Source organism: Balaenoptera musculus, chromosome 8 (genome assembly GCF_009873245.2).
Source record: "Balaenoptera musculus isolate JJ_BM4_2016_0621 chromosome 8, mBalMus1.pri.v3, whole genome shotgun sequence".
NCBI classification, from domain to species: domain Eukaryota; kingdom Metazoa; phylum Chordata; class Mammalia; order Artiodactyla; family Balaenopteridae; genus Balaenoptera; species Balaenoptera musculus.
Window position 1 is genome coordinate 13945514 of NC_045792.1, and position 63761 is coordinate 14009274.

General features: G+C 39.8%; 1 protein-coding gene and 1 pseudogene across 7 annotated transcripts; both read left to right on the top strand.

The window, feature by feature from the left end:
• Positions 1-9959: 9959 nt before the first annotated feature.
• Positions 9960-44832, top strand: DDX6 (DEAD-box helicase 6). Of its 7 annotated transcripts, none has more exons than XM_036860102.1 (14): positions 9960-10152; positions 13427-13901; positions 16559-16622; positions 17588-17692; positions 26876-27005; positions 28206-28352; positions 29477-29571; positions 31037-31159; positions 31647-31775; positions 33227-33343; positions 36390-36453; positions 38691-38792; positions 39274-39480; positions 40486-44832. In XM_036860102.1, exons 2-13 carry the CDS (start codon positions 13702-13704, stop codon positions 39447-39449), a joined length of 1452 nt encoding a protein of 483 aa, XP_036715997.1. In that variant the 5' UTR covers positions 9960-10152; positions 13427-13701; the 3' UTR covers positions 39450-39480; positions 40486-44832. The 7 variants fall into 7 exon arrangements, with proteins under 7 accessions (XP_036715997.1, XP_036715996.1, XP_036716001.1 ...); XM_036860101.1 differs by lacking the exon at positions 9960-10152 and adding an exon at positions 10575-10649; XM_036860106.1 differs by lacking the exon at positions 9960-10152 and adding an exon at positions 10581-10649 and having other exon boundaries at positions 39274-39456.
• Positions 44833-50044: 5212 nt separating this feature from the next.
• LOC118899035 lies at positions 50045-60361 on the top strand (annotated as a pseudogene).
• Positions 60362-63761: the final 3400 nt, after the last annotated feature.

Below are 63761 nucleotides of genomic sequence, written 5' to 3' on the forward strand. Positions count from 1 at the left end.
GAAATATGAAGAAAATAAACAGGATCCTGTGATAGGGGACATGGTGTATGTGTGTGCGGGAGGGTCTTTGAGGAATGATATTTACTTGAAGAATAACAAGAAGCCAGTTGTGTAAGGAGAGGAGAGGAGTGCTTCAGTTAGACGAAACAGTAGGTCTTGAGGTGGGAAAGAGTTTAGCTGATCTAAGAACTTCCAAGGGCCACTGTGGCTCAAGTAGAACGAGCAACTAGGAGAGTGGCAGGAGCTGAAGTAGGAGGGGTAGGTAGGACTCGGATCATGTAGGTCCTTGCAGACCAGGGCAGGGAATTGGGAGCATATTCTCAGCATATTGGGAAGCTATTAACAATGCAGGGTACTGATGCTCTCATTTACATGAAAAAATATCACTAAGGCTGTGTGGAATATAGATTGGGGTAAGACAAGGAGTAAGTAGGGAGCCCAAGTTAGGACACAACAGCAGTAAACAGGCCAGTGAAAGACAATTCTGTCTGGTTGAGATTGGAGGCAATGGGGTAAAGGAGTGGACAGATTCAGGAAATATTTTAGAGGTTGGTGATGGATTGGGTATAAGAGATGAGGGAAAGATCTAGGCTGAGGAAGTAGAAATTGAGATACTATGTAATTCTTTTGGAAGGATTTTCTTTTTCAGTAAAACTTTCTGTGATCATCGAAATGTTTTACATTTGCCCTGTCCATTATGAGCCATACTGTGTGACTATTTATTTATTTATTTATTTTTGGCTGCATTGGGTCTTTGTTGCTGCACGCGGGCTTTCTCTAGTTGCGGTGAGCAGGGGCTACTCTTCGTTGTGGTGCACGGGCTTCTCATTGCAGTGGCTTCTCTTGTTGTGGAGCACAGGCTTCAGTAGTTGTGGCACATGGGCTCAGTAGTTGTGGCTCACAGGCTCTAGAGCACAGGCTCAGTAGTTGTGGCGCATGGGCTTAGCTGCTCTGCAGCATGTGGCATCTTTCCAGACCAGGGCTCGAACCCATGTCCCCTGCATTGGCAGGCAGATTCTTAACCACTGCGCCACCAGGGAAGTCCAAGAGCCCTTTCAATAAACACTTACTGAGCACCTACCAAATGCTAGGCCTTATGTTAGGTGTTGGACATACAAAGAATAAGGCATAGATAGATCCAGTCATTGTGAAAGGCAAACCTACAACCAAATTAACTCTGATAGCAAGGGATCTGCACAGTCATAGAAATTTGCACAATGGTGGCACTGAGGTGGGAGTGCTTCACTCTGCCTGGGGTACTGGAGGGAAGGGATGTAGGGAAGGAGTTAAGGCCAGGTTCTCTAGAAGATGAGTCTAGAGGTGGAGAAGGGAAACGGAAAAAGACTGAGCTCTGTGACCTTGATTTTTTCCACGAAGCAGGAGGCAGTCATCTGCTGTGAGTCAATAATAGGTTAGAAGACTTATGTTATATATTCTTGGTTGTGTTCTCTGTAAGTGAAGTACCTGGATTTGCACCTTCAGCAACCAGCATGATGTCCTGACCTTAGTCACAGGGCATTTTATACTCATCCAGAGATATCATTGAGAGCATATCTCCAAAAATGTCTGCATCTCCACACATTACTTACTACTCTATTATTCATTCAACATTTTTAATTGTACGCTTTATTTTTCCTTCCAGTTTTATTCGTAACTGACATACAGCACTGTATAAGTTTAGGATATATAGAATAATGATTTGACTTACATACAGCATGAAATGATGACCACAATAAGTTTAGTGACCATCCATCATCTCATATAGATACAAAACTAAAGAAATAGAAAAAAATGTTTTCCTTGTGATGAGAACTCTTAGGATTTACTCTCTTAACAGCTTTCATATATACCATAGAGCTGTGTTCATTATATTGATCATGTTGTACACAACATCCCTAGTACTTATTTATCTTATGAGTGGGAGTTTGTACCTTTTGACTGTCTTCATCCAATTCCTCCTCCCTCAACCTGCCCCTCTGGTAACCACAAATCTGATCTCTTTTTCTATGGGTTTGGTTGGTTGGTTGTTTTTGAAGTATAATTGATCTACAACACTATGTTAGTTCCTGTTACACAACATAGTTATTTGGTATTTCTATACATTTCAAAACGATCACAGTAAGTCTAGTTACAATATGTCACCATACAAAGAACATCGTTATCGACTATATTCCCCACACTGTACATTTCACACCCATGACTCATTTATTTTGCAACTGGAAGTTTGTACCTCTTAATCTCCCCACCTATTTCTTTCTTCCCCTTACCCTTATTCAACAGCATTTAATAAGCATTTATTGTGTATCTGGTATAGAATAAATGAATGAATGGTGAATAAATGAACAAAAGAATAAATGGTTGAATGAATGAACAGGTAAAGAATTACAGCTTGTCATTGACACTAGAAACAAGATTTAACTAAAAATTTGATAGCAATTATATTTTTAGCTACCCCACCTTTAGCATGGAAACCTTTAGCTGCCTAGATCACTCACTATAAAAATAGCTATTGTTTATTGAGGCTTGCAATGAGTTAGGCCCTATGCTAAGCAGTTTACATGTATTTCTCATTTACTCTTCTCATAATCACCCCAGAGGCAGAGTTATCATCCTGATTTTACAGATAAGAAAACAGGTTTAGGGAGGTTAAATAGCTTAGGAATTCAAGGTCTTTGTATTCCAAAGTTAGATCTCAACACTGTGCATAGTTTTCACTCTTCCCCTACTTCCAAAAGACACTATGCTTTTGCATAACCATTACTTGATCTTTTGAACCTGTACCCTGAAAACATTACTGAAATTGTTAGGATGGAGATATCTGAAGCTCCTCCTTTTGCTGGCTGGAAGAACACAGAGGCATGCATCTACAAATAGGGAAGGTGATCTTTGACCCTGGTGCCACTGACCATGGGCACCTAACCTGATATTTCCTACCATTGTCATCACTTCACTCTTTCCTACAAATTACCAGCCAGTAAGTATTGAGCATCTCAGTTATCAACCAATTTATAAATACGAACTAGTTTTGTTATGTGGAATGGAGAATTATTAGACGTGATACTTGCCTTGAAAGAGCTTCCAATCTAGAAGAAATAAAATCACAAAAATCTCAACAAAAGCGAACTAGCTAGTATGTACCTGGGTACTAAATGGTGTGGCACAGTCTATAATCAAAGAGCTTGGGAGACATGACATTTGGAGTCAACTGGGGGCAAAGGAAAGTAACATTTATTGGACTTTTTTTTAGCCTAACACACTTACAATGTGTTAGATATTGTGCTAGACTCTTCACATATGTGATCTCATTTTAATGTATCATCCAGTTTTATTCAAAAAACACTTCCTGAGCTTTTACTATATTTATACAAAATACTAGGTGTTATTGATGAAAGAAATAGGAACATGACTTTGTTCCTGTCCTCACTGAGCTTAGAAATAAGACATGTGTACAAATGGCTATGATACAGGGCTTTAAACAACAGTGACTGTATAATTTATTGTCCAAATTGGGATGCTTTTGAGAATAAATAGGAGCACTATTAATAATTACTGTGGAACAACCCAGGCAGTAAACCCAGACTGCTCTGAACAATCCAGGTTGTTATCACCTCGGCAAGGAGAGAGCTTGAAGTGGTGGCCAAGCACAAAGGAGCCAGGGGGCTGAATCAGCGAAACCCAGTGGTAGAAATGGATAATTTGGGCTTGCTGCTTGGGAGGGCACAGGCAATAAGCATGTAAACAACATAATTTCAGGTAGCTTAAGGGGGTAAAGAGAGGGGGGAAGGGGACTACTTTAAAAGGCATGGCCAGGGGAATTCCCTGGCGGTCCAGTGGTTAGGACTCCACGCTTTCACTGCCGAGGGCCAGGTTCAGTCCCTGCTTGGGGAACTAAGATTCCACAAGCCACACGGCACGGCCAAAAAAGAAAAAAAAAAAAAGAAGCATGTTTAGTGGGAAGACATTTCGGAGGCAGTAACATTTAAGCTGAAACTTGAATGATGAGAAGAATCAAGAAATTGAAAGACAAAAAGAAAAAAAAAATCACAAGAATGGTCTTATCTCAGCAGTGATCTGAAGGTCAGTAGGCCCAACCTCCCACTCCTGGGGTTTGGGGTGAGGAGGTTTAGGGGCCTCCTACTTAGTGTGAAGAGAGATGAGGGGGTTTCAGTTTTATTCTGTAGGTAATAGAGAATCATTAAAGAGTCTTGAACAGAACAGTGATATGAGTGTAAAAATTACTCTGGCACTAGTGTATAGGGTGGGTTAGAGAGGGGAAGAGGTTGAAGCAGGAAATCCAGGCAGCTATTGAAATAGTCCAAGCAAGAGAAAAAACTCCTGGATTGGGACAGTGGCAGTAACATTGGAGAAATAGAGATGGAAGTGATACCCCAGAGCAAGAACGTGTAGGATTTATGCTAGGATGTCACCTAGCATAGTGCCAATCACTAGGAGGCCCTCAGTAAATGCTAGCTCCTCCCCTCCCTCACTCAGCAGGTAATGGGAGTGAGGGAAGATTGTTTCTGTTTGTTGTTTAGAATCGAGAAAAACCTGGGCGGGAATCCAGTTTCAGGTTAAGGGGAAGAACCAGTAGAGAGGGAGATATCAAAAATGTAAGGGAAAAGGGGTTACCGATAGCATGTTTTATTTAAAAAGGGATAGATGTAAAGGTGAATATAGTCTTAGATAGGAGGTGTGATACTTCATCCTCCAAGACAGGATCAACAGAAGTCTGTCGAGGGAGGTGGAAAGTCAGTGAAGCTTCTATGGAACATCTTTGATTTGAAGGTGGGCTTATGGATAGAAGAAAATATTTGGAACGCTTCCGTGGGAAACAATTTGTCCAACAGCTGTTCTCACCCTTGGTTGAATGTTAGGCTCTTCCTGGGAGCCTTAAAACAAAAAATGATGCTGGACCCCCAGCCCCAAAGATTCTGATTTAATTCCTCTGGGATGGGGCCCAGGCACTGGTGTTTTCAAAAGTGCCTGTGTTGCTGTTAATGAACAGCCCTGATTGAGAACCATCAGAAAGAGGTTCGAGGGCCTCAGAAACGGCTCAGCTGAGGTATGGGAGCAGGGATTTGTTGTTGAGCCAATCAGCCTGGTTACAGGGCTCTCTCCAGCACCAACTTTTCTGGAGCAGAAGCTGTGAAATTAGAGCATGGTTCTTGTTTACTGAGGTTGGTAAAGCACTAGGCTGAAGAAGTAAGAGGTGATAGAGGTTGGGGGAAAAGAATTCGCCAATCACAGATTGTCTAATCTGACAGAAAAAGCAGAGGTTCAGATGAAAGTCGATAAAATAATAATAGCAACACCACATAATTTTTTTGAGTGCTATCTACCAGCTGCAAAAATAAAGTGATTTATACAAATTCTCATTTACTCTCACCGAGCTCTAGGTCCTCATTTATTATCCTCATTTTATAAACGGGGAAACCGAAGCTCAGAAGTTAAGAAAGGTTCCCAAGTTTATGGAGTTAATAAGTGGCAGAACTGGGATTTGAACCCAGATCTGACTGACTCTAGAACCTGAGCTCTGGTTGGGCAGGAACAAGGGAGTGGGAAGGAGGGAAGATAAGAGTCTGTAGGAATCTGCTGGGTTTGAATGGGCTTGAGATTGGCCTCGAGGAAAGGAGATGAGAGGGTTTCTGAGGGAAACAATGGAAGGTGAGGGAATGGGTCCTGAGCATTGGAGGGAGAGTGGGAAATCAGATTGGATAGGCACACTGACAGGCCCAATCTGTCAATGGAATGTAGACTCCATGTGGTAAAAAGGAACTGGGCGACACTAAGGGGTTATTTAGGAGGTGGTTGACGTGATAAAGAGTAACCTTAAAATTTATCAAGCAGATGAAGAGCTAGGAAGGTCACTGAGGAGAGCTCTGCACTGAAATACTTTTTTCTTCCTTTGTTCCCTGTCTTGTCCTGGTAGCCACAGATGTGACTTAACCCACCCATGGCACTCAGGACTGCAGACTGCCCACTCCTCAGCTCTAAGCTATCTTTCCAGGGCTCGTACCTAAGATCACAGTTCTATGTTCAAGGATTAATAGAAGGCTCTGCAGATTGACTAGTGGCTGGAAAGCGGGGCTGGGCACTTTGTCATGTTTGTTGCTACCCCTGCAGAGAAGGTTATTCAGAAATATAATGTTGTTACAAGGTGCTGGGTACAAAGGAGGCACCGTACACATACCAACACCACGAGAATTCCACAGGATTGCCAGGGATCTCCATCAACATCACTCATTAGCAACTGCCCCTGACCTAACTCAGAAAGTACCCAAGAGCACCAAGCCATCTTCGATGCGGACGGTGTCAGTTCTTTCTTGATTTGAGTAGACCAAATTAAATTTATACCTAAAGAACTAGTTTCCAGATTGCAGTGTCTTCCCAGCCCACGTTGTTTTCAAATTAATGAAAATCAAAATTGCTGGTGCACAGTAAGGAAAACTGAAGAGGCAAAATGAATAGCTAGAATTCTCTGAGTGATGACCAGAGCACAAATAATGCTGGGACCTGATGAGGCCAAAAGACACCTAGTGAGCTTAGCTAGCTGGTTGTGGTACCCTGGGAAGGGGGAGATGTTATCTGTCAAAGGGAAGATAAATTCTGCAAACCCAACCTGGCAGTTTGGGGAAAATGTGTTTAACCCACTCACTTCCCTCCTTATTTGTAATATTGCTTTCCTACTTTTCAACTTGAGTTTACTCTGGAAGTGGAACATTTATTCCAACAAAATGTGCCCGGTGTGGTCTCTCAGAGATTAAAGACATCTGCTTAGTAGGCATTAACTTCAGTGTAGTACTTGCACCTCTCTGAGGATGTCTTACTAAGCCCTCAGTAGGCTGACGCTGCTTCATTTTCTTCAGGTATGTAAACTGAAGAGGCAAATTTTACCTGCTCTGAAGTCCAAAGAAAATGGTACTTGGCTCCTTGGGCTCATTAGCCTTTAGTCTTAGTTAGTAATTACCAGATGTTGCTCAGGCATATTTGGAAAAGAACTTTATCTGTGTAACTTTCTTTTGGAAAATCAGAACATTATACTGCAAATTGTGAAGGAGGGGAAATGCTGTACTAGAAAGCTTAGCCAGGTGTGACATCATCATTTTCTTGAGGATGTGGTGTGGCAAACTTCTTTTCTTCTAGGTAATGAACACATTTGCTTGTAGTTTGAGTTTAAAAAAAAAAAGCTGGGGCTTCCCTGGTGGCGCAGTGGTTGAGAATCTGCCTGCCCATGCAGGGGACACGGGTTCGAGCCCTGGTCTGGGAAGATCCCACATGCCGCGGAGCAACTAGGCCCGTGAGCCACAACTACTGAGCCTACGTGTCTGGAGTCTGTGCTCCGCAACAAGAGAGGCCGCGATAGTGAAGAGGCCCGCGCACCGCGATGAAGAGTGGCCCCCGCTTGCCGCAGCTGGAGAAAGCCCTCGCGCAGAAACGAAGACCCAACACAGCCAAAAATAAAATATATAAATAAATAAAAGATTACTATAAAAAAAAAAAGCTATTATGTTTCCTTTAAAAAAACGTGTAGACCGTCAAAAGTGTGAAATCCATTTTAGCCTGTTGAAAATATTTGGGTTTTTAAGATAGCATCACAGATGTATATATTCCAGGTTCAAATTACTCAGAATTCTAGATTCTAAATATTATAAACTGAAGTTGAAATCAAATGTAAATTAACCTGTGATTTTTTTTTTTCTTCTAGTTATTTTTAGGTAAATAACTGAGGATAGGATGTGAGGCTGGCAAACAATATTCGCTGGGAGGACCCTTATTGTGATCGAATTCCAAGTAGTATTTTTTAGTCACATCTCATTCTTACACACACACACGAATCCTGTTGTGTTTTAAACAGATACTGAAAACCTCAACTCTATTTGTGAATCTTTTTCTTTTTTAAGATATCTTTCCTACAGACAGAATCTCTAGCAGCCAGCCAACAATCCAGGCCTAACACTTTAGCTAACAACTTCATGGTTCAAAAAAAGTAGGGTGGGGGAAGTGAGAGTGAGTAAAAACAAAATGAAAATGACCAGTATGTTTTGGGAAACACTTTACTACAGTTATTAGGTGACCTCACTGGGGATAGCACGCCCTCCAGAAACCGTATTTACCACGAATCACCCAAACTATTATATTCAATAAGGTCAAAGGGCTGATTTATGTAATATTTTTAAATTTACATTTTATAAATATAAGGATACTGTGTGTATTATCAAATAATTCATTTGTATTTCTAAAGTGTCATATTTTCTATTGTTCTTGTTAATCTGTTTGAACTAGGGAGAAAAAAAGGTATTGAGATAGTTGAATATTGGATCCATCAATCACTAAAATTGAACCAAGAAAAGATCCAAGTTTTCATAGTTTAATTCTATACCATCCATACTTCTCACCAGAAAACTGATAAGGGCTGACATAAATAACTCAGTTGGAAGGATATCTGACTATCTTATAAAAACATTATGCAGAATCTTTAAAGGTGTTAGCCCTGGCAGGATTCCTAGGTGAGAATAGGCAGCTATACCATATTCTACTTTTGGTGGCCTCCTCACTTTTGGTTTTTGTCATGACCTCAACCAGGCCCCCTTTGAAGGTTTATTTGTGAACACAAACCTTTCTCCTTTGGCTGGTCTCATTTTTTTAGTGGTCTAGGGAAAGAGACCAAGGCAAGCTGTGGCCTATTTTAAATCCTTAGGTTCCCTTCCCTCCCACTCCTTGCCCTCCTCCCCTCCACATTCCTGCTACATGGAAAGGCAGTGGGGCCTCATACCTCAACATTTTATTAAAGAACCACTTAGCCATTCTCTCACCAGGATGGGCACAAGATGCCGGTTATTCCCTTAGATGAGTGGGTTTTTAAAAAGCTGGGTGGGAGACCCCATGCTACAAATTTAATTTAAAAACTGTTAAAGGAACCTTTTTTTAAATCTCAAGAACAGGCTTTTCACACTTCTCTACCACCTTTCCATTGGCTGTGTGTAAATAAACAAAGACCACCAAGTGAGAACAGGCTATTTATTCAAAGCTTGCTACAGCAAGGGAGCCAGCCACCTTCACTCAGCTTGGGACTTACAGGCCGGCAGTAAAAAAAAAAAAAAAAAAAAAAAAAAAAAAAAAAAGGGGGTGGGTGGAGTAGGCTTCAGGGTATGCTCTGATTGGAGGTTAACTCGGGGAAGCTGGAGGCGGGCTAACTAGAAGCCGGGCATCTAACGTGATTGGTTGGGGGGGGTGGAAAACATATTTGGCTTTCTCTGATTGGTCCCGAGTTGGTAACAGGGGCAAAAATTTGGGAAGCTGGCAGTCAATGACCGACTCCTGCCCGTTCTAAGCTGATCACTGCAGAGGCTGTGGTTTGGCTTCCCGTGTTGGTTGCAGCAGAGGTTGTGGGTCGTAGTTCTGTTGTCAACATATGGTCCCGTCATTGCCCTGTATATTGTCTGTCAACTGGGTGAGACCCAGGTTTTTATTTTCCCTTGACCTAGATAACTTTCTAGCTTCCGATTTTTGTTTTACCTGGAACAAGATTGCATTCCTATTATTTCTGTTAAGGATAAACGGAGACATTAGGATATGGAAAGTATTTATGGGAACAAATACATCAGTGTCTTTCTGATGAGGGTCAGGCTGGAGAAAGAATCACTCTCGGTCCTCTGATTCCCCATTTCCGTACAGAACTCCTATTACCATTATAACTGACTCCTTAGCAGCGTTTCCTTCCTTCGGGGGAGGCTCGGCCTCCTTGGTTCCCTCTCTTTGAGGACTGCCCTTTGGGGCCGAAAGAGGAGGATCGTTGCCCCAGTCTCCCACTCTCCTTCCCGAAGCTCGCTTTCCGGGTTCCGGCCCGGGTCGCACCCCCGCTACCCAGCACCCCACCCCCGCCCAGTCCTCCTACAGCGTCCTCCACCCCCGCCCCCGCCCCCGCCCGCCCGCGCACAGCGCCCCCTGTCCCCCGCCCCGCGCCCTCCTCGGTGCTCCCCACCGCACCGGTCCCGGCCGGCCCCCCTTCCGGTTCCCACACCCGGACGCGTGCCGGCGCCTCCGAACCACTGGTTCCGCGCGTTCCTGCACGGAGGCGCGCCCCGGAGGGGCTCGAACGGACGCGACCCCCTTGGTCCCGCAGCAGCCTCCCCGGCCCGGGGGAGATGTCAGGTCAGCTCTCCTGTCCCCGAGTCGCTACCAGGTCCTTGGTCAGGAATAAGCAGATCCTTCTCGGGTCCCAAGCCCCCGACATCCATTCTGGGGGGACTCTTCCCAGCCACCATTCCCCGATCATCTCTCCTCAGCTGTGGAAAAAGCAGCCCTCCTTTCTCTTCAGCAAGGGACCCGTATTTTCCCTTCAACTTCCATCAACTTGGGCCCCCGCGGGCCCCCAGTCGGTGGGAAAGCACTACCCTCCATTTTCGCCTCAGGGAGGTTCCTCGGCCCGGATCTCTCCTGCCACGAATCAGGAGAGGCCGAGGCGCCGCGGCGGGCTCAGCGGCTGCAGCTGGGCCCTCGCCATCTTGCGCGGAGGAGGAGCCGCGGCGGCCGCCATGCGGAGAGCTAAGGGGCGGGGGCGCTGCGGGCGAGGGAGGGGGCGGGGGAGCCGAGTTAGCTCGGCCCGGGCGGCGGCTTCGGCGGCGCCTTGAGAGCGGGCAGCGGCGGAGGTAGGGCTGGGCGGCCCATGGAGCGGGCGAGCGCCGGCAGGCTGGCCCACTGGCCCCCGGCGTGGAGCGGGGCGGGGGGCGGGGCGGGGGGCGGCCGAAGCGAGGGGCCGGGTGGGGGCGGGCGGAGGTTTCCGAGGAGGAAGGAGCCGCCGCCATTTTGGGAGCTTCGAGTCAACAATAAAGGACCGAGGGTACAGAGCGGGAGTGGCCTCAGTGGTAGGACTCGGGCCCGAGCCGCGAGGAGTGGGGTGAGGTGAGGGGGTGGAGGTCGGCGGTGCAGCGGGGGCTGCGGGGAGTCCCCCCCGCCCCGGCCGGCGTGGAGGGCGCTCTGAGGCGGAGGACTGAGGCCTGGTCGGGCCCGGGGGAGGAAGGCGGGCGGCAGTTGTGGGGCGGGGGCGCCCGGGAGGAGTGGGATAGAGCACTGTTGTGCCCGACGGGGTCCGGAGGAGGAGCGGGAGAATTCCTCGGAGGAGCTTTGTGGGAGACGAGGGAAGGTGGGATCGTAGGGGGTGGCAAGGACTTAGGGAGATCGTGGAGGTTACAGGGTACGAGGCGGCCCTATAGGGGGCGGCAGGGATATGCAGTAGCGGAGGGCTGGGTTTCGAAGAGGACCGGCTGCTTGACGGAGTAAGGCCTCGCAGGTCGATAACAAGGGGGTGATTATGGAGCCCCAGAGTCATGGAGGAAAGGAGGGGCCGTCTGACTTAAGGGTTTCTCTTCGGGGCCTTTTGGGGGAGCCCCTATTGTTTCCTACCCGCGGAGCTGGTTCCCTGCTCTTGTTGCGCAGATACGATTGCAGGGCCCCAACCCTTTTGTGTTTATGGGCCCAGGGAGCTGACTCGAAGTGTGTGGGTTTGGGGGGGGGGTGTTGAAGGGGAGGGAAACAAATTATTTGCCTACAGTTATGGGGCTCAAATCATTGGCTTGTTTCTTTCCCTTATCGCTCACTCCCCTTTCTCTTCCACAGTCCCCTCGCCCCTTCAAAATAGAACGGTCACTCCAACTTGCAGACCGAGCTTAGAGAAACTGCGCTGCATTCGCACACAAAAGGTCTTTTTGGAGATGACGATACTGTTTTGGGTGTGAAACTGTCAATTGCTAACTACAATCTGGGAAGTGCTGTAATTAACTCCGCTAGGGGTTCCTCCCAACTCGTCTCTGTTTCGTTCGTATTTTTGAAAATGTAGAAATATAACTTGCAAATCTAAATTGGGAAGGGGTAGGAGGAATATTTCTTTTCCTGAGACGTAGAGCTGCAGTGCTGGTTTTAGCTTAATTAAGAGGGGAGCAGTTATCACATAGTCACATTTTGGATGCAGGGAGGTATGAGGTCTTACGTGCATGATGGACAGTAACGATATCATTTAATTTTTAGAAGTTGCCACTTTCATCCTCTTAGTGCTTGCAAATAAGTAAGTCTTCTGGTATGAAGTAGGTGATATCGCTGATCATAATATAAACCTGTCAATACAGGAAACCAATTACTACCTTGCACTGAAATTGGGTGGCTCTTAACCACCCTCTGCTTAAGAGGTCACTCAGCTTCTGGGAGACTTGGAAATATACAGCTTTGTGTACGTGATAATCAGGATTTGCTTGTGAACAACTTTATTTTCAATTAAAAAAAAGACATCAAAGAGTTTTTTTTTAAATTTTATTGTTTGAGAAACCTTGGTGTATGGCAGAAACGCTAATTAATAAGCTAGTGTATATTTGGTAAGAAATGTAAAGGAGTCAAAGAACAAAGCAAACAGAGTAGCCCTTTATTTTCTGGCCTTTTTCCCTCTGGCTTTTAAATTATGTTTTCATTTACTTCCTTTAAAAATAATTTTATTTGGGGAATAATTTAAAAATTTTTAAAATTAATTTAATTAGTACTCTGGGTTTCCTGGAAAGTTTGATTAAAGTTACTAGTATCTTTAGCCTTTCACAGATTTTTTTTTTAACACAGGTAATTTCCTTTTTGTGTTTTTGTAATTTAAAAAAATGCTACTTCAAGTTGGGATATACTTTTTGAAAAGTGTTATATTTAAAAACGTAGAAGTTTTTTTAGTATTCAGTTTTAATTAAGGTAGCTAAAGGTTTTCTTGGCTGTTTTTCAAGCAAAAGATTTTGACATGTAGACATAGTTATATCCCTTGACTGCTTCCGTTACTCTTTTAAAGGGCAAAAACTTAAGGGAAAAAAAATATTTTTCTTTATAAAGTTTAACTTATGTCGTTGAAATTCATAAGGGCATAAATGTGTTCTTCTGAAAGCATAAGGTGAAGTCAAAAGCTCAACTCTTCAAGGATTCTCAGTTGTCAGAAATAGAAAAAAAATTAATGAATTGTCTTGCCTTGTTCATTTGTAGATTTACATTAAGTTGTGTGATACTTCATTGAGTTGTAATGCAATTGAGTGTAATGACTCATTGACTTTAAGAGGTGGCAGGGACTTCAGAGAATTCATCAGGGAGGAAATAAGGGAAGAGATTGTCATTTGACAACTAATGCTAACTTAATCACAGTATCTTTCTACTTGGTATTCTCTGGGTTGCTTTGAACTGACAGTTTAAAATGTTTGAGATCGGTCTCGGTGCAGGTTTGGTTTTTGAGGCAGTTCATCTTTTTGTGTCTTTCCTAGCTTGGCTAGTGATTTGGTCTCAGTGCAGCTATATTCTTAATTCTTTAATTTAAAAGAAGAGAGTGCTTCTAAAGGAGTTCTTTAAAAGGGAAACAAAATTTTTTTTTCTAATTTTACTCTGTTTGCTAATTTAACTTTTTTCTTTGTTTCAGACTGAAGTGAGCGAATTCAGATATATAACTCAACCTTGTTAGAGGGCTTTATTAAAAAATAAAGAGTTGATTCTGTGCATGAGAGCAAGTTACTGCTGCTTACCGTTCAGAGACTTACAGGTGCTTGCCTGCATTGCAATAAAGGACTCATATATTGAGCAAGACTTATATTTATCTCTTCGTTTTGGAGAGCCTAATAAACTGTTATTACAGTTTCTCTACTGACTTTCAAAAGTTTTGAAGTTTGAAAGAGACACCTTTGCAATTCATACAGCATGAGCACGGCCAGAACAGAGAACCCTGTTATAATGGGTCTATCCAGTCAAAATGGTCAGCTGAGGGGCCCTGTGAAGCCCAGTGGTGGCCCCGGAGGAGGGGGCACACAGACACAGCAACAGATGAACCAGCTGAAAAACACCAACACAATCAATAATGGCACTCAGCAGCAAGCACAGAGTATGACCACCACTATTAAGTAAGTGTTAGAATAAATAATAAACACACTTGGGGGACCAAGGAGATTTATTTTGTTAGTTTGTTGTTGACTACTTTGTGTATACCTTAGTTTAACCATTTTGATAGCAAATAGAGGACAGATGCCTTTGTTTTATGGCCAGCAGGTATTTGCAGTAGAAGAATGTATTTCTGTCATAACTAATTCAGGTTTATTAAGTAACTTAACAGGCACAGATTAATATATATTAATCTTGTGTAGACTATTTTTCGAAACATTTCTGGCTTTCATAATGAGCTCAGATTCATCTTGTTTTTGCCAGTATGGCTTTTTCCCTAGTGTTGGAACTTGACCTTATCCTAGTTTGAATGGCAGTTATAGCCAGTTTCACGTTTTAAATTTAAAGACTTGCCCAGCCTTCTGAACTTCAAACATACTCATAGAAAATTTATCCATAACTTTTTTTTAGTTTATGACACTTTGCTTTTTGCCCTATTTATTTACTTTTCAAATACACTTTCTCCTCCTTTTACACACACACACAAAATAACAAGCAGTTTATGTCATAGGGAACTCAGGATTTTGAACTCTTGTAAACACATCTCTGAATAGTCCCAAACCCGTTTGACAACTTTTAAAAACGTAAGAGCCTCAACTTACTACAGAATATTTTTTCTTTTAAATTTGGAAGTGTGTAGGCTATCATCTTTAGGTGTACACTTTAAAGTATTTGGTAACTATGACTCCAAAGAATCAGTTAATAGAAAACATTCAAGAATCTTGACCCATTTGAGATTTGTCTTTGTTAAAAATCTAGCCATGTAAGTTGATTTAACCTCTAGAAATCTTCGTAAGATGATAAAACTCTTTCAAGGAACCAAAGCTTGTGTTTTATTACAACCTAGATCTTTTCCATGCTTAAAAAGTACTTACTGAAGAAAAATAGTCCTAACTTCCAACAGAATTGGTTTGGTCACTAGGAGAATTGGCATTAATGCGTATTATTTTTGAGATGAATATTTTAATTAGTATAGAAATCAAGAATATTTTCTAAATAGCAGTTTGTCTTGACAAAATATGAATAGGCTAGCAATATTTAGGCTACTTTTAATCCTTAATCATAGAAACATAAAGCTACATTATTTCATTTTGAGAGTATTTCCTACTTGAACTCAGATTTGAGACAGCAGTGGATTTTGCCTTTTTTTTTTTTTTTTGCTTTTCCTAGGATTAATGGTTTCTTTTCAATTCCGTGAATCTTTAAATCTCAGTTTAAATGTCATCTCTTCTATGAAGACTTCTAGATCCCATGGCTCAGAGCTCTTCTAATACCTATCTCTATCACTTATTTTCTCATTAAAAATTTTTTTTAACCTCCTAAGATTATACATTTTTTTTGTAGGCAGATTTTGCATTGTATCTTCCCGCATTTTTATCCACTATTTAGTGAATTTGGCAATGTGGCAAGCTGGCTTACTAGGATGTTCAACTGACATTTTTGTTTATACCAAACTTTGCTATGATATGGACTGGGGTGAAAGGCTTTAGTACCCTTGGATTGGTAGCAAATAGTCCCTGTGTTACAGTATCTGGGATTATGTGGGACCTAGCTTTAAGTAAAATATATGCTTATCTTTCTAAATCAAGACTCTTGAGATGTTTGGGGTGCTCTAATTATATGAGTTATTGCAATTAAATCAGTGAAAGCCTACTTATTTTAAAGACACAGTTGAAAGCATTGTCTGCTTTATTGACAGTCTTTTTTCTGTTAGATGCTTTGGGTATTGTATTATTTGAAGTTTTTACCTGACCAAAAAGAAAATTTTTTATTATGTTTTCTTTGTTGTTTTCTTTCATGGTTTCAGGCATCCCCAGTAAAAAAGATAAAGAGAGATGTTTACTAGCAGCTAATGTCGAGTTCTTCTTTTGCCAGGCACTGTGCTGAGTGCTTTATAGAAATTATTTTATGTAATTTTTATCCCATTTTTTATGTGAGAGAATGGAGGTTTAGAAAAGTAACTGTTCCAAGGTCACAGAACTAATATGTAGAAGAGTCAGGGCTTGAACTCAAGTCTGAAACTTTATAGATTCCTTGGCTTTAACTAGTCACCAAGAGTTACAAACTCAGATGCCTATAGGGGACTGCCATATTAGAGGGTACTTGCCCTATTAAAAGGCATCAACCACTTGATTTTAAACTCCATTTACTAAGCTCTGTCAAACTATTGCCATGCAGAAATTTGAAACCAGTGTTGCTAAAGCTTCCAGGTTTTTTCAAGAAAATCCAGAATCTGGACTTTTACACAAAATCTCCTAATTTTTTAATGTTGGCCACTAATTTAAATTAAAACACACACTATATAGGTCAAACAAAACATATGGGTTACCAGTTTCGAAAATGGTTGGACTGTATACAACACTGCTTCTCTTAAGAGGATGGATACCTTACTCCCTTCTATTCTTGATTTTTTAAAATTCTCCCTAGATTGTTGTGCTTTGTAAGAAAGAACAGTTTTTCTAAAATTGTTTATCTCTTTTGTTACCTGTATTCTTAAGTAAACGGCAATATGTTAAACTTAGTGTGGTTTTTAGAATTATAATCGAGATGAATTATCTTTGTATTTTAGAATACTAATGCTGTGAATTCTGATACTTCAATTTTACTGTATTCTCTCTAGACCTGGTGATGACTGGAAAAAGACTTTAAAACTCCCTCCAAAGGATCTAAGAATCAAAACTTCGGTAAGTTGGTTGTAACATTCAAGTGGAAAAATGATGTGGAAAGTGAAGTAGTTATTTAATGATAACAGGCACTGTGTTTACTCTTAAGTAAGTTGAAGTGGTTGAAATTGTATAACTCATGTATGATGAGTTGCCCAAAATTTCCACTATTTGGAGGAATTAGTAATAATGTGTATGTATACACATTATTGTAGTATATAATGTAATATTTAATATACAGTATACAATACAATAATTATCACTATATATAGAGTATTTAATATATAATTTATATATTGAATATTGTGTTTATACGTATATATATCTTATCTCATTTGTGGAACGCTTTTATGGTTTTCAAGGCATTTTCTCAAAATTCTCTTGTTTCCAGCAGCACAGTAAGTTTCAGGGTAGGTATTGTCCACATTTTGTGGATGAGAAAACTGAAGTTGAGAGGTTAGTTCTCTTAGCCCAGTGTTCTCAACCAAGGGCAATTTTTGTCCCCTAGGAAGCATTTAGCAATAGCTGGAGACATTTTTGGTTATCACAGCTGAAGGGATGCTACAGAACAGCCCCTTACAGCAAAGAATTTTCTGGCCCAAATGTCAATAGTGCTGGGCTTGAGAAACCCTGGTTTAGACTAGGATATTTGTAGGCAGCGCATGGTGGAGCTAGGGTTTGACTTCACGTCTTGTGGTTTGATACTTATATAGAAATAACAGTATTCCATCAGTCCTTAGAGAAAAATGACCACAGGGTGGCTGGTCTTTCCCCAAAACATAGTTTTTAAATGGCTTGTGTGTGTTAAAGAGAGTGGTTATTTTTCAGTTGAACTATAGATCAAGACAGAGAACTAATCTGCATATATTTATATTTTAAATGGGGTAAAGAATTAGTCTCTCAAACACTTTATTAAGCATGCTAATTACCAAAGGAACCCAGTTGTACTTCATTCTTCTGATGTTTGTCTGTTTTTGTTTGACCAGGATGTGACCTCCACAAAAGGAAATGAGTTTGAAGATTACTGTTTGAAACGGGAGTTGCTGATGGGAATTTTTGAAATGGGCTGGGAAAAGCCATCTCCTATTCAGGTATGTTTCCCCTTTTTTATCATATGTATAATGTTATGAGTTAAGCGTTACACACTTTTTGATCTGCGGGAATGGTACAGTGAAACAACAATTCTCTCCAGTTTGTATACACACACATATATATATATATGTACACACAGGCATACACACTTTCTGAACCTTTAAATGGTAAGTTACAAAATAATGGCCCTTTATTTCTAAATATTTCACTGTGTATTTCCTAAGAATAGGGATAGTCTCTTGAATAATCATAGTACAGTTATGTTCAGTCAATTTAACTTTAATGCAATATTTCTATCTCATCTGTCATTTGTAGTCTTATTTTTAATTGGCCCCCAGATTTTGTCTTAAAGCATGTTTTTTCTCTTCTGTATAGGGCCCATCCTAGGATCAGGTATTGCATATAATGGTTACATCTCTTTTAGTAGTGAGCATTTCCCTGTTCTTTTTTTGTCTCTTATGACATTGACATGTTAAAAATATGGCCCCCTTCCTTTTTTTTTTTTCCTCCAGTAGAACATTCCTCATTTTGGGTTTGTCTCATGTTTCCATGTGATTAGATTCAAGTTATGCATTCTTAGCCAGAATACTGCAGAAGTCACATTTGAAGGGATAGTGTTCATCTATTCCTCAAGGGTGATTTAAATTTTGATTACACTTTTGAAGTGGTGTCTTGATTTTTCTACTGTATAATTATTGCTCCCCCCCACCACCTTGAAACTAATAAACAGTCTTTGGGGAGCATTTTAAGGCAATGCAGATATACTACTCTTCATAAAAATTTCCCCCTAGCTCCTCCTTATGTATCTATATATTATCAATGTGGACTCATGAATTACTTTTTTTTTTTAATGGTATTTTTTTATGTATATAGATTTATTTATTTATTTATTTATTATTTTTGGCTGTGTTGGGTCTTCGTTGCTGTGTGTGGGCTTTCTCTAGTTGTGGTGAGGGGAGGCTACTCTTCATTGCGGTGTACGGGCTTCTCATTGCAGAGCACGGGCTCTAGGCGCACGGGCTTCAGTAGTTGTGGCACACGGGCTCTAGAGCTCAGGCTCAGTAGTTGTGGAGCATGGGCTTAGTTGCTCTGCGGCATTGGCAGGCAGACTCTTAACCACTGTGCCACCAGAGAAGTCCCTTTAATGGTATTTTTGTGCTCGAATTGTCCCATATTTGGCCAGTGTGAGCTCCTTCAAGCCAGTTCCTTTGTGTTTGTAATGTTCCTCTTTCATTTTTTTCCTCTGATAGACTATTTTATAAAGCAGTTTTAAGTTCATAGCAATTGAGCAAAAGAGATTTTTCATAAATCCCTGCCCACACTCATGCATAGCCTCCCCCATTATCAGCATTCCCCACAAGAGCAATATTTGTTACAACTGATGAACCTGTGTTGACACATTATCACCCGAAGTCCATAGTTTGCATTAGGGTTCATTCTTGGTATTGTACATTCTGTGAGTTTGAACAAATGTATAATGACATGTATCCACCATTATAGTATCATACAGAGTAGTTTCACTGACCTCTGTGCTCCACCTATTCACCCTTCCCTTCCCACTTCGTTTTTCTTGAGCACTTCCTTTTTGGTATATCATGATGTCAAGCTTATCTGTCGAGCTACTCTTTCCCAGCCTCAGAATCAGCTATTTCTCCAAGGAACTCTGATTCCAATTAGTGGGGAGTAGTATTAGGGACCGAGATCTAAGCACTAGGTGCACTCTTTGAGTGGAAAGAACAAGGAAATATATGTATGTATACACATACATGCCTGTAGACCTAAACATGCATTATACATACACAGATTTGATAAATGTGTTTGTTCTCTTCACATAAATTGAAGCTGTTGAATCCAAGCTGTACTCGGGACAAACTCTGTGACATCATTGAGTACTTTTTCATTGAACAAACATGTATCAAGTGACCTAGAAAGTGTTAGACCCTGGGGGTGTTATGATGAACAAGATAAATAGCGTTCCTGCACTCAATAAGGACAGCTTATTGTACAGGTAATTTCAGTGTAATGTAATGGGCACATATATGTAGTTGAAATTGCACATGTATGTAGCCACTAGGGAAGATGGAACAACATGGAAGAAGTGATCCATGTTCCAAGTGGGGAACACTGGAATGGTGATTGCCTGGGGATGAGAGTGTGCCTTTGTGGACAAACTGAAAGGAGTTTGTTGTGGTTAGAGAAAGTATCAAGATAAAGTTATACCTCATCAGGCAGTTTGAGTGCAGATATCAAAAATATTTAGGCATCTACTTTTCTATAATATAGTTCATGTTAATCTATTTTATCTATAGGAGTGAAACATTTTATGGGCACTTTTCTACTGTATCATTCAACTTTGTATCTCTAGTACTTAGCAAGGTGCATGGCAGGAAATAGGCCCTCAGTTGTATTGCTTTGTTGGAATTATGGTTAATGGATATCTGTAAGCGAACTTCGTCTAGAGAAGTGTTTGAGAGCACTGTCTTTGCGGTGAGGCTGCGCAGGTTGAATCCCAACTCCACTCCTAAGGAGATTATTTAAATGTCTCGAAGCTTCCGCTTTCTGACCTATAAAATTGATAAAATAGTATATACCGTGGAGTTGTTGTAAAGATTAAATGAGGTAATTCATGTTAGTATCCTAACTACAGTGGCTAGTAGGTGACAAATGCCCAATAAATGTTATGGGGTTTTATTTTATGTAGTAGTTTTATCAAAAAAGGAGATTGGTTCATTTATCAGAGTTAATTCGTAACGGACGCTTGCTGACTCCTGTTTCACACCTTTGTATTAAATTTTAAAATTCACTTTGTTATTTGCATTCTCAGTTTGGTATAGCATATAGATAATTAACTCTCCAGCCACTTAGCCAGTCTATCATCTAGCTTTTTCTGTAAAGTAGAAATGATCTCCCTCACAGGGTTTTTATTGTGAGGACCAGAGGTAGTGTACAGGCATACCTCGTTTTACTGTGCTTTGCTTTACTGTATTTTGCAGATACTGCGTTTGGGTTTTTATTGGTTTTTTTTTTTTAAAACAAATCGAAGGTTTGTGGCAACCCTGTGTTGTCACATGATCGTTATTATTTTTAAATTAAGGTGTGTATATTGTTTTTTTACACAGTGCTACTGCACACTTAATAGACTATAGTATAGTGTAAACATAACTTTTATATGCACTGGGAAACAAAAATATTTGTGTGACTCACTTGATTGCACTGATCTAGAACCGAATCCGCAATGCTCCAAGGTGTATTTTGAAATAGCAAGCAGAGTATGAATATAAAATATTATTCTATATACCTGAGACTATCATTCACATTGCTTTTTCCTGCACTATTGTTTTGCCTGAGAATCCATGGAAAACACAAGATAACATGCTTCTTAGAATCATTCAGTGTAACAAACCATAAATACTAGGACTTTAGAACCAAAAGAAATCTAGAAGGCCTCTAGTAAAATCCAACCTCGTGACTGACATTCTTCTATTCTCTTCTTGTCTACCTTCTCTCCTCACTTTTTTTTTTGTTATTTTTTTTCTTTTCCTAAAACATGTCTATTGTCTTTATAGTACTTAGTTTTACAGTTTTATTCAGGTTTTTTTTTTCTCTCCAGATATAAAATCCTCTTGATCAGATGGGTGTCATATGCATTTGAATCTTTTTTAAGAGATCTGACTTAGTTGCATTTTGGCTATAAGATTATTGGAAAATGAGGCACTTAAAATCTTTTGAGATGATATAATTTTACACTGACAGGCTGGAACTGGATATACTACAGATTGCTTCCACACATCTTTCTTTGGTACAGCCATCTGTGATTCTAGTTCTAGGTCTGAATGCTGTGCCCAGTAGCATAACCATGCCATTCTAAGGCCTAGCTTTACAGGAATAGAGACTTCTTTGGAGGACCTAAGAGTCTGTTATTCTGCTTAACATTGAGAAACCTTATATTAACTTGGGGATGATTGGTGACAGCTCTTGCTGCTTCCAGACCTTAGGCACAACTTTTGAAGACTTTTTAGGTAAGAAGGTGATGGAATGGCAAGTAGTTCATTATTGAGGGAAACATGGAAGTTCTTCTTTTGGCAACCAAATTTCATATCAAGTTGGGAATCTCAAATTATTTTGAGAAATTATTTTGTTAACCAAGTCTAATTGGTCGTTTATTAAATTTATAGTTAAGAATTAGAGCATTCTTAATTCTTTTGTCATTCATTCCTCCTGCTGACATGGATTTATTGCCAAAAGAAATATTTTCCTAAATTCTCAAAAAAGTCTTTAAATGCATGTCTTCATTGGTTACTATGGTAAAATTGGGGTGTGTTCCTTAAGCTGGAGATGTTCTTTTTGAAATTACTATCTTCCATCTCCTTTTTTTCTGGGTAGCAGTAGATGTCTTAACTATTGCTTACCTCCTCCACAGTACCCATATTTTTTTCCCCCTGAAATTAAGGTTCTTAAATTCAACTGGTCCTAGGAAGTAAAAAGAAGCACCTACTCTAAAAGCAGCTAGCTGGGCAATTTGGAGCCTTTTCAGGTACTGTACTTTTGTAAAATGCCTCTCAGTACTAGGAAATTGGAAGGTATCCCATTCTTTGGTTGTGGGCAACAGAAACCAACTTGGGTTAACTTAAGCAAAAGGAAATTTATTGAATATCAGGAATTCACAAGATTAGGGAGAAGTCTGGAGAAACACACTTGGCATTGGCCAAGAACCAAGGCAGCCCTAAAGGGCTCAGGAAGCTGTAAATTGTTATAGGATGCACTATAGCAATTTCAATTCTTAGAAGGGAGCATTCAGCCAGCCTGACTTCAGTCAGTGTCCTCCATTTAGCTGAGGAAGTTGGCTAGACTATCCATTGGGGTGGGGAGGATGTAATTCCTCAAAAGGAAAGTTAGGGTGCTACTAAGAAAGGGAAATGGATAGCAGGGTTATAAAAACACAATAAATACATACTTACTCAGTCCCTAGACCTTACAGTGGAACATGGACTTTGGAGAGCTAAAGTGGCAGGATCGGACCTTAAGGTCGTGGGGTTGTTTCTGTTTTTTTGTGTTTGTTTGTTTTGGTTTTTGGTGGGTTTTGGTTTTGTTTTTGGTTGCTTTGTTTTGTTTTTGGTGGCTTTAGGGTATAAATCACACAGCACACAATTCACACATTTTAAGTATACAATTCATTGTTTTTTAGTATATTCACAGTTGTGCAGTCACACAACTAAAACAGTCAGTTTTAGAACATTTTCATCACCCCAAAAAGAAACTTCTTTAATAATCACCCTTCATCTTCTACTAGCTCTAAGCAACCACTAATCTACTTTCTGTCTGTATGGATTGGCTTATTCTGGACAATTTCACGTAAATGGAATCATACAATATATGCTCTTTTGTGACTGGCTTTTTTGACTTAGCATGTTTTTAGGGCTCATCCATATTGTAGCATGTATCAGTACTGCATTCCTTTTTATTGTTGAATAATATTCCACTGTATAGCTACACCACATTGGTTTATCCATTCTTCAGTTGGTAGGGTTGTTTCCACTGTTAGCTGTTACGAATAATGCTCCTTTGAACACTGGTGTATGAATTTTTGTGTGGAGATATTTTCATTTCTCTTGGGTATATACCTAGGAGTAGAATTGCTGGTTCATATGGTAACTCTTTAACCTTCTGAGGAACTGCCAGACTGTTTTCCAAAATGGCTGTACATTGTACTTAGTGGTATATGAGGTACTGATTTCTCTGTTTGCAAACCAAAGTTCAAATCCTGGTTCTGGCATTTCTTGCTTTGTGACCTTTGGTAAAACAGTCTGAGGATCCATTTGTCAGTTGTAAAACAAAAAGTACCTAACTTGAAAGGATATAATTAACGTTAAGTATCTAAGCATAGTGTCCACCACAGTAAGTTTTTAAAAATTATTTAGCTTCCTTCCTCCTTTCTCTTCTCCCTGGCAGCTCCCCATGACTTCCTCTTGGGTTTCAAAGCTGTCTGAGTTGGACTTGAATTCTCTTGCTTCATATTCCTTAATCTTCCTAGCAAACAGTGGTAAGAGACGGTGTGGATATACTGGATTTCCTGACTGCTAATCATAATGATCACCATATGAGATGAAATACAGTGCATCTTAACTTACAGACTAGCTTACTTTGTTAAAGTCCTATCCTTAAACAGTTTCTGTAGAGCATAAGTCCTGTCAGAGTAGAGGAATAGAAGTCAGTGAATGGCTTTTAAGTCAAAAGATAAACCCCAAATAGGAATTAGGATACCCCCAATCTAATTCTGTCCTGTCTTACTTCATTCAGAAGTCTTATCTTTTTTTATTATTATTAATTTTTATTGGAGTATGGTTGCTTTACAATGTTGTGTTAGCCTCCACTGCACAACAAAATGAGTCAGCCATACACATACAGGTATCCCCTCCCTTTTGGACTTCCCTCCCATTTAGGTTACCACAGTGCATTAGGTAGAGTTCCCTGTGCTATACAGTATGTTCCCATCAGTTGTCTATTTTGTACATAGTTTGAATAATGTATATGTGTCAATCCCAGTCCCTCCTTCCCCACCCCTTTCCCCCTTGGTATCCATACATTTGTTCTCTACGTCCAAATCTCTTTCTGCTTTGCAAGTAAGATCATGTATACCATTTTTCTAGATTCCATATATACACGTTATTATACGACATTTGCTTTTCTCTTTCTGACTTCACCCTGTATGACTCTCAGTTCATCCGTGCCTCTACAAATGACCCAATTTCATTCCTTCTTATGGCTGAGTAATATTCCATTGTATATATGTACCACATCTTTATCCATTCCTCTGTTGATGGACATTTAGATTGCTTCCATGTCCTGGCTATTGTAAATAGTGCTGCTGTGAACATTGGGGTGCATGTGTTTTTTTTGAATTATGGTTTTCTCTGGGTATATGCCCAGTAGTGGGATTGTTGGATCATATTGTAGTTCTATTTTTAGTTTTCTAAGGAAACGCCATACTGTTCTCCATAGTGGCTGTATAAATTTACATTCCCACCAACAGTGTATGAGGGTTCCCTTTTCTCCACACCCTCTCCAGCATTTATTGTTTGTAGATTTTTTGATGATGGCCATTCTGACCGGTGTGAGGTGATACCTCATTGTAGTTTTGATTTGCATTTGTCTAATAGTGATGTTGAGCATCCTTTCATGTGTTTGTTGGCCATGTGTATGTCTTCTTTGGAGAAATGTCTATTTAGGTCTTCTGCCCACTTTTGGATTGGGTTGTTTTTTTGATATTGAGCTGTGTGAGCTGCTTGTATATTTTGGAGATTAATCTTTGTCAGTTGCTTTGTTTGCAAATATTTTCTCCATTCTGAGGGTTGTCTTTTCATCTTGTTTATGGTTTCCAGAAGTCTTATCCTTTTAAAGAACCTGATTCAGGAAGTCACTGGGAGACTACCTAGCCTTTTTTTCTGCTGTAGAACTGAGTAGTATGCAGGTAGCCTGTTTAAAAACCATAGAAGAGAATGAACCCATGGGGATAATGGGCCTTCAGGACAACAAAAGATTAATAGAGTTGACTCAAAGTAGGGGGGAAGAGATTAAGACCAAAGGGTCAAAACCAAGGTTTTCTTCTTTGACCTGCTTTACCATACATAATAAGCAGACTGTTTAATGCTGGCTGTAGGAACAAGATAATAGAGTATTGTCACTGGATCATTTTCGCAGTTGTTCTGGCAGCTATGTTAGTTATTCTGACCATATGGAACCCATCTGACCCCTGTGATTGGGGTTCTAGAATAAGAGTCATGGTGGGAAATGAAAGTCATGATGCTTATGATTTAGATATTTCTCCAGTAACGGTTTTTGTTTTTTTTTTTATTTTTATTTTTTGGCTGCATTGGGTCTTTGTTGCTGTGCGTGGGCTTTCTCTAGTTGCGGCAAGCGGGGGCTGTTTTTTGTTGCGTTGTGCAGGCTTCTCATTGCAGTGGCTTCTCCTGTTGCAGAGCCTGGGCTCTAGGCGCGTGGGCTTCAGTAGTTGTGGCACAAGGGCTCAGTAGTTGGGGCTTAGTAGTTGGGGCACAAGGGCTCAGTAGTTGTGGCACACAGGCTTAGTTGCTCCGAGGCATGTGGGATCTTCCCGGCCCAGGGCTCGAACCCGTGTCCCCTGCATTGGCAGGTGGATTCCTAACCACGGCGCCACCAGGGAAGTCCTTCAGTAACAGTTTTAAAGTGCTAGAGATACTTGTTTTGCTCATTAGCTCAAGCATAGAAAGAACTAATTATTTTAGTGATTGTGAATCTCTTTTCCTAATTTATTTTCCTAATTTTCTAGTTTTAGAAATTAAAATGTTTAGTTTTAGAAATCGAAATGTTCTGCTTCCTCTCTGTTTATACCTGTTTTACTTTTTAAATTTCTCTCCGTATATGTGTATTTAATATTTAGTAATTGTTAGGAATCCTTTGCTATTGTCTAGGAAATACTATAATATTATAATAAGAAATATTGTCTTCTGCAAAACACATAAAACAAACTAAGCCAAATATGAAAATGAGAAGTCAGCCTTGGTAATGTGACCATGGATCAAGATAACTGGAATAGAGTTGAGACTCCAGTTGAGCACATCTCAGGACAGAAGTTGGCTGTGAGACAGACATTGGACATTATGTAATACGATTTTTAAAAAAATCAAATAGGACCTGAGGTTAAACTTTCCCAGCTGATTCCTGTTTTGTGTAGGGATAAATTGTCCAACCTACAATTTTTCATTGTGGTCAAATTGGTTTACTAGTCTCAGAATATCTTATTACAGTCTTTCCTTTGAATATTGTTTGTGCTGTCTTTTCCTCCAGTTTTTAATTGTGAAATGTCCTTTGCTTTTTTTTCCTCTACGTATTCATGATGTTAGCCCAAGTTACTCTTCTTGGTTGTTGATGCTCAGCTTCCTTAGACAACACATTTGCACATGCAGACTTACATATACAGTTTTTTTTATGACTTGAGTATGTATTTTATAAGCAGTTCTGGTAAATGTCAGTTGATACTGATGGTGATGTGGACTGGTCCTGCTAATTTATTTGGTCTCTACTTATTCTTGTAAAATACTTCATAATACCAAAGAGCTATGTATACTTTCAGTGTGTTTTAGAGAAGAATTTGCTTATGTACTGTTTTTATTCACAAATAATTTGCATTGTCTTATCTCTTTTAGGAGGAGAGCATTCCCATTGCTTTATCTGGTAGGGATATTTTAGCTAGAGCAAAAAACGGAACAGGCAAGAGCGGTGCCTACCTCATTCCCTTACTTGAACGGCTAGACCTGAAGAAGGACAATATACAAGGTTAGTTGTTTGTTTAAATTGTAAATGGCGATTTAAATCTTGGAGCTATTACCATCTGTTTTTTAGTCAGAACTTAAATAATCTGGAATTCGTATTTATCCTTTTCACAGTTTTTGGCCTGGTTGTCTTGTAAAAATGATCCCTAACTTTTTAAAGAGATTTCTAGTTTTCAAAGTTCTTTTACATATTACACAGCTATGACAACATTCCAGTGAGATAGGCAAAATAAGTATTATTGTCCTATAGATAGGAAAAGCTAAGATCTTGAGAAGTTAAATTATCTGACATAGATACTTACAAACTATGGAACTGAAATGTTTCTTGTGACAGCTCTGTGTCTGTAGAGTTCCTTGTAGAAACATGAACTTTTTCTCTTTAAAGCCTTGTGGTTTGGGGATTTTAAGAGCTTAGGCAGTAGGGAAGAAACAAATTTCCATAACTGTACCCAGAGTAAGCTAATAGAGTTAAGTTTTCATCTCTGAAGCTTTTTCTTAAATTTTCAGCTATTTTTTTCCCCAGCTTTCTTTCTTTCTTTCTTTCTTTATTTTTGGCTGTGTTGGGTCTTCGTTTCTGTGCGAGGGCTTTCTGTAGTTGCGGCGAGCGGGGCCCACTCTTCATCGCGGTGCACGGGCCTCTCACTATCGTGGCCTCTCGTTGCAGAGCACGGGCTCCAGACGTGCAGGCTCAGTAGTTGTGGCTCACGGGCCTAGTTGCTCCGCGGCACGTGGGATCTTCCCAGACCAGGGCTTGAACCCGTGTCTCCTGCATTGGCAGGCAGATTCTCAACCACTGCGCCACCAGGGAAGCCCTCCCCAGCTTTCTTGATCTATAATTATTATTTCTGCCATCTCTCTGTTACTAACTTTCATGTGATATAAATAGAACTGGGCGGCAAGAGTTTCTTATTTGGGTATTTTAACTAGTGAATCTCTTACTAAAATATTAATGAACTTTGGGCTAATAATTGACAACTCGAAGAACCCTTTAAGGGGTTGTAACTAAGAAGAGTACAAGAATTGTATAGCATTGTTACTGAGGAAAAGTCTAAATCTGGAACAATATAATAGGTTCTCTTTTTTTTTTTTAAGAAATTTATTCATCTGAGTGTCTTAATTAAAAGGGGAAATATTTCTGTAGCTTCTTAAACTCTTAATATATGCTGGTTTTTTTCTGTTTTCTCTGTTATTTGTTATTTTCCAGCAATGGTGATTGTTCCCACTAGAGAACTTGCTCTACAGGTCAGTCAAATTTGCATCCAGGTCAGCAAACACATGGGAGGGGCTAAAGTGATGGCAACCACAGGAGGAACCAATTTACGAGATGACATAATGAGGCTTGATGATACAGGTAGGAAATGATTGATGTAAGGTGTCTGGCTCTCTGTAATTCCACACACAGGTGTTTCCTTTCAGTAACTTATTAAAGTTGTTTTTAAAATTAATAAAGAACAAACATTGCAGTAGAAAAATGAATAAAGGAAATGACCATTTCATTCAAGCATAAAAACAAATTGTTTTAGTAATTGAAAGAATATTCAACCTTACTAGTAATTTTTTAAATTACACATAAAAACAGTAAAGTGATATTGTACCTTTCTGATTGACAAGGTTAATTCATATTGGCAAGGCTAATTAGTAACCAGTAATGTGAGTTTGTGGAGAAATTGGCCGTCTTGCAACATGGAGGTATAAATTGATATAATCTCTATGGTGGGCAATTCGGCATTATATTTCAAAATTATAAATGTATATTTTTAAGAATCTTTTTTTGAAGAAATAAGTGGACAAATGCAAGGTGGTTTACTACAGCATGGTTTGTAGTACTGAAAAAATTGGAGCAACATGAATGTCAGGGGAGTTTGGCTAAAATACATTGGGTATAGTCTGAAGGGAATTCCACACGGCCATTAAAGAGTGAAGCTGACCTGTATTCATTTTTTAATGAAGAGTTCTCCATGATACATTATTTAGTGAAAAAAGAAAACAGCAAGAATGAAATCCACTTATATAAAATTATATATAGAATTTTAGTCAAAATTTTATATATGATTATCATTTGATAAGTTTAATTACTATATTCTTTGTGCTGTCCTGTTATTTAAAATGATTATTTGATCCTTATTACAGTCTTCAGAAGACCATTGATCTAGATTAAAGGCAAGCTACTGTATCAGAAGCTTGGCATACCTTTTGTTTTTCCTTGGGGGTTGCCCCAAGACAAGTATGCCCCTTATTTGGAGCAGGTGATTTGGGAAGTTGTAGCCCCACCCCATGTAGCAGTGAAACTAAACAGGTATTCTCTAGCCAACCAAAGATGAAATGGAAATCCATATTCTAAAACACACCTTTGCCTCTTTTTATTATTCCTACCTCTACAGCAGTATTTCTGATAAAATATATGATATAAACCTTTACTATATCCTTTTTGCCCCAACTAAAATTAACGAAAATATGTTTTCTAATCTTGTGTAGTGCATGTCGTGATAGCTACCCCTGGGAGAATCCTGGATCTTATCAAGAAAGGAGTAGCAAAAGTTGATCATGTCCAGATGATAGTATTGGATGAGGTAATGTCTCTTCATTTGGAAACATACTATTCTGTACTACTCTGGCTTTGTTCATAACTGCCAGTGAGTGAAGCATAACCTCTTCGTGTTTATGAGCTTTTATTTATTTATTTATTTATTTATAATTTTTGGCTGCATTGGGTCTTCGTTGCTGCGTGCAGGCTGTCTCTAGTTGTGGCGAGCGGGGGCTGCTCTTCGTTGCAGTGGGTGGGCTTCTCATTGCGGTGGCTTCTCGTTGCAGAACACAGGCTCTAGGCACACGGACTTCAGTAGTTGTGGCACGCAGGCTCAGTAGTTGTGGCTCGCAGGCTCAGTAGTTGTGGTACACGGGCTTAGTTGCTCTGCGGCACGTGGGATCTTCCCGGACCAGGGCTCGAACCCATGTCCCCTGCATTGGCAGGCGAATTCTTAATCACTCTGCCGCCAGGGAAGTCCCTATGACCTTTTAATAAATGCATGACTCGTCGGTTCAAACTAATTTGCTTATAAAACATGTTTTACCCTTTAAAAACAATAGATGATAGGAATTTATAGGAGTAAATCAGCCTTGTGTCTTTTTCTTAGTAAAGCCAGGTTTTTATTTTTCAATAAGAGAAGTTGTTGAATAATCTCAAAGCCAAGTTCATTCTAAGTCTCTTTCCATTCTGTGATTCATCTTAAGAAGCATGTAATGTCTCTAACCCCTCATTTAACATACAACTTTGTATTGTTTGGTTTTTCGTCTCTGTTATAATGTGTTATCTCACCAGGTTATAAGTGCCTTTTAAGAACTTATTCAGCTCTGCATCCTTGGGACCTAGCAGTGTTTTATATGTATATGAAATCAGTGTTGATGTTTTTAAAGTTATTTTCCTGTTTGGTCTGTGTTTTAGATTACTAGAGCAGTTTCGTCATGATCTAATTTGGAACAGGTTTTTATCTTTGAGTAATGAGAGAGCACATTTATTAGTTACTGCGTGCTAGCACTAAGTGCTTTACATGTTTTTTCATTTAATTTTTGCAAGAATCCTATAAGGTAGGTATCCTATAAAGTAGTTACTACAGTAAGAAGACACCTTAATTTTTAAATTGTGGAAACTGAAATAGTCAGTGGTTTAAGAAGCCTCCCAACATAGCTAATAAGCGAAGGAGACAAGTTTTAAACCCAGGTAGTTTGACTCTGCAGCCTGTACTTTTAATCACTATACCATAATGTCTCTGTAATGGGAGTCACATTAAAATTTTGTTATGGGAACAAGGATTATATCTGTCTAGGACTTTTTTTCCTTGGAAGATGAGTATTACAGACTTTTCCCCTTCTGAATCACTGGTAATGTGTCTTGGTGCCTTGGACTATGCAGTGTTGTAGAGGACTTACTGTTTACGACCAGGAGCATTCCATGAACTTGCTGGATGATGCCTTATTAACCAAAGACCTTAGACATTATTTCATTGTGTTTAAGATCGTCTTCTCTTTGTACTGCAGGCAGATAAGTTGCTGTCACAGGATTTTGTGCAGATAATGGAGGATATTATTCTCACGCTACCTAAAAACAGACAGATTTTATTATATTCTGCTACCTTCCCTCTTAGTGTACAGAAGTTCATGGTGAGTATAAACCTGTACTTGGAAGCAGTACTATCCTGTTGTTCATGAGTATATCTTTATCCATGATTACATCTTACTACTAGTCTATATATTAACGCTGATTTCAAGTTTTGGGCTTTTTCTTTAGCTGATCAATTAAGGTTTGTTGTGCATAAATTAACTGATTTTTTTAAGATACAAAAGTAATTTGATTCTTATTTGTTCACTTAGCTTTTGTTGTCAGACTGACATAGCCATTGATGCTAGATAAATTGATTACAGCATAATTCTATATTTAAAGTACAAAATAGTAACTTAGCTGTATATCTGAATGTTATATCTCCCATTTTATGGTAATTTACTTCTTTCATGACAGATAATAACATTTTAAAGAGGGCTCCATCCCTTAAAGTAAGAGTTTATCAGACAGAAATGTATGAGGATATATTCTGAGTTTAAGAAATAGACTCTGCTTTCATTTAAATATGAGACTCTTCTTTTTTTTCAGAATTCCCATTTGCAGAAACCCTATGAGATTAACCTGATGGAGGAACTAACTTTGAAGGGAGTAACCCAGTACTACGCATATGTAACTGAGCGCCAAAAAGTACACTGCCTCAACACACTTTTCTCCAGGGTAAGTCTGTTAGGCTTCAGCAGCTGAATGTTGTCCGTTACTTACTACTTAACCTCAGTAAAACAAACAGTTGTATCAGTTTTCTCACCATTTTCTTTTTCTTTTCTTTTTTTTTAAATACTTATTTATTTGGCTGCTCCAGGTCTTAGTTGTGGCATGCGGGATCTCTTAAGTTGCAGCATGTGGGCTCTTAGTTGCGGCATGTGGGATCTAGTTCCCTGACCAGGGATCGAACCCGGGCACCCTGCACTGGGAGCACGGAGTCTTAACCACTGGACCACCAGGGAAGTCCCTCTCAGCATTTTCAGTGTAAAAAAAATTCCTTAGTATTTCCTGAAAGGTAGTTTGAGTTGTTGATCTGAAGCTGATACTGTATGATTGACAAGTCACAGGCACTTCTAATTTGATTCTAAAATAATTTGACCTTAATTACAGATAATCCTCATTATTCTCAGTAATTATAATTGTTCCGTTGTAGGCAGATTCTGTTTTTGCAAATTTGCCTACTTGCCAAAATTTCCTTGTCACCCCGAAGTCAGTACTCAGGTGCTCTTGAGGTCATTTGCAGACATACGTGAAAAATTTGAGACCTCATGCGGTTTCCCCCTGCTTTCTTGTTTCAGCTCATACTATAAATGAACACCCTTTTCACAGTCTATTTAGTGCCACATTTCCCACATTTCTGTGCTTTTCTGTTGATTTCACTCTTTTAAATGGCCCCTAGGCATAGTGCTGAAGTGTTGTCCAGCGCTCCTAAGTACAAGAAGACTGATGTGCCTTGCAGAGATAATGTATTAGATAAACTTCATTAAGGCATGAGTTACAGAGCTGTGGGCCATGAGTAAATAAGGTGTCTTTAAACAGTAACACTGTTTAAACCAAATTCCTTGGTGGTCCAGTGGTTAGGACTCCATGCCTCCACTGCAGGGGGCATGGGTTCGATCCCTGGTCAGGGAACTAGGATCCTGCAAGCTGTGTGGCAGGGCCCAAAAAAAAAACCAGTAACACACATAAAACAAGGTTATCTGTTGACCCGTTTATGAAGAAGTTAAGTGTTCCTCACAGGAACCTAACCCTGTATTTCCCCTGGAAGCAGTGGTCCTATATTCAGTAATTCAGTGTTTCCAGTAACTGTATAGAACATAACTACCTCAAGTAATGAGAATTGGCTGTGTTTTACTCCTGTTGGCAATTATGCGGCCCTTATGAAAAATACTCTGCTACAATAAAACTTACTCTACAGTAAAAATTATCTTCAACTACTATGTAAATGAATAGTACTTAAAATTTTTACAGTTTTGCATCTCTCTTGTATCATGAGATTCTAAGTCTTAGATGATATTTTCAACATTAGGGTTAATATTTTCAAGATTTGTCAAAGTTAATGAAGGTTTTTGTTTTCCTTCCTTATGTCATCGTTTTGTTTTGTTTTGTTTACCCCCTGTGCTCAGCTTCAGATAAACCAGTCGATCATTTTCTGTAACTCCTCTCAGAGGGTTGAATTGCTAGCCAAGAAGATTTCTCAACTGGGTTATTCTTGCTTCTATATCCATGCTAAAATGAGGCAGGTGAGTGTAAAACTTGAACTTGCATAGATTTTTTAAAAAACCTTTTTCTTAGTATTTCTTGGATTTTGTTTTGTTTTAATGCTCTTCCAAATGCCCTGAGTTTAAGAATAAATTATTCCTTAGCAGGCAAAGGACCATTCATTTTAACCTCTCTGGCATTAGGTTTTCTAACTACAAACAGGGGTAATAGTACAAATTCTTACCTCACAAGGTTGTCAGGAAGATTGAGATTATGTAGGAATGAATAGTTTGTAAGTTGCCAAACATAATAGAAATGTGAGATTTTATTCCCTTCCTTCCCCTTATTCTTAGATTTGGGCTAGTATTTAATACAGTAATCACTAGCTACACGTGGCAATTTAAAAGAGTTAAAATTTAAATAAGTAAGTTAAAATTAAACAATATTTAAAATTTAGATTCAGTGCAATCCCTATCAAACTACCAATGGCATTTTTCACAGAACTAGAACAAAAAATTTCACAGTTTGTATGGAAACACAAAAGACCCCGAATAGCCAAAGCAATCTTGAGAAAGAAAAACGGAGCTGGAGGAATCAGGCTCCCTGACTTCAGCCTATACTACAAAGTTACAGTAATCAAGACAGTATGGTACTGGCACAAAAACAGAAATATAGATCAATGGAACAGTATAGAAAGCCCACAGATAAACCCACTCACATATGGTCACCTTATCTTTGATAAAGGAGGCAAGAATATACAGTGGAGAAAAGACAGCCTCTTCAATAAGTGATGCTGGGAAAACTGGACAGCTACATGTAAAAGAATGAAATTAGAACACTTCCTAACACCATACACAAAAATAAACTCAAAATGGATTAAAGACCTAAATGTAAGGCCAGACACTATAAAATTCTTAGAGGGAAACATAGGCAGAACACACTATGACATAAATCACAGCAAGATCCTTTTTGACCCACCTCCTAGAGAAATGGAAATAAAAATAACAAATGGGATCTAATGAAACTTAAAAGCTTTTGCACAGCAAAGGGAACCATAAACAAGACGAAAAGACAACCCTCAGAAAGGGAGAAAATATTTGCAAATGAAGCAACTGACAAAGGATTAATCTCCAATATACACAAGCAGCTCATGCAGCTCAATATTAAAAAAACAAAAACCCAATCCAAAAATGGGCAGAAGACCTAAATAGACATTTCTCCAAAGAAGATATACAGATGGCCAACAACACATGAAAGGATGCTCAACATCACTAATCATTAGAGAAATGCAAATCAAAACTACACTGAGGTATCACCTCACACCGGTCAGAATGGCCATCATCAAAAAATCTACAAACAATAAATAAATGCTGGAGAGGGTGTGGAGAAAAGGAACCCTCTTGCACTGTTGGTGGGACTGTAAACTGATACAGCCACAATGGAGAACAGTATAGAGGTTCCTTAAGAAACTAAAAATAGAAGTACCATATGACCCAGCAATCCTACTACGGGGCATATACCATGAGAAAACCATAATTCAAAAAGAATCATGTACCACAGTGTTCATTGCAGCACTATTTACAATATCCAGGACATGGAAGCACCCTAAGTGTCCATCAACAGGTGAATGGATAAAGAAGATGTGGCACATATATACAATGGAATATTAGCCATAAAAAGAAACGAAATTGAGTTATTTGTAGTGAGGTGGATGGACTGAGAGTCTGTCTTACAGAGTTAAGTAAGTCAGAGAAAAACAAATACCGTATGCTAACACGCATATATGGAATCTAAAAAAAAAAAAAAGATTCTGAAGAACCTAGGGGCAGGACAGGAATAAAGACCTAGACGTAGAGAATGGACTCTAGGACATGGGGAGGGGGAAGGGTAAGCTGAGACGAAATGAGAGAGTAGCACTGACATATATATACTACCAAATGTAAAATAGATAGCTAGTGGGAAGCAGCCAAGTAGCACAGGGAGATCACCTCATGCTTTGTGATCACCTAGAGGGGTGGGATAGGGAGGGTGGGAGGGAGATGCAAGAGGGAGGGGATATGGGGATATATGTATACATATAGCTGATTCACTTTGTTACACAGCAGCAACTAACAACAATGTAAAGCAATTATACTCCAATAAAGATGTTAAAAAAATAAAATTTAGTTCTTCAGTCACACTAACCACATTTGAAGTGCCTCATTACATGTGACTAGCAGTCACCGTTTTGGAAAGTACAGATACAGAACATTTCCATCATTGCAGAAGGTTCTGATTTTTCTGTGTACCTCCTCAGGTACATCTGTTTTTACTATTTGCCTTTAGAAAAGGATGCAATCTGTATTTCAGAACTTAATTCAACAGAAAATAGATTCAACACCATCACAAGACAACATTTTGTGTTTGTGCTGACGTTGTGAAATTTCATAAGAAAGTAGTTTCTGTAGGCTAACGGGCTAAGAACTTAATCAACTCACATATGGTTTTCAAAGAAGCTTAGTGTCATGGATCAGATACCTTCATGTAGGCCCCTAATATTAAAATTATCACAGGAAATGAATGTATTAAATTGAAGAGAATATTTCAGAATGGAAGAACATTGTGTTGAAAAGAAAGACCAGTTTGCCAGATGCTAGATTTATTGCTTTTTGCTAGTCAGTGTATGTTTTCATTTTTGTTTTTTAATTGGAAAGTAGTTATTTTTAGCTTTTGTATATAATAACTGAAAAGGTAAATAGTAGATGTTTTGGTCAAGCCAAACTTTTGACATCTTTTGTTTGAAATATTTTAGAAGTATGGTGAAAATTATCACTAAAAATCCACTCCAGCAAAAAAGAAAAATACCTTTAAGAGTTGAGATAATAAACAACATATACACACGTATTCATATTAATTCCCATGGGAAACTAATTTATGGTTAATTATTTTCACGTTTTGTTTTTAATTTATGTGTATTGAATTTGGCTCCTTTCTCATTCATGTAAAAAAATTTTTGGGTATAAAGAACTTTGGGTAGGAGAAAAAATCATGGCAGTTTGGGGGCTTGTGTGAGTTTTAATCAAATCAAATGCATTACTTTGTTCCTAGGAACATCGGAATCGTGTATTTCATGATTTCCGAAATGGCTTATGCCGCAATCTTGTTTGCACTGGTAAGTATTTTGTTTTGTTTACCCGTAGTTTTTCTTCTTAGTTTTGCTCTTTCTCTATCGTATCACGCAGTGAGGCCTGTGACATAGTCCAGCTTGCTCTACTATCATTTCTAGAATTTCTGAAGTTGAGAATGAGCTGTAGTTAACTTTTGAAATTAGGTTCCATACCTGAAACTGCAGAAGACTTGTTCTGGCACTCATACCTCATCTCTGCCTTTTAAACCAGTTTTGGGGTTTGTGTATTTTCTGAATAGTTTTAGCATACAGGAATGAATTATATATAGCATACACAAAATGAATTAAGAAACTATGTTTTAGAAGTGTTTATCATGGCCTTTTTGGGGTTTTTTGCCAGAATCAGACCAGTTTATATTTTGGTATATTTCACTGTGAAGAAAAACAAACTGGGGTGGGGCAGGTGGACAGTCAGAGCAGACAAAACAAATGGATTCAGTAGCCTCCCATCTCTACACTGGGAATATAGTCTTAGTATTGATACTAGATTAATAATCTAAACTAGGCTTCTGGATAGAGGGAAGAACCTGGATTTTTTTTTTTTTTTAATTTTTGAGGTATACACACAGATAAATACAGAACTGCATGGGTTCTGAAGGCCGACTGTAAAGTTATATGCAGATTTTCAACTGTGAGACCCTAACCCCTGAGTTGTTCAGGGGTCAACTGTATAGACAAACAGAAAGTGCCATTTGCCATTAACCATTTCCTTATTTGAGAATGAAAAATACTTTTTTGTTTTCTAGAAAGAGTTCTTAGTACTTATAGAACTCACCCATTGATACGAATTACTGCTGTGGTTACATGGTTTTATTTTTAAGCATTACTTGCAAGGCTGCCTTCAGATAAGTTTTTGAAGTGCCGATGCTTGCTTCTTTCTGATTTTTCAGAACAGTGGGTAATATGTCGTTAAATAAGTACTGAATAACATTTATGTGTAAAATGTATAAATAAATATATGCAAAGTACCACTCCTCTCTTCAAGGAGTAGTTGTTTAATCAGAGATAGAAAGATAACATTAAGAACCTAAGGCAGGGCCTGCAGACTTATTCTGTGAAGTGTCATATAGTAAATACCTTAGACTTTGCACACCATATGGTCTCTGTTACAAGTTATAAACTTGTGGCAGTATATAAACAAATGGGCATGGCCACATGGCAGTAAAACTTTATTTACAAAAACAGGCATTGGGCTGGATCTACAAGGGAGTAAAGGTAATTTGCAAGTGGGAGGTATGTACAGTAAATAATCATAAATTTTCGTAAGAGAGGGAAGGTGACTAGCTGAGGTGATCTGAGAAGAGATGAAATTGTAATTTAAGCTATAGGTGAGTTTCAGACTTGGAGAAGAAGGAATTTTAAGTTAGGGGACTGGTATAAAAAGTAATCCATAGACGGCTAAGAAGATATGTTTAAAGAAGTATAGTGGACAAGTTTGGTGGAGAGGAAGGTTTGAGATGTGTTAGAGAAGTATGTTAGGACCAGAGTATAGAGTGGAGGACCTTGAATATCAGTTTTAAATTTTATCTGGAGGCAATTTAAAATAATGAGTTAACAAATTCAAAGCAGTATTTTAGAAATATTTGACCATGGATTATTTTGAAGCGTGGAGCTGATAGATGCAGGGAGAACTAGTTATTAGCCTATAATAATTATTTCTACCTGTATTTTTCAAAGCCTAAATTAGCATAATAATTGTGGGACTAGAAAAGAGTTAGAAGGGATAGCCTTGCATATTAGCTTACCTCAGACCTGTTATAAATCATTTAGCAGAACGGGATGAATGAATTCTAAACAAAGCATAAATAATTACTGCTAGAGGATTATGTCTTTTTAGAAGTATTCTACGTTACACAACAAAATTTTTAAAAATAATTTACTCTGTTAGCCTTGGATTAAATACTCAAAAATAGACAGAAGAAAATTATACTCCTGAGACTCATTTATGAGTGTATAGCTTATCAGTCATCCTTGACTTGCACAGTCACCTTAGACCATTTTTTAAAACTTTGTTACAGGACTGGGAAAAGGTAACTTGTTGAGCAGAAAGCTGCTTATGGTAATGTGCATGACAGATAATGCCAGTAATTTGCAAATGCTTTTGAATTACTGATGAGGTGAATGAAGCTTAGGTTACATTAGAAATATATGTTAAAGAGTATTATGGCACCAAATTGAAGGATATAATGGAGTTTTTGTTTTTGTTTTTGTTTTTTTTAAAGATTTGTTTACCCGAGGTATTGATATACAAGCTGTGAATGTGGTAATAAACTTTGACTTCCCAAAGCTGGCAGAGACCTATCTCCATCGTATTGGAAGATCAGGTGAGGAAAAGGAAGGAGATGTTCTTCGTGGAAGTTGTTTGAGAAGTTTAATCACTAAATTTTGTTCCTTTGTAGAGTGTGGTAGCAGTTAGAACAGTGAATTAAAACTAATTTAGTTGTTTGATATATCAAATTAATTTCCAGTTCTTCCAGAACACTTATTTTAAAAGGTTAAAATAACTTTATGCTTAATTTAAGATTCACAAATGAGAACCTCACTTCTGTAACTGTACTGTTTAGTATGTATATTCTGGCAACTTCTGACAGAAATGAGCACCCGTTTTTTCATTTGAAAAAGGTAAAATAGAAGTACTACTTCAGGCTGTGAAACCTGAAGTTGTAACGTGTGTATGGGTTCATATACTCAGAATGGTAGTGAACAAAAACATAAATCCTTTATGGATTTGCCACTTACACAGTAGTGCTTGCACATTGATTCCCATATTTAACTGTTTTATTAATTAAAATTGGTTTTTGTTAGGTCGCTTTGGTCATCTTGGCTTAGCCATCAACTTGATCACATATGATGATCGCTTCAACCTGAAAAGTATTGAGGAGCAGCTGGGAACAGAAATCAAACCTATCCCGAGTAACATTGACAAGAGCCTGTATGTGGCAGAATACCACAGCGAGCCTGTGGAAGATGAGAAACCTTAACAAGCACGTGTGTACCCGACACAATAGCAAAGTGAGCATGATGTTTAAAGAAAGGAAATCAAGGTCCTCTTTCCTGGGGGAAATTTGATGTTCCACGGTATATAATTAGCAATAAAGGATGAAATACCTCTTGGCATAAATGACAGTAAACAGGAAGTATCTCTGTTGAAGTTGTGATCTTATTGGCGAATCCATAAATGCGGTTCACTTGAATACAGTCTTCCTGAGTAATGTAGTATGTGAGCAGTACTTAAGACAAGTTCAGACTTCTAAAATAATGGAAGCAAAAAAGAATCTTAGAGATTTTGAATATGAAAATATTTTTGCTCTTTTCCTTTATCACTCGGTCATCTTTGTTAGCGTTCACTCTTAATTTCTAATGGGTACCTTAATAAACTATGTTAATTTACCTGTAAAATTTTATTGCTAAAGGTGTAATCAGGTTATGAGGATAACTGTCTTATTTTAAATGCCCACTCTGGTTTCCTGCAGATGGTTTCTCATCTTTTGGTGACTTGTTGGGCTCTGGTAGAAATGCTTAAAACAAGGCTTAACATAGGGAAAAACCTCTAAAACAGCCTACATTCCTCTAAGGAAAATCTGATTTGAGAGCTGATAGTTTCCAAATCAGCAGTGAACATCCTACCTGTTGCTATTTTTAGATTTTTCAAATTACTTTCTTCACTTTAACCTTTTTATCCTAATTTAAATGTCAAACACAAAACCCTTGGACAAATATAAAACTAGCCCATGTTTGCTAATACATTGGCAGGCTGTTGAGTTCATGTACGGTTTAAAAAAAAATTTTTTTTTTTAATTGTCACAGAGACTGCTGCCTGTTACTAGAACTTTCAGGGTTTCATTCTGTCTCTGGGATACATAGCAGAAATTCCTTAATCCTGAGTGGATTCTATAGTAGGCAGACAGGCTCAGTAGAAGCTGTGATAGAGAGCAGTGGCACGGGGATTGTGAACACCTGTGTGTCCTAGTTCATATTGCTTTCAGGACATTAATTTCAGGCTTCTTTTTTTTTTAGGTTTTGACAAACTACAGAAGGCTCGTTTGGATCTGTGACACATCGATTTTGGGGGGATGCTCTTCTCTTTGTGGGTTTTTCATCTTCTTTTATTTTGGAACTATGAAGACTTAAAAGAGCTCAGACATTTTTTCTTTTTTTTAATTGGTGAAGAGAAAAAAGCTGAAAAGGAATTTACCTTTTTTGTTCCACTTGTTTGCACTGTGTGCTGACTGAACATTAGTTGCACTAACTGCTGGTTTTTTAAAAATGTTTTCTGGGGAAGGGGGACAAGGAAGGAGGAGAAAGAAGAGAAGGGGAGAAACCCTAAAAAGAGAAGAATCTTGATGAACACAAGCTTGTCTGCGATTTCAGAATTCTCCAACAGCTGACTCTTGAGTGCATTTCAACTTCTCCCTGGTTACTCATCCGTTTTTTAAGCCTGAAGAGCTTATTACTTATTTGTGCAAAGTGCCTTATGCTATGAGACCATTCAGAATATCATCTTTTAGACACAGCCCAAGGAATCAACAGTAGTAGTGTTTTTTTCTTTTTTCTTTCTTTTTAAAATTTTTGTCTTTCCATTTTGGTTTCAAGTTGAAGTCTCTCTCTTCCCTTTCTACCCGATACTCAAGCCCAGGGCTGGAAGATGAAACGTATTAGTAATGTTAAACACCATTTTCTTTTTCTTTATGTGGAGGAGTTGATATGCAACTGCAGTTCATCCGCACTGTAAATACATGTATTTAAAAAAAAAAACAATCCCAAGTAAAAATTTCTTCTGGGCTGAGTAGATGCAACATCATCGCTCCCAAAGGAAAGAGCAGTCTATCATTGCAGGAGCCATATGACAAGCCTTTTGTGCTCTATAGCAGAACACTAAAGACTGGTTTACATACGCCTCCATTAGCAGTTATGGCACTTGATGTGTAGACATGTCAGAGCCTTTGACCCTCTTTCCTCTGTGGCAAAGCGTGTCCCATAGAAAATTGGGTGTGTATACTTGTATAAACTTTGTAAATAGGTTTTTTTCTGGGTTCATATATATATATACATATATATATATATATTTTTTTTTTTTTTGGATGAAGGTTGCTGGGATTAAGGGGATTAGAGTGATTATGGGAGCAGCTAAAGATGAGAGGGGCTCAGTTTTCCGCAACACTAAATTCTAAAAAAGTACTTTGGCTTCTTACTGTAGAGAGCAGACCTCTACAGGGACACCCTCTGTTGGAAAAGGGACCCAGAAGTCTGGGATTCACTGCTGCCACACTTTGTCTCATATAGTACCTTTGGAGGAGGCCTGACAGAGAGAGCAAGGAAGCTTCAGAAACCTGTAATTCAAGATGTTATTTTTGAGACGCTCTCTCTGATAATGTTTCTTCCCCCCTTTTTAAAAGTTTGAGAAACTTTTCAAGCTCAGCAAAAGGGGACAAAGAATAATTTGCCTTGCAGTGTGGCAGTTTGAGTGGCAGTTTCTTTGAGCAGTATATGTATAAAGCATGGATTTGCATTTCAGAATATTAGCCAGTACCAGCTGTGGTAACATTAGCAGTTCTGGGGCTTACTTTCTGTGGATCTTCTGTACTGTGTAAGTGTATTGCCCTCTGCCCACCTTGATACATAAACTTGGAGGAATGGGCAACCCCTGAGAGCTGTTAACTTTGATGCTACAGAAAGCTGCTTGCCATCCTCTTGCTTTGTGACAAGAATTATCTGTCATTTTGCATTGTAAATTGCTGGCAAATGCGTTACAGTCAATAGTGTTGCTTTAAATTGTGCCCCTCCCAACATGCTTGATGTTTGGCCTGATCTCCAGGCAAAAGGAGTGAGATGAAGCAAAACCAGTGAACTTTTTTTTTAATGTTTTTAATTCCCTTTTAACCCAGTGTACTAGGTCAATTAGGAGGCATCTAGGATTTTTTTTTAAAAAAAAGGAAAAAATAAAATTAAAAAAATTTGATTTCCATATGCCATTGTTTTCCAAAACCCTAAAATATTGCAAGATGTGTCCTGCATAAACTTTCATGCTTAACTCATCTGGAAAAAGAAATCAGTTATTCAAAGTTGCTTTTTGACTCTGCCTAGTTCTAAGCAAAATTGTGACTCACCCAAAATTCCTTGAGGATCAAAATCCTGTAGATGCCTCCTGCTCAGACATAGCCCTAACTCCTTAAAACTGTAGCAAGAGCTGCACAGTACAAACCCCAAAAAGAATAACTCATTTGTCTGGTAGCCAAGCCACATGTGTCTGTCCAGCCAATGTTGGTTACTAAATACAAGGCCTACTTAAGGAAGTAACCTTTTTCCGGGGAGGGGTGGGGGGAGGGAATTTAAAAGGCATCAACTTTTGACCAAAAATCTTGCCCTTGTACTGATGCAGCTCTCTTTCTCCCCCACCTCTGGCGAGATAAGAGGGATCATTCATTATAGAAGAAAAACAAGGAATGCTCATAAATGCAATTTTGTGTCTCGCTAGAGAGTGTGTGGGTGACTAAGCAGCGCAGTCTTTTTTGCCATCCTCAGACTGTGCTCTGCCTGGTGCCACATGCCTGTGGGTCCCTCTAAAAGCACAGACTTTAAATTGAAAGTATTAATGAAGTACAGCCTCTGATGAGGAGTGGCACTTAAAACTATCTGGGACACCACTATTGGACACAGTCTTGTAGAGGCAGCTGTCCAGTTTTGGTGCTTGTCTCTTGAATAGGAATTGTTAAATGGAAAGATGCTCTAAGGACTAGGTCAAAGCCTAGTTTTTTTTTTTTTTTTTTTTTTTAATTGCCCTTACAATAAGGAGCATTGTTATTATTGGAAGTTGTTTTTGTGTTCCTTGCAGTACTGGGTGTTTATTTTAAGTAATGATAATATTTTTCCACTGGTTCATTTGGATGAAAACTATTTGCCCTATTTTTAATATTTAAATTATATTCAGCACCTGGTTTAACCAGTGGTTATATAGTTGTGTAATGGGTTGTGGACTGTTACACAGCTTGCTGCCTCTGTCTTTCTCTTTTCCTTACATTCCGATGGAGAAACTTCCTTGCCTTTTTTTTTCCTTAGGAATGGAATGGAATAAATTTATTCTAAAATGATCTTCCATGGGAAGAAGTAAGGGAGAGAGAAACCTAAATATAATCTCTAAATTATTTTCAAGTTGGTTCCAGCATCATAATATGGGTTGGCCCCAAAGACTGGGGGGGAGGGGGGAGGCAATTGGTTATCAGTATTTGTTTTCAGAATGAGATGGGAGCATCTTTCCTTTGCCATGTGCTTTGTGTTAGAGACCGTCATGCTTGGGTTAGAACCAGACAACCCAGCACAAAGCCTTGAGTGTAAATTGTTGGAATCAAAACATCTCATTCTGATCACTTGATTTTTTTTTTTTTTTTTAATAGGGGTGGGAGGGAGGTTACTTTGCCCCAAAAGGGAGGGTATCTGCACTAAGGATTTAGAAACACTTTGGAAGCTCATAACCTCATCAGAAACTGCCTTTAGTCACACTCCTGACCTTATAGATGAGTAACAAAAAGATGAAATAAGTTCTTGGGAATTAAGCCATGTTATTTTAATTTGCTCCTTTTTCAACGTTCTGTGTCTCTTAAGCTGTTATTGTGGAATCATTTTCTGGCAAAATACCTTTGTCAAGCAAAATTATTGGCCTCGGAGCTGACGTCAGTCAACTGGTGAATTTAAGTGGACTTTGGTGAGCTTATAGTTGTACTTTATATCCTTAAAGGTAGTTTTTTAAAACTTCCAAAGAAAACCCACTCTCCTTTCTGATCTAAAAACTCATCTTTGGGGTAAAGAGTTAAGTGTCCAAAGGTTGTAACAGTTCATGAGGTAAGAGGGCGCTAGCCTGGCACCTGGATTCTGCCCCTCCGTTGCTGACAGATTCCAACAGAAGTGTGTTTAAATTCTCCAGTAGACAATACTGGGTTGGGGGGGAGGGGGGGTAGGGTTGGGTTGCTAAGGTACAGGCTGCTGTACTTTACCCAGTGGTTGTGAGGGAGGGTCCCTGGAGAAAACCAAGTCGCTAGTCCCTTTTTTGAAACAAAATTAAAACTTGAAAAAAATTTTTTGTTCAGTACAAAATGGGATAGAATTTAATGTCCCTAGCCACAAGGGACCAGTTCCACTGAGAAGTGAACAGTGGGGATTCAATTTTGAAAACATTTGGGGAAAGGGAAAATTGGCTTTCTGTTAATTGGCAAATGTTCCAGTGGGGCTCTGTTTTTGTTGGAATGTGTTATGTTGTATGTACACATATATGGACCAGAGTGTCTGCTGAGTTTATAAAGTTAAGAAAAGCTGGTTGATAAAATCTTGATTTTTGTTACTTTATCTCAATAAAAGCCCACTGGAACTTCAGATGTGTGTGTGGTGTGTCTATAGCAGCAGGCTGTGCGGTTTAGGAATACTTGCCTTTGAAATCATTTTTACTTAACTCACATTCTGGTAAAGCAGTAAGATTCTCAGCACTACTCCTCTCAGCACTACTCCTCTGAATAAAATATGTGAGCACCTTTGTCCAGCCTTATTCGTTGTCCCACCGTTCGCATTTCACTCTGTTTTCATAGCCTAAACACAGAACAGATAAATCAGTTGGAAAGGAGAGAGATGTTGGTCCACAGTATGTCTGGGGGACTGCCGGTGGTCAGTCACCTAGAATTGTTCAGATGTTTTAGAAAGTTGAACAAAAATTACTTAGGAATTAACGATATGAATGGAATTTGTATTCTGAGACCGAGAAGTACTAATGAAAGAAATCAGAAGATCTAGATAATTGGAGAAATCCAGACACAAAGCTGGACACAGCATCCTTGCCCCCCACCCCAAAAGAAATACTTCAGTATAACAAAATAATGTTCCTGACATGTATGCTGAAAACTGCAAAATATGCTGATGAGAGAAATCAGGCCTGAAGACATAGTCTTCCAATCCATGAACATGACACCTCTATTTTTGTCAGTCCCCCAGTTTCATGTGTAGGTTCAGAGTATTTCCTTCCAGTCAGTCCCAGCAAGCTTACTGACAAGATAGATAGCCACCAAGATAATTCTAAAATTCATATGGAAAGGCAAACCGCCATAACAGTTTTGGAAAAGAACAAAATTGGAGGACTCATTACCTGATTTCAAATTATAGGAAGCTACAGCAGTCAAGAAATTTATAAATTCAGTTCTTTCACTACAATACACTGAAGAAATGTAGGAAGACATGCCATCAACATTTTCATCTAAGGAGCAAAGAATGGATGTGTACAGTCTGGCCGAAGATCAATTTTTCTTGTAGATGCTGTGTGGGCAGTTGTTTGTTCCTAGTTCATTAGGTGCATTTCCATTATCCTGTTAATCTAATCGCGGAACAGCGTACCGGCTATCTCTCTGCCTCTGGATTTGTCCCACCCTCCCTCAGTTTACTGTCTCCAGAGATTGACCTGTATGAACCACATAAATATTTCCTCTGCTCTCCGGCTCCCATTTGGGTTTGCTCACCAGGGATTCCCCCTCAGGATATTAGAAAAAGAGTGAGGTAGGAGTTTGTATTCCTTTAATTCCCTTCCGATAAGATGCCTCTAGCTGCTTTGTTTCTCAACTGGAGATCTCTGCAGCTGAGTCTGTCACTCTCTCCCTCCATTTTCTGGTAACCATCCTCTCCCCTTGGTAGATTTTCCCTACACCCATGCTTTTGTAAATAGGCCAGATGTAAATAAACTCTCCTCAAATTTTCCTATGCCATCTGTTTCTTGTTGGGACCCAGACAGAGTAATTGGTACCAGAAGTGGCCCCAGGAAACAGACTCTTAAAACGAGATTCTGGGATTGGGTTAGTTATATTTGGTGAGCTCAATGATAACCTCCTTATGGGGGTTGGTGGATGGGATGGAACATGAATAATTCATGGTATACAGTGGCATCACAATTCAAATTTTCACTGGTAGTACCATGGGATTAAGTGCAGGTAAAGGACGAGGCATAGGGAAATCAAGGGGCTGTGACAATCAGCAATAATACAACCTACGGACTGGGAGAAAATATTTGCAAATGTTATGACCAACAAGGGATTAATTTCCAAAATATGCAAACAGCTCACACAACTCAACAACAGAAAACCAACCCAATCAAAAAGTGGGCGGATGATCTAAATATTTCTCCAAAGAAGACATACAGATGGCCAAAAGGCACATGAAAAAATGCTCAATATCACTAATTATTAGAGAAATGCAAATCAAAATTACAATGAGGTATCACCTCACTCCGGTCAGAATGGCCACCATCAAAAAGTCTACAAATAATAAATGCTGGAGAGGGTGTGGAGAAAGAGGAACCCTCCTACACTGTTGGTGCAAGTGTAAATTGGTGCAGCCACTATGGAGAACAGTATGGAGTTTCCTTAAAAAATTAAAAATAGAGTTACCATATGATCCTGCAACCCCACTCCTGGGCATATATCTGGAGAAAACTATAATTAGAAAAGATACATGCACCCCTATGTTCATAGCAGCACTATTTACGATAGCCAAGACACGGAAGCAACCTAAATGTCCATCAACAGATGAATGGATAAAGAAGATGTGATACATATATACAATGGAATATTACTCAGCCATAAAAAAGAATGAAATAATGCCATTTGCAGCAACATGGAAGGACCTAGAGATTATCATACTAAGTGAAGTAAGCCAGACAAAGACAAATATCATATGATATGCTTATATGTGGAACTTAAAAAAAAGAGAGAAAAATGAACTTATTTACAAAACAGAAATAGACCCACAGACATAGAAAACAAATTTATGGTTACCAAAGGGGAAAGGTGGGGAGGGATACATTAGGAGGATGGGATTAACATATACTCACTACTATATATAAAATAGATAACCAACAAGGACCTACTGTATAGCACTGGGAACTATACTCAATATTCTGTAATAACCTATAAGGGAAAAGAGTCTGGAAAAGTGTATCTATCTACATATCTATATCTATAGATATATATATATCACTGAATCACTGTGCTGTATACCTGAAACACAACATCGTAAATCAACTATACTTCAATAAAAAAAATAATAACTTCCTTGTACCTTTCCTCCACCAACCACACACACACATAAAAGTGGTAGGCCTTTTAAAACTTGTTCTTTGGCACGGGGTAAAAAAAAAAAAGAAAAGGCCTCAATTGCATACATAAGATTAAAAATATGAACATGCAATTAACATACAAACAGAACAAGAAGGCCTCCCTGGGAGTTTTGAAGAGGGTCCCTTATCTGTAGATAGCTTTGTCCTTAGCTAATTGGTTACTGTGTCCCTAGGACTGAAATAGATGGCAGCCTTCTAAAGTTTTACTTGATTTGTATACACAGAAAATCTCTGGATCTGATGAACAGAATTCTGACTTGAGCCAGTCTGTTGATCTCCTCTGAAGTTTCCAGATGCGAGACAGTTAGCTGACACAGAGCCTCTTGAATAAAAGCGAAGCCTTTCTCAAAAGGACTTGTGACCATTTGCTAGTGTGACTATATATTGGGGAAGAGGGAATAACTAGACTTTTGAGGACTACTGGGGGGCCCAAAATGCTACAGGTCAGAGTAAAGGCTTATGGAGGTCAAGTGATCCATGGAGTTTTGGCTTGGGTCCATCTCACAGTTGACATATTGGGTCCCCAAACCCAGGTCTAGATTGCGTAGTGGGAATTGACATCCTCAGCAACAGGCAAAATCACCAAATTAGTTCCCTGACCCATGGAATAATAAATATTATGGTAGAAAATGCTATGTAGAAGCCACTAGAACTGCCTCTAACTACCAAAGTAGTGAACCAAAACCAATACCACATTCCTGAAGAGACTGCAGAGATTAGTTCCACCAATGAAGATTTAGAAGATGCAAGATTGGTGGTTTACAGGCCTTCCCTGGTGGTCCAGTGGGTGAGACTCTACGCTCCCAGTGCAGGGGGTCCAGGTTCGATCCTGCATCTAGTTGGGGAACTAGATCCCACATGCATGCCGCAACTAAGTTCGCATGCTGCAACTAAGACCCGGCGCAGCCAAAATAAATAAATAAATATTAAAAAAAAAAAAGATTGGTGGTTTTTACTACATCTTCCTTCAACACACATATCTGGTTTGTGCAGGAGACAAATGGATTGTGGGAAATGACAGTGGATTATCATAAACTTAAGTGATGATACCAGTTGCAACTGCTGTTCCAGATGTGTGTGTTCTTTGCTGGAACAAATCAACACATTCCCTGCCACCTGGTATACAGCTACTGATGTAGTGAACACTTTCTTTCTCTAGACCTGATAGCAAAGACTGTATGAAATAGTTGGTTTTCAGCAGGCAGGACCAGCAACACACTTTATTGGTCTGTGTCAGGGCTCTATTACCTCTCTAGCTGGTCTACAGAGACGGATCATCACTGAATTCTACAGGCTATCATCACGCTGGCCCGCTACATTATAGCAGGATACGGTATCTACCTTGGATACTTTGGTAAAATTCAAGCATGCCAGAGGATAGGAAATAGATTCCACCAAAAAATCATGGACCTGCCTGCCCCAGTGAAATCCTAGGGGTCCAGTAAACTGGGGCACGTTGCAATATCCCTTTCTAGGTAAAGGGCAGATTGCCACATCTGGCTCCTTCTACCACTAAGAAAGAGGTACAATGCCTAGTGGGCCTCTTTGCATTTTGAAGGCAATAGATACTTTATTTGGGTGTATTACTTCAAGTCGTTTGCTGAGAAATCTGAATTTTTGTCTTTTTTAACAATGGCCCAGAACAAGAGAAGGCTCTGCAGCAGGTCCAAGCTGCAGTACAGTTTGCTCTGCCACTTAGGCCTTATGATCCAGCAGATCCAATGATCTCAAAGTGTCTGTGGCAGATAGTGATGCTTGTATAAAGCTTTTGGCAGGCTCCTGTAGGTGAATGACAGCACAGATGTTTAGGATTTTGAGAAAAGCTATGCTATCCTCTGCAGAAAACTATTCCCCTTTTGAAAGACAGCTTCTGTGGACTTCCCTGGTGGCACAGTGGTTAAGAATCCACCTGCCAATGCAGGGGACACAGGTTCAATCCCTGGTCCGGGAAGATCCCACATGCCGTGGAGCAACTAAGCCCGTGCGCCACAACTACTGAGCCTGCACTCTAGAGTCCGCATGCCACAGCTACTGAGCCCACGCACCTAGAGCCCATGCTCTGCAACAAGAGAAGCCACAGCAATGAGAAGCCCGTGCACCGCAACGAAGAGTAGCCCCTGCTCACCACAACTAGAGGAAGCCCGCGCTCAGCAACGAAGACCCAATGCAGCCAAAAATAAATAAATAAATTTATTTAAAAAAAAAAAAAAAAACAACAGCTTCTGGCTTGCTCTTGGGCCTTAGTAGAGACTGAACTCTTGACCACCAGGCATTACCAAGTCATCGTGCAACCTAAGTTACCCCTGATGAATTGGACATTGCCTGACTCATCAAGTCATAAGGCAAATTTGGGTTCTGCTGGCCCAGAGGTCTTAATTCCCAAGAGAGAAATGCTTCCTCCAGAGAACTCAGAAGTTCTATTAAACTCGAAACTGAGCCTGCCACACCAGGCTTCTGCCTACTTTGGGCTTCTCATGCTAACCAACCATTGGGCTGCTTTGTGACTATCGATCCTAATTTGAAAGGGGAAATTGGGTTGTGATTACACAAAGAGGTAAGTAAGACTTTGTCTGGAGTGCAGTAGATCTCCTGGGGCTGCTCTTAATACTACCATATAAAGTGATAAAAGTTAACGGAAAATTACAACAATTTAGCACAGGCTGGATTAGTAATAGTCCAGACTCTTCAGGAATGAAGGTTTGAGTCATTCCATCGGGCAAGGAATCAGGACTATCCAAGGTACTTGCAGAGGGCAAAGGAAATATGGAATGGGTAGTAGAAGGAAGAAGGAATTTATAGATAACATTTATGGCCACATGACTAGTTGTAGAAATGAGGACTATAATAGTTATGAGTATTTCTTCCTTATTTTATTATAAATCTGTCAGGTATGTATCAACTAGTTCTTCTCTTTTTTTCTCATCTCATTCTCCTACCGTCTAAGATAAGATGTATTATAGATATCAAAGAGGGTTTTGACCCACTAGAAAAGGCTTGAACATCACCTGAAAATAAAGTGACATATAGGAATTTGTATCCTCTTTTGGGAGATGGTTAGCACGCTTTTTATTTTTTGATGGACAGGAGTATGTTAATCAGATGCATGATTTTGCAGACTTTTTACTTTGGAAGTTAAATATGGTGTAAAAGAGGTGTGACTGAATGTCATATTAACATGGGACGGAATGTTGTGGGTTTTTTAATTGTCCATTTAGCTAACCTGGAACTACATTTCCTAGAATCTCCTGTCTTGTTAAGTTGACTTTGGTAGATTTGTAGTGTATTAACTTGGCTAAGCTAAAATTAAATTTCCCACAATCCCCTTCCCTGTTTGGCTCGGGATCAGAGTTGGCCAAAAGAAAATTTGCACAAGAGTTGGGAGGTGAAACTGAAGCAGCAGGCATTACAATCTGAAGGTCATCATGGTCAGAGGTGAGGAGAGACAGAGAGGTGCCAGAAAGTTCCAGTTTTCCCTTGCTCTTTTTTTTTTTTGCTGCACATCCTTGTTCTTGCTCTATGTCCAGCTCTTTTTCTTTATTGCTAGCTCTGCTGACGAATAGCAACCCAGACCTATTGCCAGACCACTTGGCTGTGAATTCACAGAGCGTAGCTATGAAGAGACAACAGCCTTCCATGGTCTTCTATCCCAGTTCCCTGTGTGATCCCGTTCCAGCAGCTGATGTGCCTCACTTCCAGACTTCCCTGAAAGCACTAACTAGTTCACCCAAACTAGTGATTAAGAAAGCCAATTAGTGATTTTTCCCCTGGCTTTTTAACACCCTCATTTGGACCATTACTTCCCCAGTCTCTCCTCCAATTATGTAAAGCAGTGGCTCTCAAACTTCAACAGGCATCTGGATTACCTAGAGGGTTTACTAAAACCAACTTTCTGAGTCTTACCCCCAGGCTTCTAGGTCTGTGGTGGGGCCTCGATATTTGCATTTCTAACAAATCCCCAGGTAATGCTGATGCTTGATGCTGTTGGTCCAGGGAGCATACACTGGGAACCACTGGAGTAAAGCCTAATTCCTCTAATAATTCCTCATTCTGTAATATCCATTGTAGTTCTGCTTCCTTGATTTAACTCTGGCTAATATAGGGCCATAGACCATATAGGGGAAGAAAAATTAAAAGTTATAAACATGCAATTAGGAACTTGCCAGTGGGGGTGGGAGAAGAGGACTTCTGCCTTTCACTTCCTGCCAAGACAGAGTAATGGTGACCAAATCTACTCCCTTTCCTAAAGCAGCCAACAATGGACAATATATGAAGCAACAGTTTAAGACACTAGACACCAGGCAATGAAAGACAGTGAAACCTGAAGATGAGAAAGGCAAGATGAGCCCTGTGATTATGATCACCCAACTTACTGCCTTGAGAGAGTTTTCCAGCCACGATGCAGGGAAGGGAACCCAAGTGGAGCCCAGCAAACTACCTGAGTTGAGGAAACAGAGCTGAGATTCTGAGAGGAGCAAGAGGATGGAGACCACAGGACAGAGTGCCAGAGAGGAGAGAGCTGCACAGAAAGAGAACTCCAGAGATGTGCAGAGGGCCCCCCTTGAGTATTTAGCTGAGTATTGATTTGCCCAAGCACGTGCAGAAACTACTTGAGACCAGGGAAAGAACCACCCAAAAGGATTAGTGGGAACAGTGCCCAGAGCTCACACAGGGTTGGGAATACTGCCTGTGCCCACGAGGCAGACTGGAATACCTCATGATTCATGAGGCATTGGGTAGAGTACTCAGAAAGGTCTTGCCTCAGTAATGGGGAATAATTAGACTTAGAAAGAGTACTGATATGCTCCCACCTAACACACCTTAAAAAGCAAGACCCAAAAGGATCAGACTCTTTCCAAATAACTTAACTGCTTCCCAGAAAATAAGTTCAATCATATTTATAAAAATATAAAAAATCCAGCACCCAAAGTAAAATTCATAATGTCTGGCAGCTGATTAACAACAAGAAAACACGCAAAGAAGCAGGGAAAATAGGACCCATAATATAGAGAATAATCAGTAAGTCAGAACTGACCCAGATATTAGAATTAGCTAGACAAGAACATTTTTAAAAAATCAAATTAAACTTCTAGAGATGAAAACTACAATGACTGAGGTGAAAAACATACTGGAGGGGATTGATGGCAGATTTGAAAGATTAATGAACTTGAAGATATAGCAATAGAAACTATCCAAAATGAAAAAACATTTTAATGAACAGAGTTTCAGTGAGCTATAGGACAATTTCAAGTGACCTAATATCTGTGTAATAGGTGTCTCCAAAGAAGATGAGGAAGGAGGGATGGAAAATTTTTTTGAAGAAATAATGGTCCGCAAATCTTTAATTTGATTAAAACTATAAACCCACAGATTCAAGAAGCTTAATGAACTCTGAGCACAAGAAATATGAAGAAAACCACAGGGTATATCATAATCAAATTGCTCAAAACCGATGATAAAGAGAAAATCTTAAAAGCAACCAGAAAAAAAGACACATTATGTACAGGGGAACAAAGATAAAAATGATGTAAATTTCTTAGTAGAAAGAATTGTTGACAGAAGACAGTAGGGCAACACCTTTAAAGGACTGAAAGGAAAGAAAATGTCAATCTAGAATTCTATACCCATTAAAATACATTTCAAAAATAAAGGCTTGACTCCCCTGGCGGCACAGTGGTTAAGAATCCGCCTGCCAGTGCAGGGACACGGGTTTGAGCCCTGGTCCGGGAACATACCACATGCCGCAGAGCAACTAAGCCCATGCGCCACAGCTACTGAGCCTGGGCGCTGCAACTACTGAGCCTGCGCTCTAGAGCCCGTGAGCCACAACTACTGAAGCCCATCTGCCTGGAGCCCGTGCTCCGCAACAAGAGAAGCCACCGCGATGAGAAGCCTGCGCACTACAGCAAAGAATAGCCCCCACTCACCGCAACTAGAGAAAGCCCGCATGCAGCAACAAAGACCCAACGCAGCCAAAAATAAATAAATAAATAAAATTCTCACAAGAAAGGTAACTGGAGCTGAGAACACAGCCTATACAATACTTAGTTCCAAAACCCCTCCTCACATCAGAGGAAAAACTCACGTGCTTAGGAACAGAAGAAAAAAAGAAAAAATAAACAAATAAAGGCTTAAGAAATTTTTATACATAAAAAACTGAAAGAATTCATCATCATCAGACCCACATTGTAGGAAATGTTAAAGGGAAAAGCCAAAATGAAATGATATCACGTGGAAATATGGATCTACACAAAGGAAATAAAAAACACTGAAAAGGGTAATTACATTGGTAAACATATAAGATATTTTAATTATTATTTTAATACTTTTAAAAGGTAATTGATTGTTAAACAAAGATAATAAAAATATAGTGTGGGATTTATAACACATGTAAAAGGAAAACATATGCTAATAATAGCAGAAAGTCAGAACAGAAGAAATGGAAGCATACTATTGTAAGATTCTTATTCAGTACTTACAGTGGTATAATATCACTTGAAAGTAGACTGTGATCATTTTAATGATGCATGCTGTAAACACTAAAGCAGCCACTAAAATAACCAAAGAGTTATAGCTAATAAGCCAAAAAAGGAAATAAAATGGAATCATAAAGACTCAGTTCATTCAAAAGAAGGCTGAAAATTTTTAAAATGTACAAAAGTACAGATGGAACAATAGAAAATATGTAGCAAAATGACAGATGTAAACCTAACATTTTCATTAATCACATTAAATGTGTTACTACTACACATCTATTAGAATGACTAATATTAATATCTAAAAGACAGTTGGAACTCTCTTACACTGCTTGTGGGAATGTATAGTTGTACAACTATTTAAGAAATTGCCAGTCTGTTTTCAAAAATAGTTAAACATACACCTACCATATGATCCAGCCATTTTACTCTTACATGTTTACACAAGGAAAACAAAAGTGTTTGTCCATATGAAGTCTTGTATATGAATGTTCACAGCAGCTTTATTGGTAATAGCCAAAAAGTGGGAACAACCTAAGTATTCATCGATGGGTAAATAGATAAACAAATTGTGATATACCCAAACAATGGAATACTTTTCAGCAATAAAAAAGAATGAATTATTGATACGCAAAACAACCTGAACAAATCTCAAAATAGCAGTGATGAGTAAAAGTAGCTAGACAAAAAGAGTACATACTGTATGATCCATATAAAAAATAAAATTCTGAAGATACCACAATGAAGAAAATTACAGGCCAATATCACTGATGAACATAGATTCAAAAATTCTCCACGAAATATTAGCAAATCAAATTCAACAATACATTAAAAGGATCAAACACCATGATCAAGTGGGATTTATCCCAGGATGCAAGGATGGTTCAAAATCTGCAAATCGGGGGGAGGGATAAATGAGGAGTTTGGGATTAACATATACACAATATTATACATAAAATAGATAACCAACAAGGTCCTACTGTATAGCACAGGGAACTATACTCAATATTTTGTAATAACCTATAAGAGAAAAGAATCTGAAAAAGAATAGACATACATATATATGTATAACTGAATCACTTTGCTGAACACCTGAAACTAATGCAACATTGTAAATCAACTATACCTCAATTAAAAAGACCCAAAATCTGCAAATCAGTCCATGTGATACACCACATTAAGAAACTGAAGAATAAAAATCATATGATCATCTCAATAGAGCAGAAAAATCTTTTGACAAAATTCAACATCTATTTATGATAAAAACCCTCAACAAAGTGAGTATAGAAGGAATACATCTCAACATAATAAATGCCATATATGACAAACCCACATCCAACATCATACTTAATGGTCATTTCCTCTAAAATCAGTAACAAGACAAAGATGCCCACTCTCGCCAATTTTATTCAACGTAGTATTGGAAGTCATAGCCACAGCAATCACACAAGAAATAAAAAGAATCCAAGTTAGAAAGGAAGAAGTAAAACTGTCACTGTTTGCAGGTGACAAGACATAGAAAATCCTCAAGATGCTATCAAAAAACTATTAGAACAAAAATGAATTCGGTAAAGTTGCAGGATACAAAATTATACAGAACGCTGTTGTATTTCTATACACTAATAATGTACTATCAGAAAGAGAAATTAAGAGACTTCCCCCATGGTCCAGCGGTTAAGAATTCTCCTTCCAACGCAGGGGTTGCGGGTTCAATCCCTAGTGGGGGAACTAGTTGCCCCGCAGCATGTGGGTTATTAAGTCCATGCGCTGCAACGAGAAGCCCACATGCCACAACTAGAGAAGCCCATGCACCACAACTAGAGAGCAGCCCTCGTGCCGCAACTAGAGAGAAGACTGCATGCCACAACGAAGACCCAGTGCAGCCAAAAAAAAAAAGAAAGAAAGAGAAATTAAGAAAACAGCCCCATTTATAGTTGCATCAAAGAGAATGAAGTACCTAGGAATAAATCTAACTCTGAAAACTATAAGATGTTGATGAAAGAAAGTGAAGAGGATACAAACAGAGGGAAAAATATACTGTGCTCATGGTTTGAAAGATTTAATACTGTTAAAATGACCATACTACCCAAGGCAATCTACAGATTCAATGCAATCCCTATCAATTAACAAAGACATTTTTCACAGAACTAGAACAAATCTAAAATTTGTATGGAAACACAAAAGATCCCTAATATCCAAATTAATCCTGAGAAAGAAGAACAAAGCTAGAGGTATCATCGCTCTGATTTCAAACTATACTACAAAGCTACAGTAATCAAAACAGTATGGTACTGGCACAAAAGCAGATCAATGGAACAGAATAGAGAGCCCAGAAATAAACCCACGATTATATGGTCAATTACTCTATGACAAAGGAGGTAAGAATATAGAGTGGAGAAAAAGCCTCTTTAATCAATGGTGTTGGGAAAACGATTATATGGTCAATTACTCTATGACAAAGGAGGTAAGAATATAGAGTGGGGAAAAAGCCTCTTTAATCAATGGTGTTGGGAAAACTGGACAGCTATATGCAAAAGAATCAAACTGGACTACTTTCTTAAGCCATATACAAAAATAAACTCAAGATAGAGTAAAGACTTAAATGTAAGATCTGAAACCATAAAAATCCTAGAAGGAAACACAGGTAGTATTCTTTTTGATGTAGGTCTTAACACTTTTTTGGATCTGTCTCCTCAGGCAAGGGAAACAAAAACAAAAATAAACAAACGACACTACATCAAACTAGGGTTTTGCATAGCGAAGGAAACTATCAACAAAACAAAAAGGTCGCCTACTGAATGGGAGAAGATATTTGCAAATAATATATCTAATAAGGGGTTAATATCCAAATCATACAAAGAACTCAGACAACATCAAAAAACAAACAAACAACCTGATTTAAAAATGGGCATGGACTTCCCTGGTGGTCCAGTGGTAAAGAATCCGCCTTACAATGCAAGGGGTGTGGGTTCAATCCCTGGTCAGGGAACTAAGATCCCATATGCCTCAGGGCAGCTAAGCCCACGTGCCACAACTACTGAGCTTGCGTGCCTCAACTAGAGAGCCTGCATGCCGCAAACTAGAGCCCTCACACTTTGGAGCCTGCACGCCACAACTAGAGAGAAAACCCACATGCCACAACTAGAGAGAACCCCGTGCACCACCATGAAGAGCCCACGTGCTGAAACAAAACATCCCTCACACCTCAATGAAGATCCCACGTGCAGCAACTAAGACCTGATGCAGGTAAAAATAAAAATTTTTTTTTAATTTTTTAAATGAGCAGAGGACCTGAATAGACACTTCTCCAAAGAAGACACAGATGGCCAGAACAGACACACGAAAAGATGCTCAACATCACTAGTCACCAGGGAAATGCAAATCAAAACCACAATAAGACACCACCTCACACCTGCCAGAATGGCTATCATCAAAAAGACAACGAATAACAATTGTTGGCGAGGATGTGGAGAAAAGGGAACTTTTGTGCACTGTTGGTGGGATTTGGTGCAGCCTCTGTGGAAAACAGTATGGAGTTTCCCCCCAAAATTTAAAACTAGAACTCCCACATGATCCAGCAATTTCACTTCTGGGTAATTTACCCAAAGAAAACAAAAACACCAATTCAAAACAATATATGCACACCAATGTTCATTGCAACATTATTTACAATAACCAAGATACAGAAGCAACTTAAGTGTCCGTCGATAGATGAATGGATAAACATGTGGTGAATGGGATATTACTCAACCAGAAAAACATCTTGCCATTTGTGACAACATGGATGGATCTAGAGGGTATTATGCTAACTGAAATAAGTCAGACAGAGAAAGACAAATACTGTACAATCTCACTTATATGTGGAATCTGAAAAACAAAACAAACAAAACAAAATGGAAACAGACTCATAGGTACAGAGAACAAACTGGTGGCTGCCAGAGGGGAAGGTGGTGAGGGTGAAATAGGTGAAGGGAAGTAAGTGATACAAATCTTTACTTATAAAATAAACAAGCCATGGGATGGAATATACAGCATAAGGAATATGGTCAATAATATTGTAATTACATTGTATGGGGACAGATGGTTACTAGACCTACAATGGTGATCATTTCCTAATGTATGCAAATGTCAGATAATCATGTAGTACACATGAGACTGACAATATTGTACATCAACTATATTTTAATTTTTAAAAAATAATAAAATAAAAAATAAAATTCTGGAAAATGCACTCTTACAGGGACAAGAAGCAGGTCAGTGGTTGCCTATTGGGGAAGAGGTGGGAAGGAGCGGAAGGTTATAAAGTTACATGAGGAAACTTCTGGGAGTGATAGATGTGTTCATTATCTTGATTGTGATGATGGTTTCACAGGTGTATACATGTTAAAACATTAAATTACATACTCTAAATATGTGCAACTTATTGTAGGTCAGTTATACCTAAGTAAAGCTCTTAAGAAAAAATAGAGCATGCAGAGAGAACCAAAAGGCCTTAAGGGAAGCTTTGAAGGAGTCATATAGTAGTCATAGGGCACAGACAGCTGAAGACCAAGACCTGGGTCTGATGGTAAGGATTATAGAACCACAGCACCAGTTGGAATGCACAACCTACCAGGTCTCTCACATTACAGAAAACTGGGAGGGAGGGAGGAGCCCCTGAGATATGGAATGGGGCATTTTAGCATACATAAACCAGGCTAAAAACCTTGAACCTTCTCCACTCTTCTAAGTGTGGGCCGTACATAGTGACTTCCTTCCAAAGAGGACGGTATGGAAAGGGGAGAGGAAAAGAATCGTTTGATGGCAGAGAAACCTGACAAACATGACTCAGCCAGGTGATCCTGGTCAAGATCAACAGTAAAAAGTCATGATGACAGTATGTATCCTTGATATGATGTAATGAGAACAGCACTTTACCTCTGTGGTCTTCCTCCCCCAAATCCACAACTCCAATACAACCATGAGAAGAACATCAGACACCCCAAATTGAGGGACATTCTAAAAATGTCTGGCCAATACTCCTCAAAACTATCAAGGGCCTCAAAAACAAGAAAAATCTGGGAAACTGTCACAGCCAAGAGGAGCCTAAGGAGGTGTTAAATGCAATGTGGGCTCGTGGAACAAAGAAGGGCATAAGTGAAAAACTGAGGAAATCTTTTAATAACTAAAGGGTGGACTTTAGTTACTAATAATGTATCAACGTTGGTTCATCAACTGCAACCAATGTGCCATACAAATGTATTGGGTTGGCCAAAAAGTTTGATTGGGTTTTTCTGCAATGGAAAAACCCGAATGAACTTTTTGGCCAACACAATAAGTTATTAATTAGAGGGGAAACTGGGTGTGGGGTACATGAAAACTCTCTGTACTATCTTTGCAACTTTTCTGTAAATCTAAAACTATTCTAGGGAATTCCCTGGCGGTCCAGTGGTTAGGACTCTATGCCTCCACTGCAGAGGGCCTGGGTTCGATCCCTGGTCTGGGAACTAAGATCCTGCATGCCACGCAGCATAGCTAAAGAACTAACTAAAGAACTAACTAAATCTATTCTAAAGTAAAAAGTCTGTTTTATGGCCCGGCAGGATGGCTCCTGCAAAGAAGGGTGACAAGAAGAAGAAGGGCCGGTCCGCCATCAACAAGGTGGTAACCAGAGAATACACTATCAACATTCACAAGCACGTCCACGGAGTGGGTTTCAAGAAGGATGCCCCTCCGGCACTCAAAGAAATCTGGAAGGAGATGGGAACTCCAGATGTACGCATTGACGTCAGGCTCAAAGCTGTCTGGACCAAAGGGATAAGGAATGCCCCATACCTTATCCGTGTGCGGTTGTCGAGAAAATGTAATGAAGATTCAAACAAGCTCTGTACATTGGTACCTATGTACCTGTCACCACTTTCAAAAATCTACAGTTAATGTGTATGAGAACTAACTGCTGGTTGTCCAATAAAGTTATAGAACGGTAAAAACATTAGTTTCATTTATTGAAACTAATGTCTCTCTTGGAATTAGGTTGGGCTGGGGACATTTGCAGACTCTAATGTTGTAGGGCGAATAAAGTTTCTTAGTGTCTGAAGTAAACCTCTGAGGCTCCAAATTCCCCTCAATACATCACCTCCAACTTTCCCAACCCTGCTCAATCCCACCTGCCAAGGAGTAAACTTTTCTCTACGTAAAGTCTGTAAGATGGCTGTATCTGCAATAGCTGATTGTCTCACAAGCTGTCTCTTCAGGCTCCACCTCTCTTCGCCTCCAGGCCCAAGATGAGACCCTAAGGTAACCCATTCAGAGAGGAGCAGCCCTATATACATCAAAGAGTTACAAGATCTTGCTAATCTATATTAGCAAGAACCTAGGGGGATACACATGGGAGTGAATTACCAACATGTAGGACTAGAAGGGATGGAATAGAAGGCTTGATCGAGTCAAACTCAGCCACATGGGTGCGGTCACCTAATATTTTGGCTGAAACAAACTCGAGTAGCACTTATCGTTTGTTAAATTGCCTAATTAAAGCCTGGGCTTATTGGTGACCTACAGCAGGGGTTCTTAACTTTGAAGTGTGGTCCCTGTACTAACAGTATCAGCAGCACCCTGGAAGTTCTTAGAACTGCAGATTCTCAAACCCCAACCCAGACCTCCTGAATCAGAAACTATGGGGGCAAGGGCCCAGCAATTTGTGTTTTACAAGCCCTTCAGTTGATTGTGAGAACCACCTGCCTACAGTTAATGAGGTCGAAATGCCAGGTCTTCCCTGGGCATAAGGTCATCAATAAAGGAATCCTAAGGATCCAGGAAATGAATGAATTAGAATGGATCCCTTAGATGCAAGCTACTCAGCCTTCCCTACCTGTACCACCTGTGAAGGCTAAAAGACGCGCCCTTCACTAAGGTATTAAGAAATGAATTGGTGAGATGAGACGAGCATCCTTGAAGAACTCCATCACAGCTGCTGGAGAAGACAGTGGGGGTGTTGGAACTGGGTTCCCTAAATTCAGTGGGAATAATGGAGACTGAGTGGCAAAGGACAGGTGTTTAACCTTCAGAGACAGGTAAGTGCAGTTACCACAGTGAGCCACAGAGCCTAAAAAGTCATCCAGTGTTTTGAACCATGTGGATCTGTGGCCACAGCTAGATGATCACAGGGTCTCTACTAAGATACTGCAACCTTTTAAAGTGCTGCCTACATAGACCTATGGCCTCAGGGAGTTCCTCATGACCGGGTAATGGAGGACTGTGCCTGTGTCGTAAAGGTCAATTCCAATAGGCCTGGAATCAGCCTGAGGTGTTTAGTGTCCTTTGCATGGCACTGATCCTTGGTCAAACCATGGAACGGTGACTGCGGACAAAAATATTTTGCCTGCCATTTCAGTAAACAATGAACGTTGCCCACCCACAAGCCGTCAGCCACTGTAGCTGGCCTGACCATGTGCCCTGAAGGGAATTTGGGGTGGAGAAAGACAGGCTACTGGCTTGCTGGGCTGCACCCCACAGGCCTGCAAGCCTTGTAGTTGCCCAGCCTCGAGACCAAAGAAAGAACCTGGAGACAATGACAGAGACATCAACGGTTTATGGGATGGGGGCTCTTACACGTCTGAAGCAAAAGGTCCTGGGGCAACACTCCACTGCGAACAGCCGTCAGAGGGCGGAAAGGAGGCTACCATTTATAAGGGGAATTGACGTAATGTTGGCTCGTCAGTTACCAGGGAAACCAGCACCTGGGGCAGGGGGCAAGCATGTAGGTAGTTACTGATTAAGCCCTATGATTAAGAGGATTGGATAGTCACATGAGTGAAGCAGGGCCTGGTTGAGCAGGGGATGTACAGAGAGCAAGAGAACAGCCATCCTGAATGGCCTGACCGTACACTCCACCCCTACACACCCTGGCTGACCCTTACGATCTTGGTTCCCCCTCTTCTGAGATATTCCTGGGGTCAGGTATGTAGGGGGCCCTGCAACCAGATACCACAAAGGCAGTACAGACACCAGCAGCTAAAGAGTACAAAGAAAAAGCCAGGCACTTACCGGGTTAGTTTTTCATGGAAGTCCAAAAGCAGAGGACAGTGGCGTCTTGCCGTAGACCCAGCAACCGGACTCATTTCTCAGTGAAGCCACTGTCACCCAGTCCATGAACAGATTCCCTCTGCTCAGACGAGGGACAAAATGTAAGATGTTTAACAGGCACAATACAGGGATGACCATGACCATTAAGCAAAATCCAAGCAGTAACAGCACCCTGAGATAACACCATCCCTGCCTGTGGTTTTCGTCCTGGCCTGCAGTACCACACGGCCTGTCCACTCGGTCCCCGCGGCCAGTGCCAAGTGGAGAGGAGCTGTAACAATGGACCCCAGGGTTACTGTAATGGTGCCTTTCTCCCGTAGGGGCCCCGGGTTAATTACCTCTGTAGCCTCAGGCGGGACCGAGAAGGAGACAGGTGTAAGTCCCTTTCTAAAGCTAGTCCCCACAGGGCAGCAAATCCAAACCGCTGGGGACTTACCTGCCAGTTCCAGGGCCATTTTACAATGTATCCTCCTGGGGGTAGATCCTGTAACAAGGACAAAAGTGAGTTATTGACCTGATCCATGTGTGACAACAGCCCTTCGGTGGTCAGCAGCCGAACCTGGGTTGTGCTGACTAGTTGCCTCCAGGTTAACATAGAGTAAGCACTGGGCTGACTGCTCCTGGGATGGTCAGTTGTAGTCTGTAGGGCTTGAGTTAGCCTCTGGTCCACGTGTTGAGAGTTTCCATCTCAGTTGTTGGCTAAGTAGTCCATTCGTCCTTTCAATTAGCCCGGCAGCAGTGGGGTTGTAAGGCAGGTGGAAAAGCCAGTGTTCAGCATTTTTAGCAGCCCATTCCTGAACCTCATGGCCGGTAAAGTGGATTCCTTGGTCGTGATTGATGTCCATGGGGGTCCTGTATGTTGCACAGAGCCGTTCTAGACCAGAATAGTGGTTTTCTGCATTGCTCGACAACTCGGGTAGGCATTTTGTAAGATCTTCTACCTATTGTGCTGCATTGTAGACGGCATATAGCTGTTGGTCCATCACACTGTATCATTGCTCTGCCCCCTTCCATAGCTGGGACCAGAAGCCCAAGGGTACTCTTATTATTTTGCCATTGCAACAGGCCCCAGCCAAACCCTTCTGGGTAACTGGCCATGTCCAACTTACAAATCTGTACCTGAGCTAATATCACTAAAGCCTGTGTCTGTAATTGTTTAGGGGTGGTGGGTTGGGAGTATGCTTGTATTTTGTAGATGATCGAGGTCCTTGCCAGCCATCCACATGCAGTCAGATGAACCGCCAGTATGGGGCTGCTACTTTAAAACTAGACTCCGAGCTTAACAGGATATCATCAATATAATGGAAGAGAAAGACATCTCCCATGGTAGTCAGCTGCCACAGGGCACCATGTACTAGTGGATGGGATTGTCCCCGCAACTTTCCATTCCCCGCCCCTCTTTCCTGACATCTCAGTGCTCAAGGGAGTTTCCTCGGCCTCCTGGCTGACTTGACAATTGTTGGGCTCCACACTGCAGGCTTGCAAGCCTTGTAGTCGCCCAGCTTGGAGACCGAAGAAAGAACCCGGAGACAGTGACAGAGACATCAATGGTTTATTGGATAGGGGATCTTACACGTTTGAAGCAAAAGTCCTGGAGTGACACCCTACTGTGTACA

What these genes read in the sequence shown, in the direction of transcription:
- DDX6 (XM_036860102.1), top strand. Translation starts at nt 13,702, where the DNA reads ATGAGCACGGCCAGAACAGAGAACCCTGTTATAATGGGTCTATCCAGT. An exon ending in AGTATGACCACCACTATTAA is followed by an intron (nt 13,902 to 16,558) that starts GTAAGTGTTAGA and finishes TATTCTCTCTAG; the next exon opens with ACCTGGTGATGACTGGAAAA. An exon ending in TCAACACACTTTTCTCCAGG is followed by an intron (nt 31,776 to 33,226) that starts GTAAGTCTGTTA and finishes CCCTGTGCTCAG; the next exon opens with CTTCAGATAAACCAGTCGAT.